The sequence below is a fragment of the Physella acuta genome, unplaced genomic scaffold (genome assembly GCF_028476545.2).
Source record: "Physella acuta isolate Inbredline_101_S28 unplaced genomic scaffold, ASM2847654v3 ptg001133l, whole genome shotgun sequence".
NCBI classification, from domain to species: domain Eukaryota; kingdom Metazoa; phylum Mollusca; class Gastropoda; family Physidae; genus Physella; species Physella acuta.
This window is the reverse complement of record NW_026732650.1, coordinates 236,664-308,752: the sequence shown is the minus strand read 5'-3', so window position 1 is coordinate 308,752 and position 72,089 is coordinate 236,664.

Here is a 72,089-nt window from a genome sequence, read left to right as displayed (position 1 = left end):
AAAGAGTAAAGTGTAAAGTGTAAAGTGTAAAGTGTAAAGCGTAAAGCGTAAAGCGTAAAGCGTAAAGTGTAAAGTGTAAAGTGTAAAGTGTAAAGTGTAAAGTGTAAAGTGTAAAGTGTAAAGTGTAAAGTGTAAAGTGTAAAGTGTAAAGTGTAAAGTGTAAAGTGTAAAGTGTAAAGTGTAAAGTGTAAAGTGTAAAGTGTAACGTGTAAAGTGTAAAGTGTAAAGTGTAAAGTGTAAAGTGTAAAGTGTAAAGTGTAAAGTGTAAAGTGTAAAGTGTAAAGTGTAAAGTGTAAAGTGTAAAGTGTAAAGTGTAAAGTGTAAAGTGTAAAGTGTAAAGTGTAAAGTGTAAAGTGTAAAGTGTAAAGTGTAAAGTGTAAAGTGTAAAGTGTAAAGTGTAAAGTGTAAAGTGTAAAGCGTAAAGCGTAAAGCGTAAAGCGTAAAGCGTAAAGCGTAAAGTGTAAAGAGTAAAGTGTAAAGTGTAAAGCGTAAAGCGTAAAGCGTAAAGCGTAAAGCGTAAAGCGTAAAGCGTAAAGCGTAAAGCGTAAAGCGTAAAGCGTAAAGCGTAAAGCGTAAAGCGTAAAGCGTAAAGCGTAAAGCGTAAAGTGTAAAGTGTAAAGTGTAAAGTGTAAAGTGTAAAGTGTAAAGTGTAAAGTGTAAAGTGTAAAGTGTAAAGTGTAAAGTGTAAAGTGTAAAGCGTAAAGTGTAAAGTGTAAAGTGTAAAATGTAAAGTGTAAAGTGTAAAGTGTAAAGTGTAAAGTGTAAAGTGTAAAATGTAAAGTGTAAAGTGTAAAGTGTAAAGTGTAAAGTGTAAAGTGTAAAGTGTAAAGTGTAAAGTGTAAAGTGTAAAGTGTAAAGTGTAAAGTGTAAAGTGTAAAGTGTAAAGTGTAAAGTGTAAAGTGTAAAGTGTAAAGTGTAAAGTGTAAAGTGTAAAGTGTAAAGTGTAAAGTGTAAAGTGTAAAGTGTAAAGTGTAAAGTGTAAAGTGTAAAGTGTAAAGTGTAAAGTGTAAAGTGTAAAGTGTAAAGTGTAAAGTGTAAAGTGTAAAGTGTAAAGTGTAAAGTGTAAAGTGTAAAGTGTAAAGTGTAAAGTGTAAAGTGTAAAGTGTAAAGTGTAAAGTGTAAAGTGTAAAGTGTAAAGTGTAAAGTGTAAAGTGTAAAGTGTAAAGTGTAAAGTGTAAAGTGTAAAGTGTAAAGTGTAAAGTGTAAAGTGTAAAGTGTAAAGTGTAAAGTGTAAAGTGTAAAGTGTAAAGTGTAAAGTGTAAAGTGTAAAGTGTAAAGTGTAAAGTGTACAAGCACAAGCACAAGCACAAGCACAAGCACAAGCACAAGCACAAGCACAAGCACAGACACAGACACAGGCACAGGCACAGGCACAGGCACAGGCACAGGCACAGGCACAAGCACAAGCACTGTTACTGTTACTGTTACTGTTACTGTTACTGTTACTGTTACTGTTACTGTTACTGTTACTGTTACTGTTACTGTTACTGTTACTGTTACTGTTACTGTTACTGTTACTGTTACTGTTACTGTTACTGTTACTGTTACTGTTACTGTTACTGTTACTGTTACTGTTACTGTTACTGTTACTGTTACTGTTACTGTTACTGTTACTGTTACTGTTACTGTTACTGTTACTGTTACTGTTACTGTTACTGTTACTGTTACTGTTACTGTTACTGTTACTGTTACTGTTACTGTTACTGTTACTGTTACTGTTACTGTTACTGTTACTGTTACTGTTACTGTTACTGTTACTGTTACTGTTACTGTTACTGTTACTGTTACTGTTACTGTTACTGTTACTGTTACTGTTACTGTTACTGTTACTGTTACTGTTACTGTTACTGTTACTGTTACTGTTACTGTTACTGTTACTGTTACTGTTACTGTTACTGTTACTGTTACTGTTACTGTTACTGTTACTGTTACTGTTACTGTTACTGTTACTGTTACTGTTACTGTTACTGTTACTGTTACTGTTACTGTTACTGTTACTGTTACTGTTACTGTTACTGTTACTGTTACTGTTACTGTTACTGTTACTGTTACTGTTACTGTTACTGTTACTGTTACTGTTACTGTTACTGTTACTGTTACTGTTACTGTTACTGTTACTGTTACTGTTAATGTTACTGTTACTGTTACTGTTACTGTTACTGTTACGTTTATTGTTTCTGTTGCTGTTTCTGTTGCTGTTGCTGTTGCTGTTGCATTTGCTGTTGCCTTTGCTTTTGCTTTTGCTTTTGCTTTTGCTTTTGCTTTTGCTTTTGCAGTTATATAAGTGTTATTTACGTATTGTTAAACTGTTATTCAAATAATATTCAAATGTTATTTAAGCGTTATTTAAGTGTTATATAAGTGTTTAAGTGTTATTTAAGAAAGATGGCCTTATATTCAGTAAAACTGTAGTACCTTGTTTTTTATACAGAATTACAGGTTTTTTACTCGAAGCCTTGTGTAGCTATGACTATCTTAAAATATACGATGGATCCTCAGTTAAGTCATCGCTGTTTGGGCATTTCTGCTCTTCATCTTTACCTGGGATAATTGTTTCAACTAGCAACTCCATGTACCTTGAATTTAAAACTGATAACTCTGCGACATTCAAAGGGTTTTATGGAAACTACGAAATAAGAGGTATTAACTATATAACACTAAAATACAATCACAATATTCTTCAAATTCGCGTTTTCATCTTTGTTTGTTACTAGGGTAGGATACTTCTTGTATCTTAGCAGTTGGGGTGTGGATGTGTCCTCAATACGCAACTGACTATCAATTACGTACTCTGTTATGCCTCTACGTCAATCACCCTCCCTAAAAGTGAGGTTGAACAGACATCGACCATCGGTAACAATACGTCGAGGCGCCAGGTTTTGGTTCAGTCATGGAATGTAGTGGTCCATATTGTGCCTACTAAAATGGTGCTTTTTAAAATGAACGTAGTCGATCTGGTGCTCACGGGGAGCATAGGCCATAGCAGGTAACCAAACCGCCAGTGTGTGTGGGGGGATTACAAAATTGTTGTACATCACCGTATCTAAAGTGTATGGCACACATTAAATCTAAATTAAGGGTCATAGTCCTCAAATGGAAATCCAGGGCGCAACACATTGACGTTGAAATACGACTTGCTCTTGGTTAATAGTGGTGTCATTTTTTCTAAACCAAAACCAAAGTTCCAATTTAAACTCAAACTTTAATCTGAAGTGAAACATGTCTTTGAAAAGGGATTTTTATCCGGAATCGGCATTATAACTGGCTCCGAAAATTAAACCGGAAATGGAAATTCAGACAGAAATGCGATAAAAATTTAACGTCAAACAAAATTTTATTAAAAATGTCTGTTTATCAAAAATGAGTATTTTAAAATGATCCACAAATATTTCCGGATGGTTAAAGAAATTAAAGCAGAAACAGAAATTTAACAGGATAACACATTTAATTGAAAACTGAACTTTATTCGGAATCGGCATTTTTACCGAATCTGTAAATTTATCCGGATACGGAAATTTCGAAATTAAACAGATATGGACTTTAACAAAAACGGAACTTCTTGCTGCACCGGCTATTTAACCGGAAATAAAAATTGTAGCTGGAAACGATGTATAACCTTAAACGAGACTGAAATCGGAAGTGTAATTTTTTTTTGGAAACGGACAAATTAACTGGTAATGAAATTTAATTTAAGACGGAAATTTCGCAACCATCATTTTAACCTGAACCAGAAATGTAATCTGCACTGAAACACATTAATAACCCTTACATTGAAATTATTTGAAATATAAATGATCAATGAAAATAATGTGTACAATTTTGGTTAGACAAAAGAATAATTTTGTTGACGAATATAATAAGTTTATCTTATTTGTTTTTAATTTGTGCCTAAAGTTAAAGCCTTTATTTGAAAATGACCCAACATTTTAGAATTAAAAAATAGTAAACGTTGTATAATTCAATTTATTTATGAAAATTAAACCCTAAAACATTTTTACAAGCTTTTATTTAGGTTGCAACGTCTGCTTGTTTGTGGGGTTTATTACAAATCTTGTAACTCAATTTTGAACAATTAATGCAGCGATTTCATTCAAATTTTCTAAATACATTCCACTTCGACGACAATACAGGTCTATTTATTTTTAAATTTAATTAGATGTTTAATTGGATATAACAAATTAATACAACGGTTTCAAAACTAAGGGAGACACAATTAAATTACTCGATAGATTAATATATTTAATTACAGAAGGGGGATAACTAGATAATGCGATCACCCTAACAGTTGGGTCAGCTGTGTTCCACAATAATGTTTACAATCGTAGAGCCGATCGATCTAATGAAGGCTAGTAGGCGCAGATAATAAAGTATTTAAACGTTTTAAATTAATGGGAGGTAACATGGTTTAGAACTTGCAATAAAATATGGTCATGGACGGCTGCTTTCACAGGTTAGATAATAGTCTTTTAAATATCGCAAATACTAGAATATAAATTTAGTCTTGTCGACATCATATATTAGGAACCACTAAAAATAAAAAATAAAACAAATATAAAAACCTGTATCCCAACAAGGTTTTAAATGCACTGAAAATCAAAATAATTAAAACTAATTTGCTCTCCTTTATAAAACATTTGGTTGCTCAAGAGATATTTTATATATTGTTAGCGCGACAAAAGGTTTATGAAAATAAAGGAAACAAGTTTTTTGGTTTTTTTACTTTCTCGTATATACGAAGTATAGAGAAAGTCTTGTAATCGTGCAAAAAAAAAGAAATCGAGATTTTTACAAATCTCGACGTTTTACACCTCACTGATACGGAAAAACATAATTTTGCAATCTTGTCCGTATGTCTGTGTGTCTGTCTGTGTGTCTGTCTATCTGTCTGTCTGTGTGTCCGTGTGTAAACACGATAACTTGAGTACCGTTACAACTAGGTTGATGAAATTTCATATATAAGTATTTTATCAAAATCGTAGATCCGTATCAACTTTTGAGCGATTTCCGATAATCGGAAGTGGTACTTTTCCTACTTTGAATTTTTCAAAAGCCTATAACTTGAGTACTATTTCAGATAGATAAATGAAATTTCATATGTAAGTAAAAGATCTAATTCTCTACCTTCTGTTAAATTTTGAGTTATTTCCGTTGACCGGAAGTAGTAACTTACGCTACTTCCGATTTCTCAAAAAACAAATGTAAATTTTTAAAGTACTAATAATATTGCGCACTATTATGCACTTTTTTATATGGCGTTCACTTGGTGTGCAATTAATTTGTCTACGAGATTTTATTCTATTTTTAAAACTTTAAGTATTTAAAATGGATTAAAAATCATGTCTTTAAAACTTTAAGTATTTAAAATGGATTAAAAATCATGTCTATAGCCCGAGTTCCCATCCCCTGTTGTTTTATATAAGAATATTCGAGAAAGTTTAGGGGAGATCATTCCCGGTTTATTTTCAGTGCATTTAAAAGCTTGATGCTATAAATGTTTTTTATACTTATTTTATTTCTTAATTAAAGTCTTTAACAATTAGTCCACCCACAAACACAGTGCATTTTGTGTTAAACTGCCTGTAGATTTATGAATATTTTTTAGGTGTTTCAACATTCATACAAGAAACGTTTGGGCTTATTGGTAGTCCTGGTTATCCCTTTGGTATTCTCAATAATGAAACTTATTACTGGACATTTGTGGGAGACCCTGGGACAACTGTGAATCTATAGTAAGTAACGAATATATTTCTTTGTCATATTTTTTGTAATTCTTCCTACGGTAATATATATATATATATATATATATATATATATATATATATATATATATATATATATATATATATATATATATATATATATATATATATATATATATATACATATATATATATATATATATATATATATATATATATATACATAATACCATTGATAACTCAATAGCTAAGGAGGATGTATATTTATTGCTACATTTTTATTTATTAAACAATTTAGTTCAAATTATATAGTCATTAGTAAATAATATATCTTTAACTGCTCAAATGACACGTAATATAATTTTTAAGACAAATTTCATATATTTCTAAAAAGACTTATTTCTTCTAACTACAGCATAACATCTTTTGAATTAGAGCAAACTTCCCTGAATTGTACATATTATAATATAGAAATTTATGACGGTAGGAGCAACTCGTCCCCAATATTATCCCTGCTATGTGGAGCTAGTGAGCCAGGTGTTATAAACTCAACATCTAACTCTATGCTCATCGTGTTTAGGGCAGATGTTTACGCGGGATTTAATGCGTCATTTTATTTTCAAGGTAAACTATAAGAAAATAGTTATGAATAATTCGTCTTTTTATGTTCCCCAAATATTGAAAAATATTAAAATCGCCAAACAAAATAAATGCAACTACATATACATGACTTGTTGTCCTACAATATTTGCAAGTGTACTTGGTACTTGTACGTTTTCTTATACACTTATGCTGATATTTATGTGTATGTTTTACCACGCATTTTTACACATTAGCAATATATAGTAAATACATTCTACAGTTTATGATTTTAATCAGATCTTTTAATCAATAATCATTGTCAGATCTGCCATATGGCAAATCCTGCGATAGAGTGGACCAATGCCGAAGTAATCTGATTTGTGTTCGTGGTTGCTGTGATTGTCAAAGTGATACATACTACGATATTTCTACATCTACTTGTTACCCGAGTAAGTCGTATTTAATATTCATAAAAACTGCAATAGTGCATAATTGTAGTACAGGCTTCTGTATTATTGTTAATCCGAATGTCCGCATTTTTTATCGATATCAGAGTGAACATACAATACATAAATCAGCTAATTTACTGACATTCTTGGGTAAACGCAAGCTACGAAAACAAATCCAGAAAAAAAAAGGCATGCAGAAATCGCAATCTACAGGCCATAGGACGAATAACATATAGATGTTTAAAGCTTAATAAATGGTTTGGAGAAAAATCCAACCTATGTTTCAAGTATGAAACAAGCATAGAAAGTAGGAGAATTTTCTTTAATATTGTTTGGCCAACAATAGTTAAAATGTAAAAACTACCAAAACGTCAATAAAAAAGGTGGGTTTTGATTTACCAAGGTTGTATGTTGTTATGGTTTCCATTATGCAGCATTTCTTATTGATTATTTTTATGTTGTTAATTACATTGTATCTATTGAGTGAAATCGGTACTATTCTAAAAGCAATGCTTTAAAGTAAATATTGGCAATAACAAAACTTATTTAACTTTTTCCATGCTAAGTTTTTCAAATTTAAATGACCACAAAATGTTCCGATAATCAAAAGAAGAAGAGTTACACCAACTAAACTTTGCAAAATTGGCATGAGGAAAAATGTTTTCTTGCGAATTGTAATAAATTATACGTTAATCCACGTCGGGGTGTGATGACATTAACTTTTATAATTTACTACACAAAAAAAAAAGATTTTTTCCATTAGAATTAATAATTGTTGGAGTTAGGTCCCAAAATGCTTTTTCTATGTGGGCTAAGATTCGCACACAATTCACACCATTGGACAAAAAGTTAGGAAGGGGGTGACACCAATTACACCGTCCATCGAAATAGATTGACCACAGCGGAGCTTTGACTACATAGGGGGGATTAACCATAATATTTAGATTTTAAAATAGATTTTATAAACTCTTATTAGATGTAAATTTATGATACAATTAAAATATACTTGAAAAAGGTCAATAACGATATTTTACTCTCAACATATGTGCTAGTCCTCATAGATTTATTTTAAATATAAATGTAACATAAATACATAAATAAATCTAATCTATATATGTAAAGCAAAGTGGTCGGGTGCCCAATAGGGAACTTCCCGGCGCCGCAGGCGCGTCAAATTTGGCACGATGGTGCCTTGGGGCGAGAGAACACGAGGGTCGGTGACGGTTGGCCGAAAAGTCCACGGAATGGGGGTCAAAACTGACCTCGACTGACCGGCGCCTTATATGGGCTATATTACGAAAAAAAAATCCCTCCGTCGACCCCTCTTCAAATTTTGTGAGGTGGTAGGAGAACGCCTTGGGGTGTCACAAAAAACTCGGCATATCTGGGAAAACTTCGTAAAGGAGTCAAAACTGACCAGTTGTATTTCCCAATATAATCTTTGTATTTTATGGGAATAACAGAGGGTCATTTCAACGCGGATTTTAGGGTACTTAAACTCAGTATATCTGGCTTATGTTTTGCATACTCTTAGGTAAATGGCTTGATCTTTAGGGAAAACTGTCGGTTTGACTCAAAGCCCTCGACGAGGGCTAAAAAGTGACCGCGAATGAAATTCTCTTTATATGAGCTCTATTACGAAAAAAAAATTCCGACGACGACCCCCCTTGAAATTTTGTTAGGTGATAGGAGAACAGCTTGGGGTGTCACAAAAAACTCGGCATATCTGGGAAAAATTCGTAAAGCGGTCAAAACTGACTAGTTGTATTTCCCTATATAATCTTTGTATTTTATGGCAAAAACAGGGTAATTTTAACACAATTTTAGGTTACTTAACTTCTGTACATCATGCTACTTTTTTGCATACACTACTATGGATGACTAGGTCGTATGGAAAAACTGTTGGTCAGACTCAAAGCCCTCGACGAGGGCTAAAAGGAGTGAAATTTTCCTTATATGATATATATATATATATATATATATATATATATATATATATATATATATATATATATATATATATATATATATATATATAAATTGACGAACGATCCCCTTAATATTATGTGACGTCGTAGACCGACCGTGGAGGGAAACAAAAAAACATTATTTCTGTCGGAAACAGCCATTATAGTCTTTAAATATGTTCATATACAGTAATTTTTTATATAAGCTTAGCAACTGTTTGTTAAAAAAAAATAAACAAAGACATACGGCATACGTTCAGTTTTCAAGGGAGGTAGCGTTTTTTAAATTATTATTTTTCAAATAATTGTATACTATTTTAAACAGAAACAGAAAATGACGAAGTATAGCATTTGTTTTAGTACAAAATTAAGTTGTTAATTCAATTACGTATCCTAATTAAATAAATAAATAAATTTCAAAAGGCAATGTAATATAAATTATGAGATACACTGTTCATGGAACCTGTGTAGTTCTAATTCCAGTTTAGTTATACATTGCGTACTTTCCAATATTTTCTCTGAGAACGGAATTTAAACAAGGAACAACATTTTTTTAAAGTTAGCATTACTGTTTAAATTTAAGCACTCCGCACCTAATCCATCGCCAAATAATTAAGTATTCAAATTCTCAAATGTTTTTAAAAACATTAAAAAATCGAAGCTAGGCAGTATGCCTAGTACTTCTATAAAAAGAAGATATATTCAAATACTTATACTCATGCGTATACACACACTTAATTGAAACAATAAAGTTCATAAATGCGTTTGGGTATTTACGTTTAAAACGGATACTGCAAAATTATTTTTAACACTGCTATTCAATAAATAATTAAATGTTTATTTTCTAAAGTAAGTTTTAATGAGAAAACTCAAAGTAAGAGAAATGCCTAGAGTTTCGACGTAAAGTATTTAACGGTCAAATATATTAGAATAGATGACCAGTAAGGGGTCATCCATAAATATCGTCACGCTTATTTGATGATTTTTACCAACCCCACTCCCCTCTCCGTCACACGTAAGAAAAAGCCAGACCCCCCCCCCCTAAAATGGCATCACACCTCAGTTTACACCCCCCCCCCCTCAAAATTGCTGTTGAACTTTTCTTAAACCATCGATATTTTTCCAAAATCTTACAAGAACTCGGCAAACATAGAGTATTTTGATCAATTCATAGAAAAATTTATTAAAACCGTTTTCTAAAACACGAAATAACGGCGAAAACTCGTTTTCTAACATTGCTTTTTTATGATACAATAAAGAGACGTCACACCATCTGAACTCCCCCCCTCCCCCTCATCACACACCGTCACATAATTACGGACCCCCTTCCCCCCTAGGAGTGTGACGTCATTTATGGACGACCCCTAAGACGCACCAATGAAAACTGCGAAAAGAAAAAACAAAAAAGTGCTCCATGGCATTTTTTTTTCAAAATTAAGCTATGGGTAAGAGGTAATTAAATGACATTACTCCTCTCCCGTAAGTAAAAATAAGTAGGTAAAGTTCCGTTTTAAATTTGACGGTCTTTAGGCAAGTGACCTCGGCATATAAAGGGATAGTGTGGTCAGTATTATGCACAACCGCCTTAACTGTAAAGGTTAATGTTTATTTCACCAAAAGTCGCTATCCCAAGTTCAATATTGGTTAACAACGCGTTAGTAATTTCGATAAGGCTGTGTGGAAAGATAGAGATAGAGATAGTTATAATTATAGTATGTATTTTTAGTGGGGCTTTTTTGCAAGGTGGTAATTGTGAGGAGGTAAGTGATCTCTTGACTAATTTCCGGGTGTGGGTAGTAGTAGCTAACGTCCTACACCAAGATAAAGCATGTCACATTTTGGATAAAATTAAGATTGCATTTTAGTAATTTGCCTATTTAAGTTAGGTGTTAATATTGTTGGAAATTCAGTGCTTATTATTTAACGAGAAAAATGGCCCGTTGAGGAAGGATACAACGGGCGCTAGGTTGATAGTGCTGTCTATTTTCTCGGTACTTTAATTTATACAAAATATAGTCATAGGCATATCCCTAAACCATGTACCTAATCTCATTCATGACAAAAGTCGCATTTAGAGTTTCTTTCAGGCAACTCTACATGGGAGGAGGGGGCGAACCCCCCCCCCCCCCACACACACAATCCAAAACATGTCTACCGTCCCATTCAACGAAATATAATTATATACTTTTTCCAGTGTCCGCCCTCTCCCAGAAAATTCTAACCCCGCCCCCGAAAATTTCAAGTACCCCACCCCTCTCCAGGGAGAAAAAAGTCTGAAAGAAACACTGGTCGCATTTGTAGATCATACAAACTAAAGGAAGAATCTGGGCGGCGGTTCGCCCCTACCGGAAGAGATGCTTGAAAAAAAAAAGCTGCACGCTAAACACTTTTAAGTTTAGAAAAAGTTCCCCCTCCGGGGAGGAAAAAGTCTGAAAGAAACACTGGTGTCGCGCTTAGCCACTACCCGAAGAATTGCATTAAAGAAATTGCAAGAAAACCACTTTTTAGATTAGGCACATTAATTAGGCGGTAATTTTATTATAGAGTATCGATGAAGAAATTTCTTTTGAGTTGGGGGGGGGGGGGGGGGGCTCAGACGTTCTTACGCGGGGGTGGGACTTCCCCCTACCCGAAAAATTGTATGAAAGAAGCTCTTCACGCAAACCACTTAGATTAGACAAAATTGCCTTTTTATTCAATGTTTACTCGAGAATCAATGACGTAAAATTACTTTGTGCACTCTCTGGCTTGATATTATTTTCTACTATATGACGTCGTATTTCGTGTTCGTTTCACTGTGAAAGTTTTTAAATTGCTTGTGTTTTCTCTATAGCGTTCTTGGCAGGTAGATACATAGATACACAGACAGCGAAACTATTAGTATTAAAGATAAAAATGCCCCGTTGAGGAAGGATATAACGGGCGCTAGGTTCATAGTGCTGTCTTTTTTCTCTAAACTAAAACCAACCCCCCCTCCCCCCCCCCCCCCCCCCGCACACACATACACTTCAAAACATGTCTACCGTCCCATTCAACGAAAGATAATTATATACTTTTTCCAGTGTCCGCCCCTCCCCGAAAATTCTACCCCCGCCCCCGAAAATTTCAAGTACCCCTACACCTCTCCGGGGAGGAAAAATTCTGAAAGAAACACTGGTTGCATTTGTAGATCATACAAACTAAAGGAAGAATCTGGGCGGGGCTTCGCCCCTACCGGAAGAGATGCTTGAAAAAAAAAACTGCACGGTAAACGCTTTTTAGATTAGAAAAAGTTCCCCCCTCCGGGGAGGAAAAAGTCTGAAAGAAACACTGGTGTCGCGCTTAGCCACTACGCGAAGAATTGCATTAAAGAAATCGCAAGAAAACCACTTTTTAGATTAGACACATTAATTAGGCGGTAATTTTATTATAGAGTATCGATGAAGAAATTTCTTTTGATTTGGGGAGGGGGGGGGGGGGCTCAGACGTTCTTACGCGGGGGTGGGGCTTCGCCCCTACCCGAAGAACTGTATGAAAGAAACTCTTCACGCAAACCACTTAGATTAGACAAAATTTCCTTTTTATTCAATGTTTACTCGAGAATCAATGACGTCATATTACTGTGTGCACTCTACGGCTTGAGATTATTTTCTACTCTATGCTAAATGTGTCGATGTTATACTTCGTTTTTCGAAATACCATGCATGTTTTTAATTTGCTTGAGTTTTCTTTAGAGCGTTCTTGTCAGATACATACACAGATAGATAGATAGATACATAGATACACAGACAGCGAAACTATTATTATAGATACGTTCTGGTTGCATCTACTTTTAGTAGATACTAGACTACCCGTCATCCCTTTGATAACTGTGGGTTTCGGGGGTCATCCATAAAAAACATCACGTCTGTCACTAATTGTCACAAAAAAACCAGACCCCACATTCAAATAGACGTCACACCTCAGAAGTTTTTGTTTTTTAAAAACACCTATTTCGGCTGAGCATCGGTCTGACAACACTATCCCTTTATATGCTGAGAACATAAAAACAGGTCAACTCTACTTCGCCTGCCCGTTGCCCCCCCCCCCCCCCCCCCCAACTTAGACATGTTTCTGTCTTTTAAAACACCGAATAGAGTTTTTTCCAGACGCCCCCAAGAAGAAAGACTACCGCCCCCCCCCCACCCGGAGAAAAAAGTCTGGAAGAAACACTGACACCAACATAGGCTGAGCATTGGTCTGACCACATTACTACTTCATATGCTGACGTCACAGGTGAACTCTACACCTACCCATCTCTAATTCGCCTGCCCAGTGTCCGGTTAAGTCACAGACAACAATCATCTTTTTATCGTTTACAAAAAGATTCCGGGCGAGCAGGGCACTGACCACACTATCCCTTCATATGCCAATAACACATAAACAGGTGAACTCTATTTCACCTGCCCCGTGCCCTGCCAAGTCCCGATACACAACTTTATCATTCACATCTATAAAAAAAAAATTACAAAAAAAATATTTACAAGATGTGTTTCGAACTCGTACCACACACACGGTTAGCGATTACACTATCAACTCACCTATCTGGAAAGTTACAATTATAAGCAAATTTAGCGCTTTAGAATCCTTCTATGAAACTTAAGTTACGCAAATAGGCCCTAGATCGAGCATTTCAAATTTAATATTATCCCAAATTAGCCTATTCCATAGCTAAACAAACAAAGATTTATATAAAGTAAAATATTAAGGCCTGAAATAGTTAAGTATATCTAGATAGAGCTAGATCTAGAATTTACGTTAATTTTGCACAATTAGCGGTATAGAAGCCGCGTATGAAACTTAAGTTACGCAAATAGGCCCTAGATCGAGCATTTCCAAATTAGCATATTCCATAGCTAAACAAACAAAGATTTATATTAAAAAATGAAGGTCTAAAATAGTTTAGTATATAGAAACTCATTATTATCTAAATCTAGATAGAATTATCTGTATTCTAGAACAACGAATGGTATGCTTAAGTATAGTCTTTTTTTAATTGTATTTTTAACTAATAAATCTTTGGTTTGACCTAGATTCTAGATCTAGATCTAAAATAACTTTCTTGGACAGATTGTAGAGCTAGAGAAATTTATTGTAAAACTAAATGAAAAAGATAGTTGAAAATTGATATAAGTGTTGGAACGTAATAAAAACAGCAACCGGTCGTATTGTTAAATTTAAAGCCGACAGAAACTTAGCTTTAGAACGCGTTAAAGATCTGAATAAGATACGAAATCTTGTATGGAGCCGCCATTTATTGTACTAAAAAGTAAGCAAATCATGTGACGTCACTATTCACTCAAAGTGAATGTTGCAGACCGTACTTACAATGTTGCCGTCCGGTTGCTTATTCGCCGGCCAAATACGTTGCTGACACTGGCTCGGGCACTAGCTAATAAGGCCGTCGTTGTCTAGGGGTATTTAATTAATCTACCCGAGTCAGCTACAGAGAAGTTATCAACGGAACAGGAGACCTTCTTAGTTTGTGCTGTTTATTAATTCGCTGAATGCCTGTGCGAGGCTTCGCCTAACCCAGGGGTTCCCAACACCCGGGGACGAAACTTTCGAATTTGCACCCCCCCCCCCTCAAACTTTCGATTTTCACCCCTCCCCCTCAAACTTTCGATTTGCACCCCCCCCCCTCTCAAATTTTCGATTTACACCCCCCCTCCCCTCCCTCAAACTTTCGATTTCCATCCCCTTCAACCTTTCAATAATGTTTATGAAATAAATTCTGTATCTGTCGAATAGTGAGAGGCGGGCACATACGAATCGTTCGGCGGGCGCCATGGCGCCCGCGGGTTTGGGGTTGGGAACCCCTGCCCTAACCACTAACGTCAGGAGCGCTTGTGCGAGAGAGAGAGTAACTACCCTGCCTGTATTTATACCCCTGTCTTAACTCCCTAGCTGTTCCCACGGGACAATGAGCTCAGAACATGTGACCTAACAAATTATCCCCCCTGGCGCTAACCACCCTGGCTACTGGTCAGTATAAAGACTACCATTGTCCTGTCAGAGCGGTCAGTCTCATTTGAACGTGTCACCTACTGTCCATTTCTATTGTGTACCCTGTAATTATCTAGTAAATAGGTGTTTGTGGAATTCTGACCTAACATACTCCCCCATACCCAGAGCAAATTGGGCTTTGCACTATTTTCCTACAACTAAATACTAAACTACTATTGTAAATTTGCCTTCGCCCAGCAGATGATATATACATACAACTAAACTGTGTATACATACATTACAATATAAATAATAATATATAATGCATATATAGAAAGAAAAAAATATTAAAGAAAAACAAAACAAAACAAGCAAAGCTTGAAGCGGAATCTACAACAGCAAATAGCATATTTGATGAAAAAAAAAATTAAAAAAAAGAAATATATAGTCTATGTATATATATATATATATATATATATATATATATATATATGTGTGTGTGTGTGTGTATATATATATATATATATATATATATATATTGCAACCAACGTTCAATAGCTCACGCACTCACTCATTCACCCAAAATTAAACTTTCCTGGGGCCAATTAGAACAAATAAAAAATGTCAAATGTACTTGCATACTTTTTGTTTCTATTGCTACTAGTAACAACATCTAGCGAGTCTAGCACTCACGCTTTCAAAATCCACCCTCTATTACTCATTCTCTCAACTCCCTTGATAGCATGTCCGCTACTATATTATCTTTTACTGGTATATGCTCTATAGTAAACTTAAATTCTTGTAACAATAGAGACCACCGAGTTAATCTAGAGTTGCTGTAACTACAGTTATTTAAATACTTCAAAGCTCGTTGGTCCGTTTGGAGTGTAAAGTGTACGTTGTTTAAGTACAGTGCTAACTTCCCCACTGCCCAGATAATGGCCAAACATTCCCTCTCAATTGTTGAGTACCTCGTCTCTCGCGGTAGCAACTTCCTGCTGACATATTTGACGGGCCGCAGCATCACATCTTTAGCCTGCAGTAGCACTGCGCCGATGCCGCGTGCTGAGGCGTCCGTCCTGAGTATAAACGGTTGGGTAATATCGGGCAGGACAAGGACAGGCTCTGAGTTTAAGTGCTCCTGTATCAGCCCAAGAGCCCTGTTGCACTCCTCTGTCCAAGCAACTCTCTCTGGCTTATCCCCCGCCAAAAGGTCAGTCAGCACCGCCTTAAGATTGCTGAAGTTGGGGATAAATTTGGAGTAATAGCTAATAAGGCCTACAAGTTGCCTCACTTGTCTCTTAGTTCTTGGGATGGCAATGTTTAGAATTTTATCTATTTTACTTCTCTGAGGTGCCATTACTCCACTTCCCACTATATGACCGAGGAAACTTACCTGTTCAAATCCTAGTTCTATTTTTGACGGTTTTACAGTTAAACCCGCTTCCCTTAATCTCCTAAATGCTGCCTCTAAGCTTTTAACGTGTTCCCCCCCAGCTGTCACTACAAATGCATATGTCGTCAAAGAATGAGACTACGTTCTCTTAGCCTTTCAGAACTAAACGCATTAATCTGGCGAAGCTTGCAGGAGCGGTAGACAAACCAAAAGGGAGGTAATTAAAATGGTAAAGTCCCCAGGGTGTAGAGAATGCTGTAAGCTTCTTGCTTTTATCGTTGAGGGGTATTTGCCAGTAGCCTTTGGTCAGGTCTAATTTAGTAAAATATTTAGCACTATTCAACTTGGCAAATAGCTCCTCTTGGTCTGGGATAGGCTCAGCGATGTAGGTCTGTGCGTTGCGACTCGGAGAGTTTTCCGTTAATTTGAATTGTGGTTAGGTCGGTGGATTCTGTCACGTCAGGCGTTCTAATCCTAACCGGTGGGACACCCGGTTGCGGATCATTGCCCCACTCAGGCCCCTCTTCTTCTTCTTCGATAACGCCTGAACGGCCGCTAGCACGGGATGTGTTTTGGACTTATCTAAATTATTCCTGTGGTGGTACAGTATTATCCGGTTTACGTGGAAGACTTTAGTCCTCTCACCGACTCTAACAACATAGTCTAGGTCTGAGATTTTGTTAACAACCTCGTAAGGCCCTGCCCATCTAAGCTCTAACTTGTTTATCAGTTGAGGCTTTAGAACCAGCACATGGTAGCCAATTCTAATGTCTTTCACTTTTGTTGATTTGTCATAATATTATTTGTATTTATCTTTACTCATTTCTGTCTTTCTCGTAGCGCACCTACACGCTGACTGTAATTTTTGTTTTAAGTCAAGTAAGTAGTCATATGCTAACCTAGTCTTACAGTCTGTATTTCCTTCGCCTGTAAAAATGGACCTGAGTATGTTCATAGGTCCCCTAACTTTTCTACCGAACATGAGTTCGAAGGGTGAATAGCCGGTGATTTCATTTGGGACTTCCCTATAGGCGAACAGAGCTGCCGGTATAAATTCGTCCCAGTCTTCCTTCTATTTGCTGTGATTTTTCTCAGCATTTTCTTGAAAGTACCATTCCATCTTTCAACTGCCCCATTTGACATGGCGTGGTACGCTGATGAATGCACCAGTTTAATACCTAGCAGCTTCGAAACCTTGTTGAAGATTTCCGACGTAAATTGGGACCCATTATCCGACAAGATAACTTCAGGGAATCCAATTCTAGTAAAAATTGAGACCAGAGCATCTTGAACCTCAGATGTAGTTATACTTTTGAGAGGTACCGCTTCAACCATCTTGTACATAGATCTATAGCCGTTAAAATAAACCCATTTCTCTTCTTTGTAAGCTTTAAAGGTCCTACAATATCAATGGCTAACTTGGCTAATGGTTGTCCAACCACTTGTGATCTACCTAGCGGCGCTTTATTGCCGATAATCTTCTTGCCTTTCTGGCATGTGTCACAACTGTAGCAGTACTTTCTTATGTCTCCAGCTGCGCCTGGCCATCTAAACTCGGAGAAGATCCGGGCTTTGGTTCTGGCCAACCCCATGTGGCCGGCCATGGGTGTGTCGTGGCCTAGTTTTAACACAGTATCTCTAAGTGCTGATGGAACGACTAAACGAATTTGATCTTCCCCTCTAATGTGTCCAACGACTTAGAACAACAAGCCGTCTAAAATTGTGTACTTCTTATCACCCTTTTTTGCAGACTTCCACCAATTTTTGAGGGTATCATCGTTGGACTGTTGTCTCCTAAATTCTTCAGCCGATACAGTTTTGCCTAGGATGTTATAAGTTTGTTTCCCATCTAGTTTGTTCTTATTTCTGGCTTGCCCTCTTGTTTCTACAGCAGCGATAATACAAAGGTCTTCGTTAGATGGAGGCTTGGCTCCCCCTACATTGCCGACTATAAGGTCTGCAGGGGGGTCATCTAAAAGGACTGCTAGAAACTCTCCAGCAAGATAAGGAGTTTCAATGCTCACCAACGCTCTAGGCACTCTCTTGCTGTCACTGTTGGCTGTTTTAATCGTCATCCTACCACGATTCCATCTACTTCTGTCCACTAACTGTTTCCTACACGCTATGACTACAGAAACTGTGTCGCGCAAAACAGTAACTGTCTAATTGTCTAATTTTCCTGAGACGATGGGTAGTTTTCCCTTAAAACGTTTTTCCCACTGATCGCTAACTATGTTCCCTATTGGCAAGGTAAATTTCATTTGGTTGATACAGTGTTCACAATCTTCGCACTCTCCACTTAACTCCGGTACTAGTCATCTTTTTTTGTTTCTAAAACCGACCTTCTTCTGTTTGTTTCTGCTCTTATCCACCGTAGGTGATTTATCACGCCCCTGTCGTTGTGTCCGTTCGGTATAGACATTACAATCAGCTGCTATATGGCCCCTTAAGCCGCATGAAAAACATTTAGTTTGTGGTCGAGGCGAGTTGTTATAAGTCCGTGTAGTTTGTCGAGATGGACCGGGTGAATGAACATAACTATTACTGTCTGAGTCAGAATTCTGTCTATGTTTTGTGAATTGTGATCGGCGAGGTCCAGACTTGTCCCTAGGATGGTGTCTGTATATCGGTGATTTCGAGCTATGTGTGTTGTGTCTATAGCTGTGTCTGAAGTGCGGTGAATTTGATCTATTAAGACGTCGGTCATCTTTTGAGACTAATGGCATTAGTTCTGCTATTGTAGCTATAAGTTCTGTCGGAGCATCTGGAGAGTCGCCTAGCTGTTTCGTCGGAAATATAGCGAAATAGTTGTCACACTGTTTATCCACCTCGTCAACAGTCCTAGGGTTATATATTAGTATTAGTATGTGTTGTCTGATATCTTCACTTACTGTCCTTTAGATTTTGTCTTTAAGAATCAGATCAAACAGTCATACGTTTTTCTATCCCGCTTAGTTCGACCCATCTCTTCAAATAATGTCTAGTTCTCCTAATGTAGCTTCCTGGTTTGTCCTCAGAGTTGGGTTTGGATGAGTTAAACCTATTGCTGTAGCCTGACTCTGTCAGCCCAAAATGTTTCAGAACTTCTCGTTTTAATTTGGTGTAGTCTTCTTCTGCTCCTAGCTCAGTTAACCAGGCATCACAGCCTTTGTCTAACAGAACTTTTCTAAACTCATGGCACCAATATCTATGATCTAACCCTACCTCTCTAGCTTCTCTTTCAAAAATATCTATCACTACTTCCATGTCCATTGGACCACCGTTACTTTTTAAGCCAATCATCTTAAGACGTGGGACATATGATTTTGTTTGTTCAACGACCCGTTGGTTACCCAAACTTTGTTGCTCTAGTTCAGAGTTTCTTCCAGGCATCTCTTCGGGGGGGCGAAGCCCCCCCGAAAATTTTTTACCGCCCCCCCGAACGAAATGAAATTTATATAATTTATATAGAAAATATATACTTTTAACAGTGTCCGCCCCCCCGAAGAAAGTTTACCGCCCCCCCGAAGATTTCAAGTGCCCCCCCGGAGAAAAAAGTCTGGAAGAAACACTGCTCTAGTTCGAGGGTTTTTAATTTAACAATTTCTTCTGATTCTATTCTCAGTTTTTCTAAAGCTCTCTTAGCCTCTCGTTCGGCTAACTCTATCTTTAGTTTTGTTTCCTCTATGTTTTTCTTCTGTTTCTACTAGTTTATTTTCAGCCAACTCTAATAGTTTACTCCATTTGCCAATTTTATACTTCTGGCCCAATGCCAAGTAATAACCAATCGACAGTTTATCTTCACCGCTCATTGTTACAGTCACAGTGGGCGTGTCGGGTAGTTTCTATTGGTTGAAATCAAAGACGAACAATGTCAAGTATTGGTCAGTTAAAGTTTAGGCACGCAACTAAGCGGAAGGGTTAATTGCGGTCCGTGTAGCTAGACCAGCGGGGGTGTACGTCTGACACATCTTATTCAAATGTACGACCTATTGTAACTACAGCGGTTAGGGTTACGCCCACTACAACGCTAGCAAGTAACAACTGTTTGTGTCGCTTACGCCGAGACTGCCGTGTATGCTTTATATTAACGAAAAAATCCCAACTAGCCTACCTAGAAACCCCAGTAATGGCAACTCAGGAAGTTTACTTAACTTCTACGACTCTACGACTATAGAGAATTTCACGCGGGTATATCTAACCCCAATGGTAGAAGGAAAACCAGAGTAAGCCGCTTGCCGAGAGCACTGCACGAGGGCTGATACAAAAGGCACTTACCTCAGAGTGTGATTGTAGGTCAGGAGTGCTGGTCCAATGTATCAGCAGGCTGCTGCACCTTCACACGCTCACACACAAAATACACTGGGCTTCTGGGTTGGTAGACTAAATGACATCAACGATGAGTTCGGTGGACATCAGCGTAGTCTTCACGCGGCTCACTTCGTGACTTGCTAGACTGGCCAAGGAACACTTCGTATGGGAACGTTGTTTATGGACGTCTGTTGCAGGAACAGCTTCTAACACTTGAACGGTTGTTACGGGAGCTCGTTGCACAGCACAGTTTAGTTTATAGGAACATGCAATACAGGAACAGCTGGTACCAGAACAGCTTCGTACAGGATAGCTTGATACAAGGGCATGAACAGTTCTTACAGGAACAGCTTCTTACTGGTACAGCTTCTTACAGGAACAGCTTCTTACAGGAACAGCTTCTTACAGGAACAGCTTCTTACTGGAACAGCTTCGTACAGGAACAGTTGCAATAGCGACAACTTGTGCAGGCAAAATATCATGCGGGAAGCTTCGATCTTGTGAGAGGCCCTTATGTCCAATAGGACGAGTCCCCAGATGTTGCAGACCGGACTTACGATGTTGCCGTCCGGTTGCTTAGTCGCCGGCCGAATACGTTGCTGACACTGGCTCGGGCACTAGCCGATAAGGCCGTCGTTGTCTAGGGGTATTTAATTAATCTACCCGAGTCAGCTACAGCGAAGTAATCAACAGAACAGGAGACCTTCTTAGTTTGTGCTGTTTATTAATTCGCTGAATGCCTGTTCTGCTGAGCGAGGCTTCCCCTAACCACTAACGTCGGGAGCGCTTGTGAGAGAGAGAGAAAGAGTAACGACCCTGCCTGTATTTATACCCCTGTCTTAACCCCCTAGCTGTTCCCACGGGACAATGAGCTCAGAACATGTGACCTAACAAATTATCCCCCCTGGCGCTAACAACCCTGGCTACTGGTCAGTATAAAGACTACCATTGTCCTGTCAGAGCGGTCAGTCTCATTTGAACGTGTCACCTACTGTCCACCCCTACTGTGTACCCTGTAATTATCTAGTGAATAGGTGTTTGCGGAATTCTGACCTAACAGTGAAGTCGTTTTTTCTAAACTTTAAATAAATTTGGTTAATCTACCAATGAATCCATCAATAAATTAATTAACGTCTTTAACTAAATTTGTGATTAACAGTCAGTCTGAAAGCAAAAATTGTTCTCTACCTACATACTTTTTTACAGCTCTCCACATAGAGTAGATTCTCTCCAGTAGTCAATCAGAAAAAAAAACCAAATAAATATTCAAACATGTAAAGAAACTTGAGTTTTAGTAGTATAGAGATAGACTATGCTGTATGTGTACAATGTTCTGTTACATTTTCTAATATGTTTACATTGTTTGTTATTTACGTTAATGTTACACTTTAAAATAGTTTTTTTACGGTTTTAAAAAGCTATAGGTCTACACTCGTACATGATGCTATTTCAATATCTTATTTGCATATATTATACTTTTATCATAATGGGACTCTTGCTCTCTAGGATAGGGAAAGTAAGTAACTAGCAGTTTTCTGTTTAATGGTTTGACTCTTAAGGTTAGTACATATGTGTAGCAAACGTTATATTGAGGAATGACAAGTGAAGTGCTAGTTAAAAATATACCAGCATAAGATAACTTTTTCCAACAAAATGTTTTGTAATATATTTAAAAGATTCAATAATTGATTTTAATAATAGTTATTTCAGAACAATTTAGATTTCTGTATTTCGAAATAAATCGCGAATTCCATTATTTTTACTGAAATAAATACAAAAAAGTCGTAGATTTTGAGTTTAGGAGAGCAAGCTTTATGTAACACAATTAATAAAGCTCTAAATATTCCAGGCCTCGATCACTATTTGAATTGTAACATTAGTGTTACGCATATGTGTAAATCAACCAAATATTTGGATTGTCTGCTTGATGTCAATGGAAATCCAAGATGCTTGTGTGGGGATACGTTTTATTTTCAAGACAACGCTTGTTTCTCTTGTAAGTATTTAATTAATTTGTGTAATTAGTCAGCTCAGTTTCAGAGTGTTGCCGTGTTAAAATTTGTTATTTCAATTACTTTTCTACGTTACATTTAGAGTTAAAGAATGTGGAAAAGGGTATTCAATCTGAACCTTGCAGTCTTTTTTAAGATACTTACTAATGCTGGAAACTTAAAAATCGATAGTCCTAATGCAGAAAAAGACATGTGAATTATATATATATATATATATATATATATATATATATATATATATATATATATATATATATATATATATATAATAATAAATGTATCGCCACAAGAAAATCAACACCTGTAGATATTATAGATATATTTTATTACTAAAGCCGTCCGACTAATACTTTACTAGACTGGGTTATTACATTCTTTCATTACATTGTTTTAATTAAAATAAATCCAATTAATTCCAGAGAGGGCGGACGGGAGAATGACAAGATTTTATATCAAAATATAGTAATTCCATATTTAAGCATATATAAGCAACTCAGAAAAAAGTTCTGTAAAGTGATGTTAACGCTTCATTTCAGCCCACCTACAAGCCAAGAAAAAAAATGCAACTACAATAGAGTTACAATGGGAAGCCTCTGTACTTGGACTTAATATGTCGTACAGTGTGTCGTGGGTGTCGGCCAGTGATGAAAAAGATAGAGGAACACAAGCCGCCAATGAGAGTGGTATGACTGTGACTGGTCTAACACCAGGTACCAGCTACACAATTACGGCCTACACGATCCTTCAGCCACAGGGATTTTATTCTGCAAGAAACTTCAGCACTACAATAAATATTGTTACGTGTGAGTAGAATTTGACAGCAATGATGTAGTTTGAATTTAGGCTTTATTCCAATCACTTACCACTGTTGTGGCTCATTTTTAGCGCTGTGTTAATTTCTATAAGCTTGATAAGGATTGGAATATAGGATTTTTAAGGGTATGTGCTGATCTTTTCAAGTATAATTGTTTCATTTAACTAGTTTAATTAGTTGATTTGAAATGTAACTTTAAAAAAAACGTATGATCAATAGTGTTTTAACAAGTCATTCAAGCCACTCTGTTTTTGAAGATAAAAGTTGTTTAATTAAATAAAATGTTATAACTCTAATATTACTTCTCCTTGAATTTGACTAGTTATTACCTGGCATAGCGTACGTATTTGATTAGGCTAATCATTAATAACAATTACCTATAAGTTTAATAATCTTTAATTTAGACCCAGCACAGCCAGGACCAGTGAATACAGCAACCAGTAAACTCGATAAACCACCTTACATCATAAGATTTCAACCATCTGAAGGAAGGGTAGATTTCTACCAGTTTTCATTTGAAGAAATGCTTCAAATTCCAAATATTAAAGTGACCTCCCCTCAAGTCGAACGATCAGATCTGCAAGCATACATTGAATACAAATACAGCATTAAAGCTGTCAATTCTGTTGGTGATCAAAGTGGTGAAGTAGAAGGTAGTTTTAAAACAGAAAACTCAATAGGTAAGATTTGAAATTTAATGGTGCGATATTCATTTATAATTATATTTATGGTATGAAGCGCTTAATTTTTTAGCTATATATGTACAGGCATCGAAACGCCTGAACCGGATTTTAATCATTTTTTGAACGCCCGCAATATGGGGATGAGGGGGAGGGGGTCGTCGAAAAGAGACACATGTAGACGGTAGGGGGGGGGGCTGTCTAAAATTTTATAAAATTCGAAATTTTTTTGGACGTCATAATAAGATGACCCATTAATCTACAGTTGATTTTTCCATACTTTTCTGCCATCATTCTCTGTCTTCTGCTGCTCTATGCAATTCTTCATCGGTGACCCCGGTCCATTTCCTTGATATCTATAATCACAAATCTGTGTCTTCCATAACTCTCTATGCTGGTATCCAGGCCTGTCTATTTATTTTTGATATGTCGTCATCTTGTATGTCAGATTTTTGTTATGACTATATTAAGCTGGTTCTTAAAAGGATAAGTCACATTAGTATTCATTTCACGGATCATTATATTTATATTTGTGTTTTATAACTACTATTTTAATAATTTTACGTCTGGAATAAAATTTCGTCAATAAAAATAAATTAAAAAGATTCTAAAATAATTTTTTTTATTTTACATTGGTTTATTTTTGTAAAATATAAAAACTTAAAAAAAATGCATTGTGTTTTCATTATACTAGGTGCTGGACAACCCAGTTTTCTTTTTTTTAAGTCTTTTCGCTGGATTAGCAAAACAAATAAATCTTCCGCTTATCATAGCAAACATTATTTTACCAATTCTTCACACATGAACTGGCGACCACATAAGTCTACCTTCAAATAAGGGTAATTCATTCATGACTTCAATAAATACTTAATTTTTGACCACCCTCCACTCTAGGCACTTGCACCAACAAATCTCGTTTCGCAAAGACATCGTTTTCAGATATTCATCCGTTTTTAAAAGGTCGGCTGCACTAGTTTACTTAAACCATTCACTATGTGTCAATCCTCCCCTAATATTATACTTAAATCTCTCTTTATTTCCATTCGACTTAGGCATTGTTTCAAATCTTCACTAATGATGGTTTATATTTCAATATATTATCGAATAATAGAATGGTGAAAAAGTATTTCATTTAGTATTATATTAATATATATATTAAATATTCATTGAAAATAATTTTATATGTATTAAATTATGCTCAACAACTACACCCTCATCTCAACCCATCACACCAAACACATGTGGTGTCTCTATGAACGTCGAGTTTTCTGAACTCTAGCTGTTGGGAGGGGGGGGGGTAGGTTGGCTTTGTGTTAATTTACACAAATCAAATATAAAATGTGTGCGTGTAGGTATGTGAGCAAGTGCGTGTTTTTGTACACACGCCTTTGCTTATGCTTCAGTTAGATTGTATTAATATCAGTAATTGTATCCTTGCCTTAATATTAGCTTTTTTTTAAAAAAAAAAATTAAGAATGCAAAAGAGCTTTGACGGAATCAAGTGGAACGATATACAGCCCTGGTTATCCCTCGAGTTCTCCTGCAACCTATTGCACATGGTCCATTCAAGGATCCACAGGAACTATTATAGCCTTCAAGTAAGGACAAATTTCAATGTATGAGATACATTGTGACAAGTACCGGTGACAATAAATATGACATCAAATTTGATTGAATTGAATGCCATGTTATTTTTTTTATAAAATAAGTTAATGTCATATATTTTATAATAAAATTTCATATAAAGTTTTATTTACTAAATTAAATTATGAATGACGCGATTTTCATAAACAGTGCGTTATATAATGCTATTTGCTAACTTAAAGCATAGATCGAAGGCAATCTAGTCTCGTTATTTTTTTTGTATGTGACACATCTTAGACCTTCTAGTGACTACCAAACACAGCAAAAGTACCGACATGTCACTTGCTGGACTGTACCTGCTTTTGATGGCAGTCACACAAGCACGGCAGCGAGCCACATAAACACGCTGCACCGAAATACAAACAGCGAAACCGATTAGTATCTTGAATAGTGTTGTACATGCATGTTGAACGGTTGATTCAGGTACTTGATTAGAGACCAACTATTGAAAAGTTTATCCTTTGGGGCAGCGAGTACTGAAATAGCGATATGACATAATTTCCAATATCTGCTTCGACATATCACATAAGAAGTTCTGCGATGTGCCATGCCTATACAGATTTATTTGTGACAAGCTATGTTAACCAAAGCAATAGTGCAGCCACAACACATGCATATAACTTTGTAGGCTCTGCTGTCTTGATAAAGAGCTGTTAGATATATATATATATATATATATATATATATATATATATATATATATATATATATATATATACATACATATTTATTTGGATTAAATATGTTCTATTGTAGGATGTAGCATCACGGTCATCATTACATCAGCTGTAACAAAATGATGCATCTAATGTCAAGTGTCTTTTTAAAACTCTGGCACACTGGAAGCTTAGACCACTTCATTTGAAAGCGGGGATCAGATCATTAGTATCATTCATATATCCTCATTCAGTTTAGCGTAGTTTAAGTACCAGCTTCTCTTATCCATAATCTATTGACCTAACTAAAGCAAACGTAGGTGCCATTACGCGTACGGGAAGTCCGGTACGCTAAATATCACAATGTGTGGGTTGCCAGAGGAAACCATGAGTTTGATTTAGTGAACGACTATAGTAACCCTTTTTATTTAAAGCCTATCGCACTCTGTAAACAAAAGTATGTACCGTAGCGCTCAAAGGATAGCCTAAGGCGTAAATCGTACCCGAGGAAATAGTGATGGCTGTCATAGGAAAAAAGGTTTATGTTTAATAATGTGAAAATTTTGAACATTTTGCCTACTTAAATGGACCTCATAGAATTCTGACAAGCAGCTGTATCAAAAAGTTGTCTTGACAAAAGTTGTAATATATACTGAAATATAAACAGTGTAAATTAGATTACTATAAGTTCATAAATAAAAAAGCATAAGTGTTTTAAAAAGTACCAGAAATTAAAAACAAGCCGACCCGCGGCGTATCATACGCCGCTAACGCCGCTATTTAGTTGTTTTATTTTCTACATTTAAGTAATTCATAATTTGTGAATTCGACAGCGCCAACGCTACCACTGAAAAAAATTTGCTTTAAAATACAATCAGTAGCTATTTAAGGACGATAACCCCCTCCCCCCGTACTTTCCCCAACCCCTACCCCCCACCCCCCGTGAAAGTAAACTCCTCTTTTCTTAGCTACCTCCCCTAAGTTTAAAATCTTTTCAAACTAAATTATCCGCCCCTAATAGCCGTCACTAAACCCGGCTCTACGATTGTAAACTTTTAGCGTGAACCACAGCTCACCAGACCATGTAGGGGTGGGGTGGTAGGAAGCGCGCTTACAGCTTGGTGTTTTCTATCGTCTCTCTTTTTTTTTGTTGTTTAATACATATTTTCATGGCTTTAGATCTTAAAGTGTAAAAACTAGAAAAAAACGAAGCATATCATTCTCTAACCACAGAGGATATTTTGGATCGGCTTCTAAACAGTCATTGATCAAACATAATAATTAGTAATCAGTAAATACATTATATAAAATAAAAAGTAGCATTTAAAATACCCCTGTGTTACCTACCCTTTTGTTCTTTACCAGTCCATGCTAAGCATATAATTCTGTTTTTTTTTTCTCCAACATCGAAACAAATAATAAAATTTCCCCGCCCCCTTGATGTGTCTAAGGGAAGTACAATTTTTTGTGATCTATAAAGGAAAGTAATTGGTGCTAAGAGACTAATGGAAGTTATTTTCAGACACTAATTTAATATTGGTTAAGGGTTATGCATTTTCTTTGATTTTGTTTATTCCAAATAACGTAAATAAAAACGATACGTTTAAAAAATGAAAAAAAGTGTTTTAGAAAACCATGAATCTTAATTTTTTAATCATTAAAAATTAAGATAGTAAACACTATATGAAAATTACACTATGGCGATCAACTCGAGTTCTTTACTACATGCATGTGTTCCACAGGTCCGCCTGCTGTCCGAAGTCACACACAAAATTGAGCTTTATATATTACTAGACTACCCGTTATTGTAGAGCAACCGTGTGTTTCAAGGGTTATTCAGACGTTTTTGTCTTTTAAAAACACCGATTTCGTCTAAGCATGGGTCATACCACACTATCCCTTCATATACTGACGTAACTGGTGAAATCGACATCTGCCCAACTCTACTAAACCTGGAAATGTGTCCTGCCAAGTCTCAGGCAATACGTTTTTTTTAGTTTAAAAACACCGATTTCGGCCGAGCATGGGTCAGATCAGACTATCCCTTCATATGCTGAGGCACATAAAAGGTGAACTCTACTTGACCAACCCCGCGTCAGCCAAGTCACGATAGGCAAGTTTATCATTACGGGGATATGCTCCGTTTCTTACTATTTTTTTACAATTTAATTTCTAAAGGCTTTTAAATACTTTTACCGTGTTTGGCACATACAAGTAAGTACTAAAGAGCAAAAAAAGGGCTGAAAACAATTTTTGATGTCATGGAAACCCGAAAAAACCTCTGCCATTTTGAATTTTGCGATACTTTTAAAAACGCTTAGACTTTTTATATATGTATTTATAGAAATGAAATTTAAAAGGCTTAAATTTCATTATAGTAAAACGTTTGTCGCCACAACTCTTTGAAAGAACTACTAGTCAGACTCCTACAAAGTCTGAAAATCGTACTTTTTAGTATTCAAAAGTTTCAAAATTTGCATAATATTTACTAGAAACTATTTTCTGTGAAAACCATCGCAATTCCCTCGTGACAAAATTTAATTTCTGGTTGAACAACAATTACTGAAAATACAGTGGGTATTTTTAATAAATAAAAAAGTAGTAGGCTTTTTAGTGTTAAAAAAGTGCTAACTGAGAAAAACAGCAAAAAGTAACGAAAATTAGGTCACGAAAATACCAAATCATTGTTTGTTTATAATTAATAGGGTCATAACAACGGTATTTTACACACACACACACACTATATATATATAAATATATATATATATATATATATATATATATATATATATATATATATATATATATATATATAACTAATAAACAGCAGAAAATAAGAAGAATACTTGTTGTATTTTAATTAAAATGAAGCTAACCCGGGTAACATTATTCAATTTAAAAAAAAATGTTAATTCTTTAAAAGTTAATTAGGTATTCAATTAAATCAAATTTAATGTCAGAATGCATGGCCTTCACATGTTGACCAATATGCCAACTTTGAAACAAATCTGTAAATTAGAAAAGACCGAAATTTCGCTAGGGGGTTTAGAACTAGAAAGACTGAAGACAGACAGAATAATAAAGCAAGTTAAATAAAAGCTTGCAAAAAAAAAACAACAGAATTAATGAACTAAAACGTCAATCGAAAGGCAAACACAACCATAGACTTCAAAAATAAACGCAAAAAAGTTTGAGGGGGGGGGGGTGGTGTAGGATAAGGTGTGACGTCATTTTAAGGAGGGGGGGGGTTAAAATCGTCAAAAAAGCGTGACGTCATTTAGGGATGAACCCTAAACTGTAATACAAAAACATTAGTAAACTGTACATTTAGTGTATAAAATAAATTATTGTTAGCTTTTAATACCCGTTTTATCGACGACTTTCAATTTATTGATCGATACAAATTATACTTTTTTATCCAACGTCGAAAACAAATTTAAAAAACAAAACGGTACTTTTTATGAAAGAAATTTTTTTGTAAGTCTTCTAGAAATATACATGCAAACAGATACACATAATCTGTTTTAGCTTTATAGGTTAGATTAATATTAATACCTTTTAAAATTCAACAGGATAACACAAGTAAACAGTTTAACTAATAAAACGTTGCATGTTATTTTTTCTAAACTATTTTCTTCACACATGCATTTTTTACAATATTTTTAATGTATCAGCATAACTTATACGACTATGAACGAAGATGACAATTGCACGGCTGATTTCATTGAGATATATGATGGTCCTTGGGCATTAAGCAGGTCATTTGGTAAAAAGTGTAGACCTTTGCAAACACTGACAATGTCTACAACCAACAACCTCTTTGTCGTGTTTAAGTCATCGGGAATAGGGAAATTCTTAGCTACTTACCAAAGCCTAGGTATGTATTTTTCTTATATGAATTTTATCTGTAGGCCTATATATATATATATATATATATATATATATATATATATATATATATATATATATATACAAATATAAATGTATACATATTATATATATATATATATATATATATATATATATATATATATATATATATATATATATATATATATATATATATACATATACATATATGTATAACTCCATTCCTACCATTTTAAAATGGCTATTTAATTCATACATGTATAGGAAAACAGATCAAATTGAGCGAGCCTAAAGGTTTCATCTCTAGTCCTGGTTATCCAATTGGTTACCCAGACAAAATGTATTACATCTGGACAATACAGGGAGAAGCTGATACTTACATTGTTCTAAAGTATGTTTGTAGCAAAAGATTTGCACATACACTATATATATATATATATATATATATATATATAAATATATATATTTATATATATATATATATATATATATATATATATATATATATATATATATATATATATATATATATATATATGTGTGTGTGTGTGTGTGTGTTATTAGAGGCGCTTTTAATGTAGTAGCAAAAGGGAATGTATTATACTTTTTTGGGCACAAATTTTTTAAATCATCATAAAAATGCTATCGTTGAAGTTTTACGTACATCAAATTTAGCAGAAATGAATATTATATCGATTGATAATATTTTTAACTTGTGACAAAATTAAACGGACAAAAAAACCTTTTAAAAACCTAGAATTCCGTGCAACCGACAAGTTGTTGATTTATTGATTATTTCCCTTGGATTAATTTCTTCAGTAGAATAACGACGCTGAATACCATCGGGCCAGCACGAGACAGTCTGGCGCCACACCTAGACTGAGCAGTTATACGCACAGTGTCATAGGTTTTTGATCGAGTAAAGAAATAATGCTGATCGACCCGAGTTGATCCCGTTTGTTGTATGTAGACTATTTATTTCATGAGTATGATCGATACCAATCATGTTATGAAAGTATGGTGACACTATTAATACTACCATCATCCATGTTCCGTCCGAACTACCAAGGTGAATCACCAACATACATTGATGTCACACATCAACAACAGTCAGATTTAATGTCAGACAGTTCTGATTTGAATTTGGGCGCTTTTCGTTTTGAGTGTGGGTGGTTTTTGTTTTCAGCGAGGCAGTTTTGAAAGTTGGTCTATGCATGTTTTGGAGTTGGTGGGGACAGAGTTTAGTTTATACAGGAGTGGGACAGGGTTTTGTTTTCAACAACGCAGGTTTCAATGTTGAATGGGGACGACTTTTTGGTTTCACCTAGGCAGGTTTCAAAGGTCGGAGGAGTTTTGCTTTCACCGATGCATGATTCAAAGTTGGTACATGTATGTTTTGGAGTTGGTTGCGGTAGAATTTATACTAGAGTCGGACGGATTTTGGTTTCAACAGTTTCAAAGTTAGATGGGAAAGTTATCACTCCTTTTAATCAGATATCACAATAAATCACAAAATATCAATTAAATGTATTTTATTTAATAAATAATAAATAAATAATAAATTTTATTTACTTAAAACAACTCCTGTGAGTGTGTTGTGTATGTGTGTGTGAATGTGTATGTACAAATGGACAGTTTGGATAATGGCGTCAATGTTCATCTAATTCCACATCCCCCGTTTCCCACCCCCTCAACGTATTCATACAGAAAACACACTTGACAAGGTGGCCAGGTCCATTGAAAACAAAACCATTTTTAGCCAAACTGATAGGGTCCACAGGGTAGACGTCGGACCAACACCCCGAAAATGTTTGGATTCTTTCGTTCTCATCGTGTAACCGAAGGTCACTGTCCCTGACGGGAGCTGGGTAGGGTGCTGGTGGAGTCGCATCAAGGGGTTAAATAAAGGTTCCACATGTCGACCGCTGTACAAACACTCTCTCATACCCCAGACTCATCTCCCATTGATTAGTCTCATAAAAGCTACTGATCATCTGTACAGGATACAATCTCACTTCTTCTGGTCCAATGTCAAGAGCAGTTTCCATTTGCTCCAACATTGCCGTGCTGTCAGCGGAATCCCAACCACAGCAGTGAAGACAAAAACATTCACTGGACCTGGTATATAGTTCAGGGACAAATACTGTTTTACCAATCCTGTTTGGCCCACCGATCAGAGCCGTAAAGGGATGTTTCCATCTCGGATCCAGCTTTTTAAATGGTTGATTATGATTCCAGTAATACATCTTATACAGGATACCGAGTTACATAACTTTCAGGGACAATTAACAAAACAATAACAAAACACCAAACAATCACAAAAGACCATATATATTATATAATAAATTTTTTATTGAATAAAAACAACCCAATCAGCGCACAATCATGGTTCTGTCTTATTTACATCTTCACATTAAAGCCTCGTTAAAGTCATGGTTAAAATTATAGCTGTCAAAGTTTTATATGTTTAGGGCAGATGTTGTCACATTGTCTGCGTGTGCTTGTCTTTTAATATAAAAGTAAGAAAGTGAGTTTCTGTCTTGGGTGTAAGCATATATCCCCTTGTTGTATGCCCTGAAACCTGTATTTGTCCCACCACTTGGTTCTTTTGTTGTGAGGACCTGCATAAAAGATTATTTGCCCAGTGTGTTGTGATGTTTAGATAATCCTTTGGTTGATGTTTTATTATAGTTTCCGAAACAGTGGTAAGTCTTACTACATAAATATATCATCCCATCCCCTTCGTATTTTAACTTAAACAACCCCGATGTTCTCTTTTCATAAATTTTCCTAGCCTTACACTCCTGACAATCAATATCTACCGTGCCTTTGCCGCTTATAAATTAGGGTCTATGTGAGTCGCATACTTCTGAGGGGAACCATTTGTCATAAACGTCAAAAAACTCGTGTTCTAGTCCCGGTCTAACGGCTTTTAACAAGTCATCGGTTCTTAAGGCTAAGTATAAGCTGTCAGTGTCCATCTCGCAGAGATGAAAGTCGGTCGTATCTATAAACCTGTATATAAAATCATAATAAAATTCTAGCATCCTAAGTTTCTCGTATTGATAAACGAAAAAAACCTATCTGCAGAGGGAGATCCCAATCTATTTTCTTTTTTAACGTTTCTACTTCGTAAACATCGTCAGCAAGTTTTGTCATTTTTTTTAAATCGCGGGTTTTGAATACAACGCCCTATATCGCTATCACTACAGTAAGTCATGTCAGCATGTCGTAATTTATCCGTTAAAGTTTTACCGTATGCCGCGTTTCCTACTAATTTCATTGTTTCGCTCGTTATTGCGTATTTGTCGTCTATGTCATCCTTTCTTCGCGTGTCTGAAACTGTATCCCCAAACGTCTTAAAACACGAAACCGGATTATATTCAACTACTTGATAAATTTTAGTTACTACCAACCCATGATTTAAATACCACTTTAAAAGGGGGGTCGCTACTAAAATTGTCTCCCCTTCAAAACTACCGATTAAAGTTCGTCTACCGCTAGTCAATAACATGTTGTCGATCGCGTATTGTCTCATAAACGGTCCGATGTCGTAACGCGTAACGTTTGTATTTTTTAAAATAGGCGTCATCTCACTAAAATGCTTTCTTAAACTATCGGGAACTTTAATGTCGCATTCTCTCAGACCAAAACACGAATCGTCTAAAACAGAATCGATCTGTTTTTCAGTAAAGGGCCATTTTTTACCATAGGTCCGTGTCGGTGTCTTTTGTGATTTGTCAATAGATTTTAAACACTCTATAATAGTTGGATTGGTCTTTTTATGGTTCCCCCACTCACATTATCACAATTCTACGACTTTAACGTTAACACTATCGGTCAGGTATTTCGTAATTTCGGTTGTCTTTTTAAATAAGTCAGTCAAGGGTCTATTACTAATAGGATTTACTGTTCTATCTTTAGTTAAGGGGCAGTCAGGGTGTCCGTGAAAAAAGCAGCCATGGAATTGATAAACGGTTAGACCCTACGCGTCCCACCCGTCTACTCTTATATGGCGGGATCCTAAAGTAACTTTGCCTCCGTTAAACGCGGTTTTTAAAGCTACCCCCTTATTTTTGAAAACCATGATAACCACTGCCAGGCCTGTTCCCCATAATAATTAGCTCTAGGCGGTTTAAACCCATCCTCATTATTTCTAATAATCCCGACAGCAATTTTTGTAATAGAGACCATAAATAAAGCGCGGTAGCGTCGTATCTCTTAATCCCCAGTACCATCTTATTACTATTCCCCCTAATGAAAGTTTCACCCTTTTCGCGTTGTCTATGAAAAATTATGGAGGGGCCCCCTACGATATTATTTCGGATTGTTATATGAAACTCTGATTCGCGCTCGGAACACAAAGAAAAAGAAACGTCTCCGGAAAGTGTTTTAAATAGGTATTTTAAGGTTACCACAGGGACAGAAATCGCGTCTTTGAAAATATCAACCCCTAAATTTTTGTAAACGTTAGTTTGTTGCTCGAGCGCCTCGTAAAACGGTTGAACGTCAATATTGTGAGGCCGAATACGGAGGTAAACACGTTTCGTCTAAGACTGCTAAATTTTTGACTCTTTAACATTATACGCGGCGAGGTATTTACTATAGCTAAACCCGTGTGCTAGATAATTAACTAGATCTAACAACTTTAATTTGTTTGTTGATATACACATGAACTTATTATTTCTTTTAACTACATATTTAAACGGTGTTTGTTTATCTTCTACTTCTTCTTCATCATTGTTACAACTAGGTCCATCTTCTACCCTTTCTTCTGTGTTTGATTAAGCTAAAAAGTACTGAATGAAATACGATTTAACGAGATTTTCCTGAATTAAACCCTATAACCGGCATTTGTCGCAAATACTCTTCTAATCTAGTGCTAAGAAACCTATCAAACCCTTTGTCGCTCGACTTATTATTGCTACCCCTAGATCTACGTTTGAGGCTACAGAGCAAGACAAAGGCACGTGCTTTGCTACGCTTTTTGTAACTCTACCTAACGTGGGTAACTCGATATGGTCGAAATAACATTCAAAATCATAAGTTGCGCGGAAGGGATGAACAAAGTTACTATCTACATCTACCCCATATGATGCTAAAAAATCCCAGATTGTTTTCTGTGTATGATAAAGCCCTCTCTTATACCTATCTACGGGTTTGTCCCCATTACACCATTTCGCGTGTCTGTTCATTTGCCTAACATTGGGCAATAATTTGTTACACATAGAACAGGCGAAAGAGTGACCCGCCCCATCTATATTATTAATGTACAAAAACTGATTTTGAAAAAATAAAAGATAGACAGTCTCCCTAAACCTATCACTACTTCTAAGTTTCGGAGAAAGGACATGGTTTTCATTAAATTAAAAAATCTCTATATTTACACTAAAATAGGAAGGGATTTCGACCAAACTAACCCCACTAAAATTATTCAAGGTCCCGAGACCTTGGTGCGCTTGCCACTGTTTCGCGAGATTTAATGTTGGGTTTCTAAGCCCTTTTACGGGTGACCCTAAATATGTGGCTAAACATCTAAAAAAAAAAAGAGAAACTGTCTGTGTAGGGTTTTGAATGGGAATCCTGTTGTAACATGTTGATGGCGTGATTATGTTTAATAAAGCCAGGAATGTCTGTGAGAAGGAATGTGGGTAAATGTTTGTCTGTGGTCGCGTGTAAATCTACTACATCTCCCCTAAGCTCATTTACACGAGAAATATTGGCGTCTGATTTAAAGTTACTGTCGTTGTTAGTCTTTACGCGTTTGATGTTTGATATGTCGCCATACGTCCTTTGTCGCTTTAAGGGTTTAGTGTTGGTAGAGGTAAGGTCTGTTTGGGTCGCTGATGGGGGTTGGACAGTATGTATGCCAGTCACTAATGTGGGTTGGTCTGTTTATCTGTCGGTCGCTGATGGGGTGTCGCTTGTTAATGTTTGGTTGCTGTGTGCTATCGTAAAGTGGGTTGCTAAATTTATCGACGTGTAAATATTTTACCACATGTTGTACATTGATGTCTTCCTCGTCCGTGTGCCGTATCTTGATGACATATGAAATGTTGTTTTCGGGTGAATACACGGTCGCATATGTCACACTTGTTACGGGTCATGGCTGTGTGGCTGGTAGTTTGGGTGGGTTGCATCACTGATTAGTGGCTGGATCGGTTGGATGATTGGGTAGGTCGCTGGGTGTAGAATAAAAAAAAATTAAAAAAATAAAAATTAAATACAATACATAAAATAAAATACATTTTACAATTTTAAAAACTTTAGTGGGTTTACTTAAAACAAAACTAAAATAAATAATAAACTTACCTCAGTGTTGGTTTGAACGTCTAAGTCGGAGCCGTAGTGGTGTAGTTGGATGTGGTTGGGTCGGCTGGGTGGGTAGCTCTACGGTTCAGAAGATTAAATAAACACCCACAAAGTATGTGGTCCGTAGTTGTTTAGGTGGATGTGTTGGTCGGTCTGGCGTCCTAAGCTGGCGTGGGTTTAAACAAGAGTCTCGGGTCAACAGCGGTCTCAGCTTGGTTAAATGGCGGTGATGCTTGGTCTGGAGTCCGAAGTCGAAGTGGTTTACAACGAAATTCTCGAGTTCATTTATAATTTTGGTCGGTCTAGGTGTGGCGCCAGACTGTCTCGTGCTGGTCAGATGATATTCAGATAAAAAAATAATTGCTTCGTGGAAAAGTAATTACTTTTACAGCTGCGTGAGGAAGGACAAAGAAACTTGGTTTAGAAATAACCCTAGTGCGGTGGGGGGGGGGGGGGGGGGGGGGCGGGAGACAACCTTCGTGGGAACGGAATTCAGATAAAAAGTAATTTCGCGGACGAGAAATTACTTTTACAGCGGCGTGGGGAAAGAAAGAGATTCCACGGCGACAAAAATCACTTCACCTTCGCGGAAACGAAATTCCACGATCGTAAAAAAAACACGAAGCCGAACGACGCGTGGGTTATAAATCACATCTGCTCCGCATACCCCTCATACCTGAGACGGAGCTCACATTCTAATGTACCATGTGAACCCGCACCTGTCGGCCATAAAACAAGCTCGGCTGGGGAAAAAGCCATTAATCACCGCCGGTAACTGTCAAACAAGCACTCGGTAAAATTTCGATGGCGCCCGAAGTTATTTGATGTGTTGGTGGAAACCGACACTAAGAAATTCTATTTTTGTCTACATTAGCTTTACTCGTTTATTTTAAAATAAAAAGTAAAAAACAAACAAACAAACAAACAAATAAACAAACCAACAAATTAAATTTAATTAAAACAAACAAATTAAAATTTTAAAATTTAAATTATAAATTAAAAATTAAAATCAAAAAATTTAAATTTAAAAAATAAAAATTTAAATTTTAAAAAAAAATTAAACATTTAAATTTAAAAAATTAAAAAAATAAAAAATAAATTAAAGTTAAAAGTTAAAAAATTAAAAAATTAAAATTTAAAAATTTAAAATTTAAAAATTAAAAAAAAAATAAAAAAATTAAAAATTAAAAATTAAAAATTAAAAATTAAAAATTAAAAATTAAAAATTAAAAATTAAAAATTAAAAATTAAAAATTAAAAATTAAAAATTAAAAATTAAAAATTAAAAATTAAAAATTAAAAATTAAAATTAAAATTAAAATTAAAAATTAATAAAAAATAAAAATTAAACTAATTAAAAATTCAAATAAATAACTCATTAAAAACATATAAACAAATTATGTAACTAGGTCATAGATGGTCATTATGTAACTAGGTCACACAGGTCATTACGTAACTAGGTCACCACCTCCCCCTGCGCCTGCGCCACCTCCTTTAACCTGCGCCTGCGCCAACGCCAGTTGACGTAGTATTTTACTATATGTCGTTGTTCCAGGCTGAGCCACCACCACCACCGCAAATTTCTTAGTAAAACGTATGGTATTCATTAAAGCATGTTGGCCTGCAAGCGGAAATAATTTTTTTCGCTCACTAAGTAGGAAGTGTGTATGTAGTCATGACATCAGCTTTGCGTACAATTTTAATAAACCGATATTTGCTTAGCTAGGTCTTCTGTTCAACACGTTATATTACCCGAATCTGTCTTTGAACATAAGATTCAATATGCAAACGGGTAACCTGGTAAAGCGTGTCAGACGAATGGTATGTAATGTCGGAGACAAACGTTTTGCAAGATTTCTGAAACGATGCCCCCTGGGTACATCGACCCAACAATGTGCGAAAAGAGGCGGGGTATTATGTAAAAGGTGCGAAGCTGAAATCATGGCGATCGATGGGGCTTGTTTGCCACGGGTGCTAAATTGGTGAAGTGTGGGCTATTTGGCGATAGATGAATCAAATTCTACTGTCAGTCATTCACATTTCTGAAGCTCCACCATTATCGAGAAACGAACTATCCATTGGCTTTTGAGTATAACCAATGGTACTTTCATTTTAAAGATTGGCTTTATTTATAATAACTGATTCTCACACTTAATATAACACGAGATTTTATATGGTGGCCCTGTTTTCCGAATATATTTCGTGTCCAATTATTTCATTGTTGTGATCTATGTAACCACTCTAAGGACTTAAATCCAAAAAAATGTCATCTTTTTCGTTTGTGTCCAAGACACATGGGGCATACTAAGTAATGCATCTGTTTCAATTACCTTGGCATATAAGGTTACTATTAACAGCCTGGTTTTTTAGAAACAAACAGCAACATTTTGGAATGTTTTCCACATCCTTTTGGTAAGTAAAGCTTTAAATTCATTTAGAAATAAAATACTTAAAAAAAACTTTAAAAAAAACACGTTTTTCTTGTGGACTAAAAAGTAGAAAATAAATTGTCATACATTTGATGACAAAAAACGTGGGTACGTTCACCATCAAATTTCCCGACCCATCTGCCCGACCCACGTTTTTTGTCATCAAATGTATGACAATTTATTTTCTACTTTTTAGTCCACAAGAAAAACGTGTTTTTTTAAAAAGTTTTTTTTAAGTATTTTATTTTCTCCTTTTTAGTCCGTTGCTACACATGAAAAACGTTGTTTTTAAAAAAGTTTTTTATATAGTTTATTTGCTACTATATCTAATGACTTGATTAAGTATGACTTGACTAAGTGTTTATAAATACACGGACTAAAAATCTTGAGCGACCAGGATTCGAACCTGGGTTGTCGCGGCCACAACGCGAAGTACTAACCACTATACGATCACGGCCAGCGCGCTCACATCGATTGGGGCCGAAGTAACTGTGCCAATAGGCCTCCAGTCTTGTCGGTATCTTTAGAAATCATGTCCTCAATTTTATGGTCCTTGGGGCGTAATTAAATTAAGCTAATTACGGTCTCTAATTGCTAGTTTTTATGATTGCATTTGAAATTGTTAGGCGAAAGTAGCCTACATGCCAAATTTCAGATCTATTGAGCAATCAGAAGTGGGCTAATTTTCGATGTCAATTTTAACAACAAACAAACAAATCCACAAACGCGAAGCTGAGTTAAGAAAAACGTGTTAAAAATACGCATGTGTATTATAGTTTATTGTAAGAGGCGGTACTTTATGTTGCTTGTGATAAAATAGTATATTTTAAAATATCATATTATGATGTTAATCTTTCAAAGTCACCACACCCCATTGTGCACATATTGCAATAAACGTCCAAACTATCAACGCTCTTCACTCCAGCCCCTTTAACCACGCATGGATATTACATAACTTATACTCCCCCATTTAATACATGTGCTCAAACAAATTGTATGGATGGAAAAATGTATCATTAGTGCCTATATTATCAATCAAATTAGATATTACAATAGCGCGAATCTTCAAATTATGTGGGTTGTTAAAATCCATGTTTTATATTTATTTAACCTTTAGAATTACTAGACATACCAAAATAGTTTAATACATTTAAGTTTATGATATATACACACACCTACGTGACTTTCTTGCTCCCCCACGCATACTTATTGCATTACGAGCACAAATCACACCTACCCGCACCATCGCCTACTTCTTAAGTACACACATTTTTTCGTCAACACTGCATTAAATCATTACAACTTTTTTTTTACATTTTGTTTACAATTTTCTATTGTTGTAAAGCTATAAAATCTATATAATATCAGGATCCTGTAAGTTAGGAAAATTTCTTATAATACATATACGTAAAGAGGTAGAAAAGTGCCAAATATCTATATCAGAGTATGTCTCTTTATAGCTTGAATACTTCCATGTAAGCGTTTAACTCAATGCCTTTCTTCGGCCTATTACACTGTCATATTTCCTAGCTTACAAATGTCTTACCAATATATATGTATGTATATATATATATATATATATATATATATATATATATATATATATACATATATATATATATAAATATTTGAGCTATATACTGACACGATTTTAAACAAATTACTTTATATCTTCACAATAATATGGATAGGGTAAACATCTCTCGATCCTTACTATCATATTTTTAGTTTGAGTTATTTATTCTTTAACGATGTAACTGAATTATTACATAACGTTTTTTTCCCGCTAATTACTACAAAGTCGGCGAGTCCGTAAAGCTCATGGTTGCTAACCAAAAAGTCTCGAGTTCGAACCCTCAGGCAGATGAGGCTCGTTAGCTGGGGACAGCCACTCTTCTAGGAGAGACAAATCCAAAATTAAACAACTGCTGCCTTGTAGTTTGTTCTTGGTTTGACAAAGGCTATGGAAGCAAATCCAAAAAGAAAAGCAGGCTGAAATCGGAGTCAATGGCCTCAATGGCGCATAACCAGTTGACACGTAACGATTAATTGTGTTGGAGGCGTGGTCGAGTCGGCAAAAAGCTCATGGTTGATAAATTCGAACAAAGTCTCGAGTTCAAACCCACTGGCAGATAAATCTCGATCCCCATCAACACTAATAATTAAGAACGAAGAAGAAGAAGACTATAAAGTTTTAAATAAAATAATTCCATAAACATGCCTTGGCGTGAAATGGGAAACGAATTCCAACTTGTCAATACATCCGTTTAGGATCTCATAATAAGTTGTCATTTTTTATGAAATAGTTTCATTTTTACATTAATGTATTTAGGTTGTATTTTTCACTCGCAAGACAGCAAAGCCTCTAGTAGACCAAAACGTTATCATTAATGTTGTTCAGAGGATATTTAAAGGAGAAAGTTTGAGACTTTTGAGAGACAGTCGTGGACTCCCCACATATGTACTGCAAACTATCAGTACTATCAGCAGTCATTGTGAGATTGTCTAACATATTTTCAGATTTGCAGATACCACGCACTTCATTATTCCGTGCCTCATACATCTAAATGCGTTGATTGATAATGACACAGAAAGTATCAACGTATTTTATTTTGGCTGTTTGCCGAGTGAGAAGAAGTAGAGGATTATATAGTGGAATAACATCTAAATAAGCATGTTCTTGAATATAACAACAGTGTAACATTTGTAATAGCTTCTATAGAATTTTCACGATCGACTCGCCTTTGACGCCTCTCAGAACTTCGGGGGCTACTAAACTAACAGAAAAAAACCCAATAAAAATGCTTACTTAGAAAATCCATTATTAAATGAGATAATTTTGTCCATTTTTTTTTCTTTTTTAACGATCGTTTTTCTGGTCATAATGTCTTCACGTATATGACCATCCCACTTCTTCCTGGCTATCCCTCTTCTCTTTGTTTTCTCTTTTTGTCTGTTACACTACTCACTACTCCTTTTCCACATGTTACCAATGTTATGAACTGTAGTTTTGTTTTTTGTCAAATACATCTACAATTTTCTTTACGTGAAACATTGTGTCATACGTTAAACATTAGCATGGTTTTGTTATTACTTACTTAATCCTCATCACTCCCTGCGGAGTATAGGGCAGCAACAAATATCCGCCATTCCACCCTGTCCTGGGCAAGCCACTTTAGTTCATGCCAGGTTTTGCCAGTAGCCTGTACTTCTTCTTCCATCTCCCTCCGGGTGGGTTCCACTTCAGCGCCATGTTTGGGAGTCTTTTTTTGCTCATGCGTAGGACATGGCCCAGCCATTTCCATCTCCTCGTTCGAAGTTTTGTTATTAAGAGAGTTTTAATTATTCTAGACATTTAAATAAAAGAGAAAACAATGGACTTTTTAATAATGGGTAAAATCGTCTTCTCATTTCTCACAGCTCTCTGCAACAAAAAATGGAAAGCGTATATATATATATATATATATATATATATATATATATATATATATATATATATATATATATATATATATATATATATATATATACGTTCTTTGTAACCTAATATGGATAGCGTCAACTTCTAATAACGTTAATAATAAAATACATTTTTTTACCTATAGTTTTACAGATTTTGAATTAGAAAACAGTTGCAGCTTTGACTTCATTATAATACGCGATGGAAGCAATTATGATTCTCCATCATGTGGTATTTTCTGCCGTTCATCTTCACCTGGGGTAATGGCTTCAACCAGCAACTCCATGACCATTGTATTTATAACTGAATTATCCTCTAAATTAAGAGGCTTTTATGGAAACTATGAGATCAAAGGTAAATCATTTTTAAGACAATAAGTGTCCGTCGAATTTTAGGCCTGCAAAGTTTGGTTATTTAGTTGTAAGTTTTTATGAATCGTAAGTTATACATTTTCAGTGTTGAAAACGATATACTTTGTGTGGTTTTAAATTGCAAAGCAGTTGTTTAAAATATTTAATTTCAAATGTAACTATACGCTTTTTTATGCTTCACATTGGACGCAAATGTATTAATATGTAATAATGTGAGTTGTCTAGAGTACATTTGAGTTTCTAAATAGTTTGATAAGGTAAATAGATTAAGAATTTTGTTTAATAGCTATATAAAATAAGCATTTAAATGTATTGAATATTTAAAGTATATCATGAGCTACGAATGCTTTTATTGACTTACTTCACTATAAGTATGTGAAGTCACAGATGAATAAAAGAATGTAGCTACTTCGCTTCGCTTGAATCTATCAGTGGCGAACGGTTTCTTTTTATTTAAATTTAATTTTCGTGCATTTTTACATTATTGTATATACAAAGTATAGAGAAAGCTTTGTAATCGTGCTAAAAAAATTGAAATTTTTGCAAATCTCGACGTTTTAGGGCTCCCTGAGTCGGAAAACCATAGTTTTGCAATCTTGTCCGTATGTCTGTGTGTGTATGTGTGTAATTTCCGATAACCGGAAGTGGAACTTGTTCTGCTTTGAATTTTCCAAAGCTTATAACTTGAGTACTCTTTCATATAGATAAATGAAATTTCAAATGTAAGTAAAATATCTAATTCTCTACCTTCTTTCAAGTTTTGAGTAATTTCCGTCGAATGGAAGTGGTAATTTACGCTATTTCCGATTTTTAAAAAAAAACGCATGTGAATTTTATAAAGTACTAGTAATATCCCGCACTATTATGCACATTTTATTTGGCGTTCACTTGGTGTGCAATTCTTTTTTTTTTTACGAGATTAAATTCTATTATAAAAGTTTAAGTAATTAAAAATGGATTTAAAATATTGTCTATGTCCCGAGTTGCCATCCCCCGTTGTGTTATATTAGAATATTCGAGAAAGTTTAGGGGAGATCACTCCAGGTTTCTTTGTTTTGTAACACGTTCACAAAATGCATTATAACAGTTCGATTGGACGTCCAAAGTGTGCTGTGACCGTGACAAGGGGGGGGGGAGGCGATTAGTGGACCCAAAAGTTTTCATCATGCCGTCAAATGAATTTATAAAAACATTATTTATAATAAACATTATATTTCGTTTTTCTTTTTTTTTTCAAACTATTGCGAAGCGTGTACTCTTTCGCCAGCGAAACTCTTTGAAAAATATATTAAGAACCGTAGCTATAGAGACTGTTAAATATGTATGTGAACATAAAAAAATCTTCGCTATGATGACGTACACCAACGCTGTGATATTACTTTCGATCCCCCCTCCCTCCTTAGCTTCACAAGTAATCAATAGATAAATAAATTGGCTATTAAATACATAACGTTACATTTACCATCTGTGCACATTCTGTATGTGTCGAATTGGTGTGACATGATATGGATACTATCTAAGCGCATCACGCTGCCCACGTGTGGGGCTCCCCGCATTAGGGCGGGTATACCCTTAGCCCACATCGCGTTAGTGTGGATGATTATTGTGTCGATAGCACTTTGTTTTGGATATAGATATACACGAAAATTAAACTGCGGGAAAATACAAATTCCTAAAACACGTTTCATTAACAAGCTTTTATGTAATATAACACTAACATCTAACAATTAATGATTTTATTTAAATATATAATAATACACTACTATTTAAATTACATAAAAGAAAAGCGGGTAAGACCTTATCTATTGGATACCTTTACTAATATTCAGGAAAAGACCCACGTTTTTCTTGATAGTTATTTAAAAAGTAGAGTATTATTTTGTATTTAAAGAAAATCATTTTTTTCTACTTTTAGTTTATTACTAGCCGTCCCGGCTATGAAAAATCTATCTGTAAAGGACCACGACATGTGTATTTAGTAATCAGCATATACTAGGCATTGCCCACCCTAACTACAACCAACTAAAACAAAACTAAAACGCAAGCACAAACTCAAACGAAGACACACAGCAACCTTTTGAAAACTCAATACCGACCAGTATATATATAAACACTCTTTCAACTGGTCAACATATTTTGTTTTCCTACATAGAAAACCCCGCCCCCCTCCCTTTGAACAGTTTCCTTTCCTCTCCCCACCCGGAATCCTGACACTTTCATTGGACCTTAACCCCTTTTACTGTTATCCATTTCAATTTTTTATAATCACATACATGAAATCATGTAAATATTTATATGTACATTTGCAAAACATTTCGCTTTCATTTGATGTTTCAAATTATGTAAAGATCTAGGCATTCTGCCTAGCTTCGCTTAGGTTTTCAAAAACATTTGAGAATTTGAATACTTAGTTATTTAGTGACAGCTGAGGTGTGGAGTGCTTAAATTTAAACAGTTATGCTAATTTTAGAGAAAATGTTGTTGTTGTTGTTGTTTTTGTTTTTTGTTGTTGTTTACAGTCCATGTTCAGAGAAAATATTGGAAAGTTCGAAATGTATGACTAAAATAAAATTGAAACTACAGAGGCTCAATGAATAGTATATCTCATAATTTATATTACATTGACTTTTAAAATTAATTAACTTATTTAATTAGGATACGTACCTTAATTAATAAGTTATTTTTTTACTAAAACAAATGCTATACTTCGTCATTTTCTGTTTGTTTAAAATAGTATACAATTGTTTGAAAAATAATTATTTTAAAAAAGCTACCTCCCTTAAAAATTGAACAAATGAAGTATGTCTTTGTTTACTTTTTTTTTTTACAAACAATTGTTATCAGAAAATACTTCAGCTGGACAGGACAAATCTAACGACCCTGAGGGTTTTTTCGACGGGAATAATATTTTTTGTTATCCTCCGGGGTCGGTTTACAACCTCACAAAGTATTATCGAGATCGTTCGTCAATTTATTTATAGATATCTTATATAATGAGAATTTCACTCGCGGTCACTTTTTAGCCCTTGTCGAGTGCTTTGAGTCTGACCAACAGTTTTTCCATACGGCAAAGTCATCTATAGAGGTGCAAACAAAAATGGCCAGATAAAATGAGGTTGAGTGTCCTTAAATGTATGTTGAAATTACCCTGTTTTTCCCATAAAATACATAGATTATATAGGAAAATACGACTGGTCAGTTTTGACCCATTTCCAGATTTTTCCCTCACAAAATATCAAGGGGGGTCGTTCGGCAAGAGATATTTTTGTTATATAGCTCATATAAGGAGATTTTCACTCGCAGTCATGCTTTAGCCCTCGTCGAGGGCTTTGTGTCCAACCGACAGTTTTCCAAAAAGGCCAAGCCATTTACCTAGAGGCACGCAAAAAATTAGCCAGACATACAAAAGGTAAGTGCCCAAAAATCTTTGTTGAAATGACCCTCTGTTTTTCCCATAAAACAAATAGATTATATAGGGAAATACAACTGGTCAGTTTTGACCCATTTCCAGATTTTTCCCGGACATGGCGAGTTTTTTGTAATACCCCTAGGTGTTTTCCTACCACCTGAATATGCCCTGAACTCTTTGTTGAAATGACCCTCTGTTTTTCCCATAAAATTCAATGATTATATAGGGAAATACAACTTGTCAGTTTCGACCCCTTTACGAAGTTTTCCCAGATATGCCGAGTTTTTTCTGACACTCCTACCACCTCACAAAATATCAAGGGGGGGGGGGGTCGTTCGGCAAAAGTTTTTTCGTAATATATCCCATATAAGGCGCCGGTCAGTCGAGGTCAGTTTTGACCCCCTTTCCGTGGACTTATCGGCCAATCGTCATGTTCTAATGCCCCAATGCACCATCGTGCTAAATTTGACGCGCCTGCGGTGCCGGGAAGTGCCCTATCGGGCACCCGACCACTTTGCTTTATATATATAGATTCGATGTTGATGTAGCCTACTTGTTTTAATTGCAAATAAAAGTATTATAAAAAATTAATTGAACTTTATTTAAAAAAACAAAAACAAAATAAAAACACAAGAAAAATTGAACTTTATATATTAGATTACATGTAAGTTTGTTTTCAAACATTCATGAAAAAAATTCAGTTCTGTTAATGTCTTTAAATTTACAATAGTGTTGTATAACTAAAAACGAGTGCGCATCACGATAAAGCGCGTATAATAGAGCCGAATAGTTAAATAAGTCTGCTTCTAATTTGAAAAGAATTTAAATTATTATTCATACAAAATTAATTTGGTATTCTATTAAGTCAAATTTGATGTCTTAAAGCTGACTTTTGAAACGAATATGTAAGAAGTGACAAAAATTCGCTGGAGCGTTTCGATTTATGACGACAGACTGACGTCAGACAGAACGTCGAAAGTGGAAGCAAGTTAATAAAAGCTCGTGAAAAATGAGCCAACGTTGTCAACGACGTCCGCACTGATTTTTCTCTTTCACCAGACCCGCTAAGTAATTTAAACCACCGCCAAATAACACGTTTCCTATATCGTCCGCGTCCAGTTTCCCCACGTCTGATCCCAATCACCCATTGTTATACTCAGCTTTCCATTTAATGTTGGAACCAGGCACAACACAAATTAAAAACAGAATCCACAGTTCATTTATAACAGTCAAATATAATCTTGTAACTTCTACAGAGAAACAGTGAACATCGAGACGAAGACCACTGACTACATGCTACGCTCTACACCACACACCGCTTACACACTACCACAAGGGGAGGCCACTCTCCCACACACTTTATATAAACAAATACATCACACCCCCCCCCCCCCCCTTAAAAAATAGATTTCTTCTTTTCATTTGGTGAAATCTTTTTACAGTAGTTACCCTTTCCGGGGTTTCATGAAATGAGAAATGTTGAAGAAATCTATTACATGATGATAACTGAAAGCTAGAAGCTATTCCTACTACAACTTCGTACATCATTCTAATTTTGGAATAGTAGGCCATCCAACTCTCTTAGGTATTGTTTTAGCCTGCGTTTCCTTTTTGGCTTCTCTCCGTCAAACCAAGAACTAACTACAAGACAGCATTTCTAAGGTGTATCTTGCACAACTACTTAACATATACAGCATAATATTTAATACAATTCATCAGAACATTTAACACCGAGACAAGGCATCAGCCACGACATTGTGTAGCCCCTTTATGTGCTTAATGTCCAATTGGTATTCTTGTAAAAATAAACTCCACCGGAGTAACCTCTGGTTTTTTGTGCTCATCTTGTTGAGGAATGTCAGGGGGTTGTGGTCCGTTAACACCAGGATTGGTTGAGCCGAACAACTGACATAAAATTCCCATTGCTGCAACGCCAGGATTATGCCCAAATATTCTTTTTCAACCGTTGAATAATTGGCTTGGTGCTTATTAAATTTCTTCGAGAAATAACAAATCGGATGCTCCACTTCTTCTTCGTCTAACTGGGATAGGACAGCTCCGACACCGGAATCGCTGGCGTCCACAGCTGTTCGGAATTGACGTTTAAAATCTGGGGTTACCAATACCGGAGAGCCAGTTAGCATGGTTTTAATCCTCACAAAGGCTTCCTCGCATTCTGGTGACCAAATAAACTTGGCGTTTTTTCTGAGAAGGTTGGTTAAGGGGGCGGCTATCACTGAAAATTTTTCACAGAATTTCCTGTAATACCCTGCCATCCCCAGAAACCTCATTAACTGCTTTTTATCATTGGGAGGTGAAATAGCCTGAATAGCCTCTATCTTAGCAGCGATCGGTTTCACTTGTCCTTGTCCGACGACATGACCAAGATATTCGACTGTGGCATGGCAAAATTCACTCTTGTTCAGGTTAACTGTTAACCCGGCCTCGTCTAGTTTGTTAAACAGAGCTCGTATTTGTTTCACGTGGCTCACGAAATCATTGCTGTAGACTATGATGTCATCTATGTACGCACTTGAATTTTCTAAGTCTGTGATGAGGCTATTGATGAGGCGTTGGAATGTTGCCGGAGCGTTTTTCATACCAAAGGGCATTACTTTGTACTGGTATAGTCCGTCAGGAGTAGCAAACGCAGATAATTCCTTGGCTCGATCGGATAGAGGAATCTGCCAATACCCCAACAACATGCGATCAATCAAGTCATCTATCCTAGGAATAGGGAACGAATCAGCTTTGGTGACAGCATTCACTTTCCTAAAGTTGGTGCAGAACCGATAACTGCCGTCGTGTTTAGGTACTAGAACACAAGGTGAACTCCAATTTCTTTTGCTATGTTCAATAATATCATTTTCCAGCATATACTTCACTTCTGTTCTCATTATCTCCAACTTTATTGGGTTTACCCTATATGGATGTTGTTTAACCGGAGATGCTGACCCAATATCTACGTCATGAGTAATGAGGTTGGTCTTGTTTGGAATGTCAGGAAATAAAGTGGCAAAATCTCTAATCACCGACATAGCAGCTTCTTGTTGGTCAGTGGAAAGATGTGAAAGTTTGGCTGGTAAATTGGACAAGATCTCTGAATTTTTTAATTTATATTGTCCTGCCTTTTCTCTAGGGATCTCATCCTCAGGATCACAAACGTTTATCATAGCGACAGTCTTCACTGGGGCTGGTTGGCTTTCTTCTCTCTTAAAATATTCTTTTAACATATTGACATGGCACAATTGTCTCTTCTTCTTCCTATCGGGGGTCTTTATCACGTAGTTCAAGTCATCGTTCTTGGATTCGACCTCATATGGGCCGAAATATCTGGCTTGTAGTGTCTGACCTGGTATGGAGAGAAACACCAATACCTTATACCCCGGTGAGAACGAACGGGCTTTCGCCCTCCTATCATACCATGTTTTCATTTTATGCTGTGATTGTTTCAAGTGAGATCGGGCCAGCCGACAGGCGTCACTTAGTTGATTCTTGGATCGAAGAACGTACTCTAGAAGACCTTCGGTTGGGGTCGAAGACATCCACATATCCTTAAGTGATTTCAGTGGACCTCGAACCGTATGGCCAAACACCAGTTCGAAAGGACTAAATCCCAGAGATTCCTGTACCGCCTCTCGGGAAGCAAACAGCAGCATGGGAATTCCTTCCTCCCAGTCTCTTTCGTGGTCATAACAGTATGTACGGATCATGTTTTTCAGTGTTTGGTGGAATCGTTCTAGGGCACCCTGCGATTCTGGATGATAAGCACTCGACATACACTGTTTCACTCCCATTTGTTTCATCACTTGTTTGAACAATCTGGCAGTAAAATTGGTTCCCTGATCGGATTGCACCTCTCTGGGGAGACCAAACACTGTAAAAAATTTGATTAACGCTTTCACAATGTTTGGAGTTTTAATTTTCCGGAGAGGAACAGCTTCTGGAAATCTGGTCGCGGCGCACATTATGGTCAACAAGTATTGATGGCCAGATTTGGTCTTGGGTAGTGGTCCTACACAGTCGATGATAATCCGACTGAAAGGTTCTTCGAAGGCCGGAACCGGATGTAGAGGAGCAGGTGGTATCGTTTGATTTGGTTTTCCAATTAATTGACACGTGTGGCATGTTCGACAGTATTCGGCCACATCTATTCTCAATTGTGGCCAAAAGAAATGTGACGCTATCCTTTGATACGTCTTTTTTACTCCTATATGCCTGAAAGAGGCGTATCGTGTGCCAAGGTCAAAATGTCTCTTCGGAACTTGGTCGGAACGACAATTTGATGGAGGACTCTCCACTCTTCGTCTACCGATGCCTCAGGGGGTCTCCATCTTCTGATGAGCATTTCGTCTTTCAAATAATACACACACAGTCTCCTCCAACGGCTGGGCATTCTCGCGGAGTTCGGATATCTCCACATCCTTGGTCTGTTCTTCAATTAAATATTCTTTTGTGGGTTTTCCCCCTTCGTCTTGTCGTTGATATAAACTGGCGAGGAATGTATCCGCCAATTCTACCTCAGTGTCATCTCTTTTTCCAACGGAAGTCGGTTCTTGGTATGTTTTTGAACTCATGGCTCTGGTAACGGCGCCCACCGTGTTTACCTCCAAGTCATCATCTAGCGGTGTCCGTTGGTTAGAGAATGGAGTGGAATGTAGGTTGGCGAACACTTTAATGTCGGCCAGTTCATTGCCCAACAAAAGCGAGATGCCTTCTACTGGAAATTCAGATTGGACCCCGACAATCACAGGTCCACTGACGAGATCTAACTTGATATCGATGTGGTGGAGGGTCACACAATTTACTCCCTGTCCTATTCCATGGATCAGCGCACAATCTCCGGTCTCCGTAGATGCCGATAGGGGTAGGACTCCCTCAAGTATTAATGACTGAGCTGCACCAGTATCTCTCAGGATACGGATGGGTCGCCACTTAGTCGACTCGCCGGGTAGTGATACAAATCCTTCCGAAATAAAAGGACCAAATTCTTGCCAGGAGGTTTTTTGCATTCTGGCCATGGGTGCACTAGCTCCCCTCAGGTCTTTCTCACTGAGACTCTCGGTGTTCTCATCTGCAACTTCACTGACACCTTTAAAGTCCACCTCTTTCCTTGCTGAAAGTTCAGTCTTGTATTTTCGATAACTCTGATCGACCATCTGCTGACTGCCCAACTTTTCTGTTGGGTTTGACGGGTGTGGGCCAATAGATTCTCGTCGGATATGATGTAGCACAGGCAACAACTTTACTCTCCTTTTTGTCACTTCTTAAGTTAAGTCTCCAACAATCATTTCGTGTGTGCCCTTGTCTGTTACAATAGGTGCACGCCTCTCGTTTTTTAACCTCACTTCTCCAAGAGGTTTGACCTCTTGGTGGCATCTCTATGTCACTTTGCTTTCTTCTATCATCTAGTTCTCTGACTGATGTCATTTCGGTGAATTGATGCGTGATGATATAGTCATCCGCCAACACTGCCGCTTTGTGCACATCATCTTCTCTTCGGTCCGCTATGTGAGTGCGGACATCTTGCCGCACGCAGCTTTGGAATTCTTCCATTAATATTAGATTTTTTAATTTTTCAAAACTAGTACCCACCTCTTTGGATGTGATCCATTTTTCTAGCAGTCGCTCTTTTTCTTACGAATTCCACATGTGTTTGTTCCTGTTTCTTCAAGTGTCGAAACCTTCTTCGATACGCCTCAGGCACCAATTCGTAGGCTTTCAAAATAAATCAAGGATTTCACCTAGTGATAATCCCTTTGTTGTTCTCGGGTCAGCGAGGTGAATACCTCAGCGGCTCTCCCAGTTAGTGCCGGTTGTATCTTCATTGGCCAGCATTGTTCTGGGAAGTTATAATTGTACGCTGTAATTTCGAATTGCGTAAAATATTGGTCAATATTTTTTCTTCAAACTTGGGGACTAATTTGGCATACTTAACTGCCTCGAAATTCTGATTATCTTCCCTTGGTGAATTACATTCTTTCTCTAGCCTTGCCAACTGTATTTCCTTATCGGCCTCAATTTGTTTTATTTCTTTCTCTATTTGTTTTTCTTTCAGTTCTCTATCCTTCATTTCCAACTCTTTCGTTATTCTCATCCTTTCCAGTTCCTTCTGTGCATCAATTTCCATCTGTTTCAGTTTTACTTGTATCTCGGCATCTACTGTCTTTCTGACGCTGACAGTCCGCTTTTTCTCTACCATTTTTCTTTTTGTCTAGTGGTCAAAACTTGTCAAAAATCTTGTTGTTTCAAGTCCCGGTCTTAAGCCCTCACTTGTTATACTCAGCTTTCCATTTAATGTTGGAACCAGGCACAACACAAATTAAAAACAGAATCCACAGTTCATTTATATCAGTCAAATATAATCTTGTAACTTCTACAGAGAAACAGTGAACATCGAGACGAAAACCACTGACTACATGCTACGCTCTACACCACACACTGCTTACACACTACCACAAGGGGAGGCCACTCTCACACACACTTTATGTAAACTAATACATCACACCCATGTTTAAAAATGAGTGCAAAACGACGCTCTTCGCTTATATTATAGACTACCTGCATACCCGGGCTTCGCAAAGGTTATTTTTTTTTAAATGCAACAACACACAAACAAACGCAAATTCAAAGGAAGTAAAATCACAGCATGTGTTGATGTTTCATTTTATCTATAGCAATGACGGAATAACGGACAGATTAAAAAATTGTTAAGGTTAATCCATGAAAACGTTCTGATTACCCTGTCGCTTTTCGCTTGTCACACATCTTAACCCTATCACCTTCACCGACTAATAACCCCCCCCCCCCGGATATAAAATTACAATGGATTGTTGACCCCTAACCAACGCTATAAAGAAGCAAAAGTCTCAATATATAGCAACCTCTCGCGAAATTGACTTTTGCCGCAATAGCGTGTGTTTGATTGTAGGAGAAAGAGGACTCGGCTTTCACAATGTTTTTAAAAAAGTGTAAAAGAATATACAGGAGCGTGGCATTGTTGTCTATAGCATATAAAAAAAAAAAGCTTTACAAAACAATCACCAAGTCAAAAATGCACGAAAATATTTTTCTTTAATTATAAAAAAAATAATTATGGTTGACTGTGGTCCCCCTAAACGACGTGTGCCCCTCTCACCCAACCCGAACGGTGGGGTCAGGCGGCATTGTAGTTCGGCCTCTGGCTTTAATATTTGCTACTCAGCCACAAATAAATCAACTATTAAACAAATAGACTTTGAGATTTTGAAAACAAAGGAATCTAAACCAGCTGATACCCTTTATTGATGTACACATATTTTAGTATGCCGTTACTAAAATAAAATAAAGTTTGTACGTGTCTAAAATTGTTCGGCCGCAAAGGGCGAGTTTGGACAGATAGGCATTCGAGGTACAGGTTTGGATATTAAATACGAATCACTGAACTTGTAACATTAAGATACTACTGGTGAGCATTGTTGATCAATGTTTTTGCACGGTATTCAGCAAGCTTGCCTGTACTGAAGCTAACTACGCTTCACAGAGTAGAAGTGTATAATAAGTCTGTGTTGAGTTTTATCTCAGGATTGGTCACATCACACGAACTCAGTGTGTGGCCATAATATACATCCGCACTGAGGAAATGTTTTGTATTTTTAACTTTAACCCCTATGGGATGTATTATATAGTCGTATAATATCAAATGGTGTACGAAATATTTTTTTTTATCTTCTTGAAGTAAGCCTATGTGTTACTATTTTATAGCAAAATCAACATTTATACAAGCACCATTCGGCTATATTGTAAGTCCTGGTTATCCTCTTGGCATTCTAAATAATGAAACTTATTACTGGACTATAATGGGAGACCCTGGGACATCTGTGTATTTAAAGTGAGTAGATTATGTAAAAGTAAATTTAAATATGTTTAAGATGTTTTACAAGCGAAGAGGAATAGGGGAATAAAAACGAATCGAAAGATTGACCTTAACATGCAAAAATTAGCATAAAAAATTGGTAAGCTCTAGAGTTAAGGTTTTAGGTAAAATGAATTCGTAAAGTAAATAGATCCGGAAAAGGATAAAGATTAGGTTGAAATTAAATAGAATAGGGAAATAAATAGGGAAAAGAATAGGTCTAGAATACTGAAAGTAATAGAGATAGGTATAAAATAGACTAAAAGATAAGGATAGGGATAAGAGAAACTGATATGTAAATGGGATAATGGATAATAGTAATTAGAAGCATATGAATAAGGATAATTATATGAATAGTTATTGGGATTTTGATTGGGACATGTTTCTGTTTATAATTATGTTTCCGTTTGTAACTGTGGTTGCTATTGATTTAATTTTATTGTTATGTATATTTTTAATAGCGTCTATATTTATAATTTGAAAACTGTATATTTCCTCGTTTATATGCTGGTAGTATATATATATATATATATATATATATATATATATATATATATATATATATATATATATATATATATATATATATATATATAAAAGACACAATTTTTACATATATTTATATAATTTTGTTTTTCTTTTTACGACAGCATAACATCTTTTGAAGTAGAAAACACATTATCATACTGTACAAATTACACTATACACATTTATGATGGTCGCAACGATTCATCACTTCTATTATCCCAACTTTGTGGCGCTAGTACAACAGCTCTTATCGCCACGACATCAAACTCCATGTACATCGTGTTTAAAACTGATGTTGCGAATAGAAAAGCAGGATTGTATGCAACGTTTTATTTTCAAGGTAATGTATCCCCACACAATTATTTATAATACAACGGTGAAAGTTTTGTTTAATATTTGAAGAAGTAGGATAAAAGAAAAACATGTATATCTGTATGTGAATGTGTGCATGTACGAGTATGGATATGTGTATGCGTCGACTTATAACGTGGGTGTTTGCTATTGCACGAATGTATAATTCTTTTCATATCGTTAAATCCTCAATGATTTATTATCAGATCTGCAATACCTCAAATCCTGCTTTAAAGTGGACCAATGCCGAAATAATCTAAATTGTGTTCGTGGTTACTGTGTATGTTCAAGTGATACATACTATAACTATTCTACATCTTCCTGTGACCTTAGTAAGTTGTTTTTTACAATTCGGACACTAAAACAAATAATTTTAAAAATGCACTAAAACGGTGTAACAAGCCCTTATGCAAAGATGCAATGAAAGGAGAGAAATTTTGTTTAAATATATATGTGTATATGTTACGGTCAAAGCCCGAAGTCGGCCAATGCTAGGATTGGCCGGCCAATCCGCGCATTGGCCAATATCGCCTCCTATAGGTCGGTCAAAGTCCGAAACTTTGCTTGATTTTGGCCTTTGGCCGACCAATCCGCAGACTGGCCATGGTGGACCGGCCAAAGTCTGAAATAGGTCTTGATTTCGGCATTTGGCTGGCCAGTCCGCGGACTAGCCATGGTGGACCGGCCAAAGTCTTAATTAGAAGATCATCTGGCTAGGGATGACCGGCCAAAGTCCGAATTAGAAGAGCATGAGCAGATTTTGTAAGGATCATAAAATTATGTTTTTATTGATTATTAATTAAAGTAAATGACAGAAACATTTAAATTTTTTTATTGTACTATAGTCTCAATCTATCAATATCATCATTTGTTACAACAAGTTGAACTTTCATGGCATTTAGGATTACATAGCAGCTTGTTATTTTTACACTTGCAGCGATCTGTTGTGCACTTAGTTGTGCAATTACAGGAGTGTAGCCTTGGCCCCCAGTCAATGATTGTGAAGATGCGATGGTTCGTAGTGATTTTTCCTCAGTGCCAACTGACGACAATAAGAGCAGTTTTTCGTGAAGAATTGAAAACTCACTTCTAGCATACAGTTGTTTTAGAACACCATGTTCCGTTCCTAATTTGTAGAAACCGCCCTCGATGCTCATGACAACTGCAATCACGCTTCGCGAATCACCGTGACCTCTGTCAACATCTGGAAAACGAATGCGTAGATTGTCATCCACTTCACCATCTTTAAATTTTGTATTTGATGTTTTAAGCATCTTAGCACCTTGAGTTTGCAAGCCAGCATGAGCTGCTGACCTGTGTTCCATGATGTCTTGTTTGTTGTGACACAATCTGCAGGTAATGTTCCCTCCGTACCCTTCGTCTGCTTCATTGGGTATTCCACAAATAGCATGGACATCGTTGCCACAGGATCCAAAAGAATGAGCTGCACTACAATGTTTTTCACAAACTATATAGAATCTGTTGGCCACATTATTGTCACACAACTGGTTTGGGCGTTCCGCCACGGCAGTAGATGTGTTAGCTGAGGATGTCGTTGCATTTATGGCAACCTCCTTTACTTGTTCAATGTTCTCAAGATCTTCCTCAGTAATTATTTTATTGAGGGCCCATATATGGAAACTAACATGGATTTACATTTTTTCCTTTTGACAGCCATCTGCTATGTCTGTCTCATGGTCTGACGGCCCTTTTGGTCCATGTCGCCTTGCATATAGAATGCTATACAAACAAGAGCTGAACAATACGTTACTCTCAATGAAAACGCACCCAGAATAATGAAAATGCGATCACAACTTAGTCTAGATAGAAAATTGGCCAGGACATCCCGGCCAGTGCGCGCATTAACCGGCCAATGTACAAAATACGCTGTCAAGTTTAAGCGCTTCGGACTTTGGCTAGTACGTCCCGGCCAGTGCGCGCATTGGCCGGCCAATGTACAAAATACGCTGTCTAGTTTAAGCGCTTCGGACTTTGGCCAGTACGTCCCGGCCAGTGCGCGCATTGGCCGGCCAATGTACGAAATACGATCTTAGTGCTAAGTTCTTCGGGCTTTGGCCAAGAGAGCCGGCCAATGCGCGGATTGGCCGGCCAATCCTAGCATTGGCCGCACTTCGGGCTTTGACCGTAACATATATATAAACACACACACACAACACATCATATATATATATATATATATATATATATATATATATATATATACATATAATAATTTCGTCCATCTATCTGAAACAGTATTCAAGTTATAGGCTTATGGAAAACCAAAAGTAGAATAAATTCCACTTCCGCTTACCGTAAATCGCTGAAAAGTTGATACAGCACTACAAACTTGATAGAATACGTATATATGAAATTTCATCAACCTAGCTATTATGGTACTCAAGTTATCGTGATCACAGACACAGACACACATGCATACAGACATACGGACAAGATTGCAAAACTAAGTTTTGGAGCGCAATTCTTTTTTTATACGTGATTCTATTATATTTCAAAAATGTGTCTTTTTCCCGAGTTTTCATCCTCGTAAAGGTATAATATACGTATATTCGAGAAAGTTTATGGGAGATCATTTTTTGGTGGAGGTTATGTATGTGTAATAAATAGGGAAGGGGGGGGGGGGTGGGATGCTGTAAAAGGGTATATAAGTATCGTAATAATTGGAATAATCTGGAAAACTATTGTTATTCAACAGGTAGAAGGGTCTGTGTCACTTCTCTACCGGGAATATAGCAAATGTGATTTTAAGTACTTATTGGACTGTCACGTGAACTAAGTCACGGACAGGGTCAAGTAATAATAAAGTTTCAGCAGCTCATGCAGCAATAGTAATAAGTAAACTTTATAATAGTAAGCTGAAGGTCTGATGACTACGCTACAATTCAATGTGCGCAGTTTACAGCCTTAAAGTAATAACAACCTGGTCGAATGACCTCTTGTCTCTGGCAAGGGTTTACGGCCGGTGAATAAAATAAAACATCAGGTCCGATGACTACGAGTCAACTCACACACGGCTTGTAGTAAAATAAAACTATAAGCTACTTAAAAACACAAAGTTACAGCAAGAGTACATTTTAATGTATTATATTTTTAAAAGCGTGTACATATGAATCATACATACATTTATGTGTTACAAACAATACAGTATTTATAATATGAGTTAAATAAATAATTAAAAAAAACATGCACATGGGAGGAGGGCCGACGGCCCCAACGCCGCGTGCGACACCACCAGCTGAGCTCAGTGCTGGAAAAGTGCGTCTTTTCTTATTGCTGTATCCCCTTTTATGCATTAAAATTGGCGGTTTGTCAATTAGGCAATCTAGCCAACTTGAGGGGAGCCTGTGAGAGGGACGAAAGATAAGAATATACGTAGCTGTTTAGGGGGGGGGGGGTAATAGAGCAGGTAGAGAGTGACGGAAGAATATAATGGAGCTTGGTTCAAACGGTTTTACAGTCACATGGGATACTTGCGGTTTTGGACTTAGGCATGTCATGGGTGTAGAAGGAATAAATGTACTGAACATGAAAAAAAAAAAACTAATTTGCTTCGTTTGTAAAAGCTTTGGTCGCTCCTGAGAACTTAAACACATTTAGTTCGCAAAGTATGTTTGTTTGTTTGTTGGTTTGTGGGAACTCTTGTAATTCAACTTTGATTAACTCCTAATACAGCGATTTCTTTAATCTAATTAGACTTTGGATTAGTCATTAAAATCGAACTAGCCGGTTTAAAAAAAAAAGATGAGATATCAAAACTAAATGTCATGTTTTACAAATATATTAAGTTTATAAAGTAACAATTAAATACGCATTTCCCTTTTTTAAAAGGTATGGATTGTTTGTAGAGTTCTTGAAATATTGTGAGTTCAACAACGCTGGTCGTCCAATAATCCACACATCTCTAATAAACTTTTAAAAATGCCACAAAATTACGCACACCATTTTTTTTTCATCATTGTTTTAAATTTAATATTTAAAACTAAACATTACAAGAAGCATTTAATTTATATACGTAACTAGATTTCAAATTTATTTAAGTTTCATTTTTATTATTAACGTGTTACAGAACTTGCCTATAAGGAGAACTGTACGGAAACAAACCACTGCAAAAATAACCTTGCGTGTTTAAACGGGATGTGTTCGTGTGGTACAGACTACTACTACAGTGGAACTAATGTTATTTGTACCAATGGTAATGCCCTGCAAGTATAAAATTATTTTATAAAACTGTAACTGAAAAAAAGTCGATCCGTATAATTAGAAAACACAGTAAAAACTTTTCTTTGTTAAACACGTTTTTGTCATGCGCATTTATAATGTATTTTCCATTGGCTTATCTATATACTACTAAAACTCAACTTTGTTTACATGTTTGAATATATATTTGTTTGTCTGATTTCGTACCGTAAGAAAACTGCTCGATATGGGGGGGGGGGGCTGTAAAATAGTATTTAGGTAGAGAACAATTTAATTACATGTTAATTAAATATTTAATTAAAGACGTTAATTAATTTATTGATTTATTCATAGGTAGATTAACCACATTTTTTTAAAAAGATTAGAAAAAGCACTAGACTCGACGGAACCGTGACGTCACATTCTTTTGTTTACATTTTAGTACAATAAAATGGCGGCTTCCATCATAGGCCCATTCAAAAGTTTAACGCGTTCTAAATCTAATTTACTGTCGGCCATAACTTTAACAATACGTCCGTTTGCTGTTTTTATTACGTTCCAACACTTATATAAATTTCCAACTGTCTTTTTCATTTAGTTTTAAAATAAATTTCTCTAGCTCTACAATCTGCGCAAGAAAGTTATTTGTAGATCTAAAAATATCATGTGACCAAGCAAGTTATTTATAGATCTAGATCTAGAATCTAGGTCAAACAAAAGATTAATTAGATACATACCAAAGATTAAATTAAAAAAATACAATCCATATTATAATCATAATACATTTTTAAGTCCTTAAATACTTGATATAAATCTTTGTGATTTATCTATCTAGATCTAGATTCTAGATCTAGAATTTCTAGATTCTTCATCTAGATTTAGCAAGAGTTACGCAAATACTAGATCTAGATTCTAGACTTAAGCAAACGAGTCGTAAAATCTAGATCTAGATAATTCTATCTAGATCTATATAATTTCAGACCTTCTTTATTTTATATAAATCTTTGTTTGGCTAATTTAAGATAAATTTAATTTGAAAGTTACTACTACTAGACTTAGATCTAGATCTATGCGCGTAAATCAAGTTGTATAAGGAGACTCAAAGTATTAAAGTATAGTATAATAGCTAGTAGATACTAATAATAGAAATTTAAAAAAAAGTTCTTTATTTTAAAATAAATATAACTTGGCTGTGCTATGGAAGTACATTGAAACGTGTATGTATTGTGTAGCAGAGGCATCGCAAGGCGGGGGCGGGAGGTGACACCATTGGAGGGGGAGGTGACACCAAGACAAACAAAATTGAATGTGTAGAAGGAAATCTTTTGCCAGTTTAATAATGGTTAATTAGAGTTAAAAAGACTTATAAAGAAAAATCGAAGATTCCAACATAGGGTAGGGGTTGACAACTGGACGTAAACCTGCTAATTACAGGAAACAATTTTTTCTAGCTGTACTACATCTATATATATATAAAGCAATGTATGTGTGTCTGTGTGTCTGTCTGTGTGTCTTTTATGCATTACCACACCTTTTATCACATCGCCGTCGAACTTTGGGAAGTTGTTAAGAATATTCCTGGGGAGGTTTCTGCGGAAAAAAAAATTCAAATTCGCAGGGGTGGCGCCCTGACAGGGCGCAATTTGTTTTTTCTCTATATACGGTATATAAAAAAATAAAAGTCAATTTTGGTTAGGCATCTTTCATCCGATAGCCACGAGACTTTGTGGAGTTCATTACAACACTCTAGGTAAGGATTCCGTAAAAAAATAATTTTTAATTTCGCAAGGGCGGCGCTACTGGAGGTTCCGATTTTTCTCTAAATACGGTATATAAAAAATAAAATTCAATTTTGGTTTGACATCGTTCATCCGATAGCCATGAGGCTTTGGGGATATAATTATACCACTCTAGGGAAGGGTTTTGTAAACAAATAATTTTTAATTTTGCAAGGGCGGCGCCACGGGAGGGTAAGATTTTTATCTATATACGGTATATAAAAATAATAAAAGTGAATTGCAGTGACACTGTTCATCCGATAGGCATGAAACTTTGGGGAGTTAAATATAACACTCTAGGGAAGGGTTTTGTAAACAAATAATTTTTAATTTCGCAAGGGCGATTTTGGTTTGGCATGGTTCATTCGATAGCCATGAGACTTTGGGGACTTGATTAGAACACTCCGGGAAGGGTTCCGTCAAAAATCATTTTTTAATTTCGCAAGGGCGGCGCCACAGGAAGGTGCGATTTTCTCTATATATGGTATATAAAAATAAACGTCGATTGCGGTTTCACGGCGTTCATCTGAGCGCCATCAAACTTTGGGGAGTTGATTAGAACACTCCAGAGAAGGTTTCTGTAAAAAAACGCCTTTTTTAATTTCGCAAGGGCGGCGCCACGGAGGGTGTGATTTTTCTCTATATACGGTTTATAAAAATTTAAGTCTATTTTGGTTTCACACCGTTCATCCGTGTAATATGAAACTTTGGGGAGATGATTAGATCACTCAATGGTAGGATTCTGCAAAAAAAAAATATTTTTTTAATATTGCAAGGGCGGCGCCCCAGGCGAGAGCGATTTTTTTCTCTATACAAAGGGGAGAGCGATTTTTTTCTCTATACACGGTATATAAAAAATAAAACTCGGATGCGGTTCATCCGAGTGCCATGAAACTTTGGGGTGTAGATGAGAATACTCCCGAGAATATTTCTGCGAAAAAGAAAACTAAAGTTTCTTACGGGCGGCGCCATGTAGGGTACAATTTTCGTCAATACACGGTTTTAGAGCGACTATGTTGGCACTTGGCATCCGTTAATCGAGCGTCCTGCATAGCGAGTAAGGGGTACTACTATATTCAGCGGCAAAGCTACAACAGGCTTCTAAAAATAACTTTGTAACGCGAGGAAATCCTTCTGTACAGTTTTGTCAACTTGCGAAAGATAAAAAAATAACTTTTTGAATATGAGGAGCCTACTGTAGAGTTTCGTCACTTTGCGAATGATGCAATAATTATCTATTATTAGACGATCCAGTCAGAAATTGAGATCGAGCATCTAATAATAGACCATTAGAAACGCTACCATTTTGCATCAGTCACACTGATGTTTAAAACACGTCAAATAATTTTTACGTGTTAAAGAAAAAAAAAACCTGTTCATTTATGTCACTTCAGCGAATGACGAAATGTGCATCATTGTTTACAGCAGGGGTCTCCAAACTTTTCAGTCCGAGGGCCGCATTGACTATCAAATTTCAGTTCGGGGGCCATTTTCTATCAGGCATGTCTTTGATTTTTCTGGGCAAAGTTCCTCAGCCGTCACCAACTAACGTCTTTTCCGTGGACAAAAACATCTCCGCGGGCCGGATGAGAGGACATCGCGGGCCGCATCCGGCCCGCGGGCCGTAGTTTGGAGACCCCTGGTTTACAGGATGCTATTTGGTACTCTGGGTTATCCTATGAGCACGATGGCGCCTGTTAGTTTTAAGGAGCCATGGGCCGTACGCTGCGCCTATGCGATAGTGTAATCGGGGGGGAGGCTCATGAGAATGCCTCTATACGTCCCTGACACATGGGTGGTCACCGAAGTGTGTTCTACCTCATTATTTCGGTGAGTGATTAATGTATACGTAAGGTTTTCACGCGGTATTGTAGGTAAACCCGTGTCCCGATATTTATGATCCAAGCGCAGGCATTGTTTACATTTAAATAACTCACTTTTAGAAAACAAGGTCACGAGTCTAAGAATATAGAATTGGTAACGCTTGGATGAATCCCTTCTTATATATTTCGTCGGACTATCTTCTATTCCCGCGGCAACGCGCGGGTACGGGTACGCTATTATATATTTATATATATATATATATATATATATATATATATATATATATATATATATATATATATATAAATAAACTGATACTTTTTTGTTCGGGGGTGGGGAGTGATCCCATTAGGGGCAGCACCGGGTGACACTCGACCTAGCGACGCCACTGTTGTAGAGTAACCTCTATGAAAGCTTAAGTAATATAATTCAAAATTGCTCTAAATACTCCAGCGCTAGATCACTATTCGGATTGCAACGATACGGTAACTGCTATGTGTAAATCAAGCAAACACTTGGATTGTCTGCCTGATGTCAATGGGAATTCAAGATGTTTGTGTATGGATTCATTTTATTTTGAAAACATCACATGTGTTTCTAGTAAGTTTGGTTTATTATATTTTTTAAAATTTGGTTTTAATTTGTGTCACAAATTACATTAAAAATGAATTGTAAAAGTAAGTTATTGTAATATTAATAATGTGTATTAAATTAGTTAATTGATAAAAACGAAACAAAAAGTTTTTGTATTGATCTACAAAGACCATATAAATTATAATTTTCCCTTATAAAGTTGTGGCAATCTATTTTGGTTTAAAATCAACATTCAGAAAGATTATATTAATTACAGAGAGGATAGGCATGGGATATTCTTTCGCGATTCCATGTGTGAAATATTGGCATAGATAATCAAATTAGAACACAAATTAGCAATTTTATTTTACCACGCTCTTGTCAGCCACAAGATCTTTTGTACAACGCCCGCAAGCGAGAAATAAGAAAGCAACTAGAATTGAGCTTCATTGGGAAGCCTTCACACGTGGACCCAATATATCGTACAGTGTGTCGTGGGTGTCGGCCAGTGATGAAACAGATAGAGGAACACAAGCCGCCAATGAGAGCGGTGTGACGGTGACCGGTCTAACACCAGGTACCAACTACACAATCACAGTCTTCACGTTCTTTCAACCGCAAGGATTTTACACTTCTATGAACATTAGCACAACTGTAAACGTTGTTACGCGTGAGTAATAATTTGCTGCAATTTTTCAGCTTTAAATAATATTGTATTGTATATCCGTATTTATTTTTGTCGTTGGTCAATTTCCATAAGGCAAAACTTTCTAAACTTTCCTTTTCTTAAAGAAATACAGCTTTATTTTTAAGGTTAAGTATTTCAGTGAGTGAAATAGATTTTTTCCCTGATACATGTAATGATTAAGAAAATGCAATTGTATTAATTAATTAATGTATTAGAGGTTTTGTACCATGTATTTTAATTGTTGATTTCGGCTACACATATTTATATGTTTCAAGCTGTTTTTAAAAAGTATTTAGTAACAATAGTCATCCCTTATCAAAGTAGCTTGAGTTTGACAAAGAATTCTATATTTTCAAAAGCATACTCGTTTAAAATTATACACATTAATACATTTTTAGCAATACTTTTAATTTTTGTTTAACTTTAGACCCAGCCCAACCAGGCCCAATGAATGCCACAGCCAGTGAACTCGATAAACCTCCTTACATCATAGGATTTCAACCATCGGAAGGAAGGGTAGATTACTACACTTTTATTTTGAAATCGAAACTTCAGTTACTGAACATTACAGTGACCTCTCCTGTAGTCAATATATCAGATCTTCAAGCAGACACTAACTACAAATACAGTATTAAAGCGGTCAATTCTGTTGGTGATGAAAGTGCTGAAGTCGAAGGGAGTTTTACAACAGCAGAATCAACGGGTACGTTTTTAACTTTACTGTAAATGTTCGATTTTTACTAAAATCTATACATATAATTAAAGGAATGAATGTTGGTTTATCTATTACACTTTAATTCATCTTTCATCCGATCGCCGATTTAAGTTGTGGAAAAAAATTGATAATACAACTTGGACAGGGTTAGCCATTTTAAAAAAGAATTATTAAAAGAGTAGAATCACGGCTATAATTTTGCGAGTTGGCGCCCTGAGTTTACCTGCCATTATCTTAGCAATTCAAAGTCTCCAAGAATAGATAGTATATCGGCACTAACAGCGGATGACGATAGTCCTAACGCACTTCTACACACACTTCAAGAAAATGTGGGTAGATGAATACATATTAGACGGATGGTAGGAAAAGCTATTCATGAGGCTCCCAAATAAACTCCATCTTAGTGCATGCTCTAGCAGAGTTTCTCCCAGCCCCCCCCTCCCCCTAACGAAATGGAATTTATATAGAAATCGTTGTCCCCCCCCCCCCCCCCCCCCGAAAATTTCAAGTGCACCCCCGGAGAAAAAAGTCTGGAAGAAACACTGTGCTCTAGCTATACGGTGATAACGCTTTTGTCTATCCCAGGCAAACTTTTCAACAAAATCGTAATAAACAAGTTGAAACAGGCAGCTTTAAGAAAGAAAGTTCCTGTGTAGAACAATTTGCTACCCCGTACATCATTATTGAACACAAGAATTGAAGTTATTATCTCTACAATAATTTCATAGATTATGAGAAGGCTTTAATAATCTAATTAGACAGTCATTCTGTAAGTTGTTGAGTCCCTATGGGGTGCCATAGAAAAATGGTATTCAGTGGACACTCTAAAACCAACTGGATTACCTGGACTATGCTGACGACCTGGCTGTTCTTTCTCAGACACTACAGATTTTGGAAAATAAAGCAAACAGTATGACTAATTTTGTGTATATGCCTTTGTCTGGATATCAAGAGAGGGAAAAATAAAGTTCTAAAACTCAATGCACCAAGCAGCATATTGGCAGAAAAAGCCCTAAAAGAAGTGGATAGATTTACCTACCTTTTGTGTATTGCACATAAGCAAGACGAAACAGAAACTAACATTAGATTTAGTACGTGCAAGACCAGAGTAGTCTTCAACCAACTAAACAACTTTGCGAATCTAGAGATTTAAAATCCTTTATTTCAACACATTATTAAAACATGTTTTACTCTACGGAGCTGAGACATGGGGAATTACTGTCACAACTAAGAAGAAAATATTATGATTTATAAGTAGTATATTAGGTCACTTTTGAGCCGCATTTTTGGCGGAGCAGGAGCAGGAGGCGCAAAGGTTATATAGGAAAATACTCCCCCCACCTGGTGGAGGATGAGGAGGCGCAGGTACAATGAGATATAGTAAAATACTACGCCAACTTATTTAAAACAAAACTTTGAAATTTTAAATATAACAATAAATTTATATGACAACAGCATAATGAAGATTTAATAATATAAGGACACATTACAATTCTTTTTATTTGATATTGCATTGACGCGCGATGGCTAAGTTGGTTAAATTAAATAGCATTGTTAAAAGTTAGTTACCTCTAAGACACGTCGGTCAAACGGGCAGATGTGGGAGGGGTCACTTGTTTTTTATCTCGACAAATACAAAATGTAATGATCAGTCCTATGTCAGACTGCTAATACTTCCCAAAACTTGATTCATATACCACACTGAACTTGGAAGATTCATGGACGTTCTCGATCCCATGATTGAAATTCAATAATATCGACTTAGTAGTTTTGTTTTATGCATTCCGGCCATAACATCGATCTTTTTTTAGCAAAACATTGTATCATATGAATTCTAATAAATTGTTGAAATAGTTTCAGATGAACTCAACATTGGGATCACTACTGGTGCTACTTTGGGATCCTTGGTGTTTGTTGCTCTTCTCGTTGTTGTTAGCATCATCATATATGGTAGAGTAGCTCATTGGAATACAAAAGCGAAACAAAATACTAGGTAAATCGGAATTTAAGGGATATGCTTAAGAAGAATTCACGGAAATTCAGAATTTTTATCACAATGTGTTTTTTGCACACTTTTTGGATTATGTGTCCATTTCTTAATTCAGAAAGGAATAACTTAAATGAGAACTTTTCTAAAGCTGACATTAGAATTTATAAACTTATGTATGAATAAGCTTTTTTTTTTTCATTAATACACGTTTTCTACGAAATGTTAGACCTCCGCAAACATTTTGCATTTGGCATCATTTGGCATCATTAAATTTTTTTTCCGTCAAATCGGAAACACCCAAAGCTTTCATTTAGCTTTACAAATCACACAGTATTGGTACTTTTCTGGCGTAGTTTTTGTTTCATTGTTTTTCTCAGTTCGCAGTTTTTTTTACACTAAAAAGCCTAGTACCTTTTTTTTTTATTGATGGTGCAATTACGACCGTATTTTCAGAATTTATCATACATACAATAATGAAACTTTAATAACAAGGGAATTTTGATGGCTTTTATTTTAAAAAAAATTTTGAAAATTCCTAAACACCTTCTAATAGCAAGCTTTTATGTACGACTGCACTAAAAAGTAAAAAATTAATTATACACTAATATTTTAATTTTTTTTAAATAATAGTGCGGAATAGTTGTTTAAGACAGCCTACTAATTTGGACACAATTTTAATTACTTCATAAAAAATTAGTTAGGCATCCAAATAAGTCAAATTTAATAACATAATGCATTGTCTTTATATTTTGACCCATGATCCATCTTAGAACCGAATGTGTCAGTTAGAAATGCCCGAAATGTCGCTCGGCTGTTGCGATCTAGACAGACAGAAACAGTAAGATAAAGAAAAGTTTATAAAATTTGTTTTTTTTTTAAATTTTGCGCATACTAAGTGTCGTGCATTTTTCCGGAGTCTTTAGAAGTAAGACCAGTAGACTTGTCAATACGTTGACTTGACAAAAATTTTATTCGATTGCTTATAGAAACATACATATAAGTGTTTTTTAAAAGCTCAAAAAAATTCGAAAATGCTGATGTTACTTTCGGGTTTCAATGACAACCGAAATTGTTTAGAAACTATGTTTTACTGCTCAGTACTTTTATGTGTCATACTTGAAGAATGTTTTTAAAAGGCTTTTCATGTTAAATTGTAACAAATAAACCAAAAGCGAGCATATTACCTTGAACTGGAAAAATAGATAATCTGAATGTTATTTTAAAGAAATCAGCTTTCAATTTCGCTTCTTGTTAGAACAAAAGAAACTTAATTTACCTAATGCAGTTACGAAAACAGCAACAACTACTGCATATGCTTACCTGTATTATCTTTTTAACAACTATTTTTAGCAGTGTGCAAACATATTATGTATATTTTTTTTTCTAAACTTCTTGTCAAGGGACCACGAAGAACAAGTCGATTCACCAGACGGTAATATGAACACTTTATTCTTTAATTCATTTAGTTTTCTTATAGTATTTCGTGGGCTGAATTATAATACTTTCATGATAATTTATTCATTTAATGATTATGCTTGAAAATTTACCTTACACGTATTGTTTAAACAGATGAAGAGAACTATGATTCTCTTGATGACAACATTTACCCGCTGAGTGTCAATTTAGATCACTATGACAAGTATGGTGTAACTCAAGTTCTAAGACCTGAAGATGGACTAGTCAACTCACCACCTCTGCCCCCACGACCACAACCGAATCAGTATATTGATCTAGGACTTGTGCCCATCAAGAACACTGAATACGATTGGAAGGAATTTTCAATACATTCAATGAAAGAAGAAGATAATGAAATAAGTGTTGATAACGTCGTAATTAGCGTAGACAAAGATTGTTGTGTCACTCCAACAAAACCAGCTGAATCAGATAACAAAACAGTTGAAATTGATGACCAAAACGAAATTAAAAGCATACAGAATGGCGGATACCTGAGGTTAGATGGTGAGGAATATACGGTTGACAGTTCAGAACCAAAATACATTCTTGTAGACAGCTGTCAAGGCAGCCCTTCTCTCCCAATTAAGTCTGATCAAATAGACGAGGAAGACGACCAAAGCTATATACACCCCATTGACCCCGATGACCCTTCTCTGCCTATCTCGTACGGATACCATAAGTGGGATGGGGCAGAAGATGTAAGCTATCAAGACAAAACTGATACTGAAGTGTAATAGCTGGTGACGTTAAAACAAATAAAAACAATGGGGTAACATCCAAATTTAATGTCAGCTTTTATTGCACTTGTATTAAATCCATTTTATAGAAACTATTACACTATTGTAATTTTAAAAAAATAAAACAATTACATACCAATAGAAAATTATCATCTTAGTTAAATACTTGTTAACCTAATGTAAAAAAAAATCACATTTTACTTATTCATTACAAGGTTTTTCTAGGGTAATTTCACTATTATTGTAAAATTTGTTTTTTTCATACTTTTGTTTAAGTATTTGAAACCATTTTCACAGCTACATAATATAAGCACTATGTTTGCGTTTTTTATATTCCAGATATTGAAATATTAAAATAATGTATGCTAACTAAGCAATTGTTGCATTGTTTCTTTGTTATTCAAAATTAAAAAATTAGAAACAAAATATGTATATGGAATTTTTGTCACAAACACTAGACGATTTACTCTATAAGCGTTAACAGAAGAAGAATCAATGATTTATGATCAATATATAGGTTAGTTTTCTAACCGTGAGACACTCTCAACATTCTCTTTATTTTTACACGCTTGTTAACCTTGTGTACAACATCACATTTTATTAATTCATTATCATCTTTTCTTTAACTTTTTTCGCCATTAGTATAACATTCTTGTACATACTTTTGTTAAAGATTTGAGACATTTAATTTACACAGCTTCATATAAGCACATTATAATGCTTTCTTTATTAAAATACAATATGTTGTGTTTTTTCTTTGTTATGCAAAATTTGAACATCTTTATACTACAAAAACTCAACTTTGTTTACATGTTTCAATATTTATTTGTTTGTCTGATTGGCTACTGGAGAGAATCTGCACTATGTGTAGAGCTGTAAAATAGTATGTAGGTAGAGACATATTTTGTTTTCAGACAGACTGTTAATCACAAATTTATTTAAGGCCATTAATTAATTTATTGATTTATTCATTAGTAGATTAACCACATTAATTTTAAAAGTTTAGAAATACGATTATACTTTCAGTGAATAGCGACGTCACATGATTTGTTTACTTTTTAGTACAATAAATGGCGGCTCTAATACATAATTTCGTTGCTTATTCAGATCTTTAAAGCGTTATAAAGCTAATTTTCTGTCGGCTATAACTTTAACAATACGTCCGTTTGCTGTTTTTTATTACGTTCCAAACTTATATAAATTTTCAACTGTCTTTTCCATTTAGTTTTACAATATATTTCTCTAGCTCCACCACCTGACCAAGAAAGTTATTTATAGATCTAAATATCAGGTGGCCAAGAAAGTTATTTATAGGTCTAGAATCTTGGTAGAAAAAAATTATTTTAAAAGCAGAATAATTTATTTAGTTTATTTATTAAACTTTTTAGTCATTAAATATTTGATATAAATCTTTCCTTTTTAGCTTCATGGATCATCTAATTCAAGAATAATGCAAGTAATTTAGAATCGATCTATCTAGGTTCTAGATCTAGATCTAGAAATAGGAGTTACGGAAAACTAGACTTAACCAAACCAATCTTAGAATCTAGATAATCCTATCTAGATCTAGATAATAATGAGTTTCTATACTAAACTATTTAAGACCTTTATTATTTTATATAAATCTTTGTTTGTTAAGATATGGAATAGGCTAATTTAAGATGAAATTTAATTTGAAAGCTACTAGACTTAGATGTAAATCTAGATAGTGCATATGCGCGTAAATCAAGTTGCATATGGAGATTAAAAAAGTTATTATATAGAACAAAACAACATCAGTGACGTCACGAGTCCAGATAGCTAATTTGTTAGAGTAATAGGCTTTCATGCGGTAGGCTCGGGTTCTAGACATATCACGTCAATGTTAAAAAAAATTCATTTGTTTTAGATGTAAATGATAAATTTGACTATCAGAACTTGGCGGGATACAGGGCAGATGAAGTAGAAATCATCTGTTTCTTAGTCCTAAGTATATGAAGAGATAGTGTGGTCAGAGACATGCTCGGGCGGAATCGTTTTATTAACGATAAAAACATGTTGTCTGAGTCTTGGCGGGACACTGGGCAGGTGAAGTAGAGTTGAGTAGGTCACCTGTGACGTCAGTATATGAAGGGATAGTGTGGTCAGCCGAAATCGGTGTTTTTGAAAGATAAAAATGTCTTTTTGAATGTGGGGTCTGGTTATTTTGTGATGATAAGTGACAGACGTGATGTCATTTATGGATGACGCCCAAAACTCACAGTTATCCAAGGGATGACGGGTTGTTTAATTAGAAATAAAAATATGTATAAGGAATTTTTGTCACAAATATTAGACGGTTTACTCTCTAAGAATTAATAAACGATGGATCAAATTTTACAGGATGAATATATATGTTAGTTTTCTAAAGTTGAACCCTACAGAACGGTAATTTCTGGACCTGGACATGGACCTGGACATGGACATGGACCTGGACCTGGATCTAGACCTAGACCTAGACCTATACCCAGACCCAGACCCAGACCCAGACCCAGACCCAGACCCAGACCTAGACCTAGACCTAGACCTAGACCTAGACCTAGACCTAGACCTAGACCTAGACCTAGACCTAGACCTAGACCTAGACCTAGACCTAGACCTAGACCTAGACCTAGACCTAGACCTAGACCTAGACCTAGACCTAGACCTAGACCTAGACCTAGACCTAGACCTAGACCTAGACCTAGACCTAGACCTAGACCTAGACCTAGACCTAGACCTAGACCTAGACCTAGACCTAGACCTAGACCTAGACCTAGACCTAGACCTAGACCTAGACCTAGACCTAGACCTAGACCTAGACCTAGACCTAGACCTAGACCTAGACCTAGACCTAGACCTAGACCTAGACCTAGACCTAGACCTAGACCTAGACCTAGACCTAGACCTAGACCTAGACCTAGACCTAGACCTAGACCTAGACCTAGACCTAGACCTAGACCTAGACCTAGACCTAGACCTAGACCTAGACCTAGACCTAGACCTAGACCTAGACCTAGACCTAGACCTAGACCTAGACCTAGACCTAGACCTAGACCTAGACCTAGACCTAGACCTAGACCTAGACCTAGACCTAGACCTAGACCTAGACCTAGACCTAGACCTAGACCTAGACCTAGACCTAGACCTAGACCTAGACCTAGACCTAGACCTAGACCTAGACCTAGACCTAGACCTAGACCTAGACCTAGACCTAGACCTAGACCTAGACCTAGACCTAGACCTAGACCTAGACCTAGACCTAGACCTAGACCTAGACCTAGACCTAGACCTAGACCTAGACCTAGACCTAGACCTAGACCTAGACCTAGACCTAGACCTAGACCTAGACCTAGAC